The sequence below is a fragment of the Chiloscyllium plagiosum genome, unplaced genomic scaffold (assembly GCF_037043375.1).
Source record: "Chiloscyllium plagiosum isolate Xiang-an unplaced genomic scaffold, Cpla_swu_hap1 HiC_scaffold_22, whole genome shotgun sequence".
NCBI classification, from domain to species: Eukaryota; Metazoa; Chordata; class Chondrichthyes; order Orectolobiformes; family Hemiscylliidae; genus Chiloscyllium; species Chiloscyllium plagiosum.
In genome coordinates this window covers 12,094,991-12,167,079 of record NW_028270160.1, presented here as the reverse complement: position 1 = coordinate 12,167,079, position 72,089 = coordinate 12,094,991, and positions in this window count along the sequence as shown.

Here is a 72,089-nt window from a genome sequence, read left to right as displayed (position 1 = left end):
CTGTCACACCGGGATAGAACTGTCACACCGGGATAAAACTGTCACACTGGGAAAAAACTGTCACACCGGGATAAACCTGACACACCGGGATAAATCTGTCACACTGGGATAAAGCTGTCACACCGGGATAAAACTGACACACCGGGATAAAACTGTCACTCTGGGATAAAACTGTCACACTGAGATAAAACTGTCACACCGGGAGGAAACTGTCACACTGGGATAAAACGGACACCCTGGGATAAAACTGTCACACCGGGATAAAACTGTCACACGGGGATAAACCTGACACATCGGGATAAAACTGTCACTCGGATAAAACTGTCACACTGGAATAAAAGTGACATGCTGGGATAAAACTGTCACACCGGGATAAATCTGTCACACTGGGATAAAGTTGTCACACCGGGATAAAACTGTCACTCTGGGATAAATCTGTCACACTGGGATAAAACTGACACACCGGGATTAATCTGTCACACCGGGATAAATCTGACACACTGGTATAAAGCTGTCACACCGGGATAAAACTGATACACCGGAATAAAACCGTCATACTGGGATAAAACTGTCACACTGGGATAAAATTGTCACACTGGGATAAAACTGACACACTGGGAGAAAACTGTCACTCTGGGATAAAACTGTCACAACGGGATAAAACTGAAACACTGGGATAAAACTGTCACTCTGGGATAAAACTGTCACACTGGGATAAAACTGACACACCAGGATAGAACTGTCACTCTGGGATAAAATTGTCACACCGGGATATAACTGACACACCGGGATAAAGCTGACACACTGGGAGAAAACTGTCACTCTGGGATAGAACTGTCACACCGGGATAAAACTGTCACTCTGGGATAAAACTGTCACACTGGCATAAAACTGTCACTCTGGGATAAAACTGTCACACTGGCATAAAACTGACACACCGGGATAGAACTGTCACTCCAGGATAAAACTGTCACACCGGGATAAAACTGACACACCGGGATAAAACTGACACACTGGGAGAAAACTGTCACACTGGGATAGAACTGTCACATCGGGATAAAACTGTCACACCGGGATAAAACTGACACACCGGGATAAAACTGTCACTCTGGGATAAAACTGTCACACTGGGATAAAACTGTCAGACCGGGATGAAACTGACACACCGGGATAAAACTGTCACACTGGGATAAAACTGTCACACTGGGATAAAACTGTCTATCTGGGATAAAACTGTCACACTGAGATAAAACTGTCACACCGGGATAAAACTGACACACCGGGATAAAACTGTCACTCTGGGATAAAACTGTCACACTGAGATAAAACTGTCACACCGGGAGAAAACTGGCACACAGGGATAAAACTGTCACACTGGGATAAAACTGACACACCGGGATAAAACTGTCACTCTGGGATAAAACTGTCACACCAGGATAAAACTGTCACACTGGGATAAAACTGACACAACGACATAAAACTGTCACTCTGGGATAAGATTCAAACACTGGGATAAAACTGTCACACCGAGATAATACTGACACATTGTGATAAAACTGATACACCGGGATAAAACTGTCACTCTCGGATAAAACTGTCACACCGGGATAAAAACTGTCACACTGGGATAAAGCTGTGACACCGGGATAAAACTGACACACCGGGATAAAACTGATACACCGGCATAAAACTGTCACACAGGAATAAAACTGATACATCGGGATAAAACTGTCATACTGGGATAAAACTGTCACACTGGGATAAAACTGACACACCGGGATAAAACTGTCACACTGGGATAAAACTGTCACACGGGGATAAACCTGACACACTGGGATAAAATTGTCACACCGGGATAAAGCTAACAGACTGAGATAAAACTGTCACTCTGGGATAAACCTGTCACTCTGGCATAAAACTGTCACACTGAGGTAAAACTGTCACACCGGGATAAAACTGACACACTGGGATAAATCTGTCACACCGGGATAAAACTGTCACACCGGGATAAAACTGTCACTCTGGGATAAAATTCACACACAGGGATAAAACTGTCACACCGAGATAAAACTGACACATTGAGATAAAACTGATACACCGGGATAAAACTGTCACTCTGGGATAAAACTGTCACACCGGGATAAAAACTGTCACACTGGGATAAAGCTGTGACACCGGGATAAAACTGTCACACTGGGATAAAACTGATACACCGGGATAAAACTGTCATACTGGGATAAAACTGTCACACTGGGATAAAGCTGTGACACCGGGATAAAACTGTCACACCGGGATAAAAACTGTCACACTGGGATAAAGCTGTGACACCGGGATAAAACTGTCACACTGGGAGAAAAATGATACATCGGGATAAAACTGTCATACTGGGATAAAACTGTCACACTGGGATAAAACTGACACACTGGGAAAAAACTGTCACACCGGGATAAAACTGACACATCGGGATAAAACTGTCACACTGGGATAAAACTGTCACAAAGAGATAAAACTGTCACACGGGGATAATCCTGACACACTGGGATAAAACTGTCACTCTGGGATAAAACTGTCACACTGGGATAAAACTGACACACCAGGATAGAACTGTGACACCGGTATAAAACAGTCACACTGAAATAAAACTGACACACCGGGATAAAACTGACACACCGGGAAAAACCTATCACTCTGGGATAAAACAGTCACACTGGGATAGAACTGCCACACTGGGATAAAACTGACACACCGGGATAAAACTGTCACACTGAGTTAAAACTGTCACACCGGGATAAAACTGCCACACTGGGATAAAACTGACACACCGGGATAAAACTGTCACACTGGGATAAAACTGTCACACCGGGATAAAACTGTCACACTGGAATAAAAGTGACACGCTGGGACAAAACTGTCACACCGGGATAAATCTGTCACACTGGGATAAAGCTGTCACACCGGGATAAAACTGTCACACTGGGATAAATCTGTCACACTGGGATAAAACTGACACACTGGGATAAATCTGTCACACCAGGATAAATCTGTCACACTGGGATAAAGCTGTCACACCGGGATAAAACTGATACACCGGAATAAAACTGTCACACTGGGATAAAATTGTCACACTGGGATAAAACTGACACACTGGGAGAAAAGTGTCACTCTGGGATAAAACTGTCACACCGGGTTAAAACTGAAACACTGGGATAAAACTGACACACCGGGATAGAACTGTCACTCCGGGATAAAATTGTCACTCTGTGATAAAACTGTCACACTGGCATAAAATTGTCACACCGGGAAAAAACTGTCACACTGGGATAAAACTGACACACCGGGATAGAACTGTCAGTCCGGGATAAAACTGTCACACCGGGATAAAACTGACACACCGAGATAAAACTGACACACTGGGAGAAAACTGTCACTCTGGGATAGAACTGTCACTCTGGGATAAAACTGTCACACCGGGATAAAACTGACACACCGGGATAAAACTGTCACACCGGGATAGAACTGTCACACCGGGATGAAACTGACACACCGGGATAAAACTGTCACACTGGGATAAAACTGTCACACTGGGATAAAACTGTCTATCTGGGATAAAACTGTCACACTGAGATAAAACTGTCACAACGGGATAAAACTGACACACTGGGATAAAACTGTCACACCGGGATTAAACTGTCACACTGGGATAAAACTGACACACCGGGATAAATCTGTCACACTGGGATAAAACTGACACACTGGGATAAAACTGTCACACCGGGATTAAACTGTCACACTGGGATAAAACTGACACACTGGGATAAAACTGTCACACCGGGATAGAACTGTCACACCGGGATAAAACTGTCACACTGGGAAAAAACTGTCACACCGGGATAAACCTGACACACCGGGATAAATCTGTCACACTGGGATAAAGCTGTCACACCGGGATAAAACTGACACACCGGGATAAAACTGTCACTCTGGGATAAAACTGTCACACTGAGATAAAACTGTCACACCGGGAGGAAACTGTCACACTGGGATAAAACGGACACCCTGGGATAAAACTGTCACACCGGGATAAAACTGTCACACGGGGATAAACCTGACACATCGGGATAAAACTGTCACTCGGATAAAACTGTCACACTGGAATAAAAGTGACATGCTGGGATAAAACTGTCACACCGGGATAAATCTGTCACACTGGGATAAAGTTGTCACACCGGGATAAAACTGTCACTCTGGGATAAATCTGTCACACTGGGATAAAACTGACACACCGGGATTAATCTGTCACACCGGGATAAATCTGACACACTGGTATAAAGCTGTCACACCGGGATAAAACTGATACACCGGAATAAAACCGTCATACTGGGATAAAACTGTCACACTGGGATAAAATTGTCACACTGGGATAAAACTGACACACTGGGAGAAAACTGTCACTCTGGGATAAAACTGTCACAACGGGATAAAACTGAAACACTGGGATAAAACTGTCACTCTGGGATAAAACTGTCACACTGGGATAAAACTGACACACCAGGATAGAACTGTCACTCTGGGATAAAATTGTCACACCGGGATATAACTGACACACCGGGATAAAGCTGACACACTGGGAGAAAACTGTCACTCTGGGATAGAACTGTCACACCGGGATAAAACTGTCACTCTGGGATAAAACTGTCACACTGGCATAAAACTGTCACTCTGGGATAAAACTGTCACACTGGCATAAAACTGACACACCGGGATAGAACTGTCACTCCAGGATAAAACTGTCACACCGGGATAAAACTGACACACCGGGATAAAACTGACACACTGGGAGAAAACTGTCACACTGGGATAGAACTGTCACATCGGGATAAAACTGTCACACCGGGATAAAACTGACACACCGGGATAAAACTGTCACTCTGGGATAAAACTGTCACACTGGGATAAAACTGTCAGACCGGGATGAAACTGACACACCGGGATAAAACTGTCACACTGGGATAAAACTGTCACACTGGGATAAAACTGTCTATCTGGGATAAAACTGTCACACTGAGATAAAACTGTCACACCGGGATAAAACTGACACACCGGGATAAAACTGTCACTCTGGGATAAAACTGTCACACTGAGATAAAACTGTCACACCGGGAGAAAACTGGCACACAGGGATAAAACTGTCACACTGGGATAAAACTGACACACCGGGATAAAACTGTCACTCTGGGATAAAACTGTCACACCAGGATAAAACTGTCACACTGGGATAAAACTGACACAACGACATAAAACTGTCACTCTGGGATAAGATTCAAACACTGGGATAAAACTGTCACACCGAGATAATACTGACACATTGTGATAAAACTGATACACCGGGATAAAACTGTCACTCTCGGATAAAACTGTCACACCGGGATAAAAACTGTCACACTGGGATAAAGCTGTGACACCGGGATAAAACTGACACACCGGGATAAAACTGATACACCGGCATAAAACTGTCACACAGGAATAAAACTGATACATCGGGATAAAACTGTCATACTGGGATAAAACTGTCACACTGGGATAAAACTGACACACCGGGATAAAACTGTCACACTGGGATAAAACTGTCACACGGGGATAAACCTGACACACTGGGATAAAATTGTCACACCGGGATAAAGCTAACAGACTGAGATAAAACTGTCACTCTGGGATAAACCTGTCACTCTGGCATAAAACTGTCACACTGAGGTAAAACTGTCACACCGGGATAAAACTGACACACTGGGATAAATCTGTCACACCGGGATAAAACTGTCACACCGGGATAAAACTGTCACTCTGGGATAAAATTCACACACAGGGATAAAACTGTCACACCGGGATAAAACTGATACACCGGGATAAAACTGTCACTCTGGGATAAAACTGTCACACCGGGATAAAAACTGTCACACTGGGATAAAGCTGTGACACCGGGATAAAACTGTCACACTGGGATAAAACTGATACACCGGGATAAAACTGTCATACTGGGATAAAACTGTCACACTGGGATAAAGCTGTGACACCGGGATAAAACTGTCACACCGGGATAAAAACTGTCACACTGGGATAAAGCTGTGACACCGGGATAAAAATGTCACACTGGGATAAAACTGATACATCGGGATAAAACTGTCATACTGGGATAAAACTGTCACACTGGGATAAAACTGACACACTGGGAAAAAACTGTCACACCGGAATAAAACTGACACATCGGGATAAAACTGTCACACTGGGATAAAACTGTCACAAAGAGATAAAACTGTCACACGGGGATAATCCTGACACACTGGGATAAAACTGTCACTCTGGGATAAAACTGTCACACTGGGATAAAACTGACACACCAGGATAGAACTGTGACACCGGTATAAAACAGTCACACTGAAATAAAACTGACACACCGGGATAAAACTGACACACCGGGAAAAAACTATCACTCTGGGATAAAACAGTCACACTGGGATAGAACTGCCACACTGGGATAAAACTGACACACCGGGATAAAACTGTCACACTGAGTTAAAACTGTCACACCGGGATAAAACTGCCACACTGGGATAAAACTGACACACCGGGATAAAACTGTCACACTGGGATAAAACTGTCACACCGGGATAAAACTGTCACACTGGAATAAAAGTGACACGCTGGGACAAAACTGTCACACCGGGATAAATCTGTCACACTGGGATAAAGCTGTCACACCGGGATAAAACTGTCACACTGGGATAAATCTGTCACACTGGGATAAAACTGACACACTGGGATAAATCTGTCACACCAGGATAAATCTGTCACACTGGGATAAAGCTGTCACACCGGGATAAAACTGATACACCGGAATAAAACTGTCACACTGGGATAAAATTGTCACACTGGGATAAAACTGACACACTGGGAGAAAAGTGTCACTCTGGGATAAAACTGTCACACCGGGTTAAAACTGAAACACTGGGATAAAACTGACACACCGGGATAGAACTGTCACTCCGGGATAAAATTGTCACACTGTGATAAAACTGTCACACTGGCATAAAATTGTCACACCGGGAAAAAACTGTCACACTGGGATAAAACTGACACACCGGGATAGAACTGTCAGTCCGGGATAAAACTGTCACACCGGGATAAAACTGACACACCGAGATAAAACTGACACACTGGGAGAAAACTGTCACTCTGGGATAGAACTGTCACTCTGGGATAAAACTGTCACACCGGGATAAAACTGACACACCGGGATAAAACTGTCACACCGGGATAGAACTGTCACACCGGGATAAAACTGACACACCTGGGAAAAACTGTCACACTGGAATAAAACTGTCACACTGGGATAAAACTGTCTATCTTGGATAAAACTGTCACACTGAGATAAAACTGTCACACCGGGATAAAACTGACACACCGGGAAAAAATTGTCACTCTGGGATAAAACTGTCACACTGAGATAAAAGTGTCACACCGGGAGGAAACTGTCACACTGGGATAAAACGGACACCCTGGGATAAAACTGTCAAACCGGGATAAAACTGACACACTGGGATAAAACTGACACACCTGGGAAAAACTGTCACACTGTCATAAAACTGTCACACTGGGATAAAACTGTCTATCTGGGATAAAACTGTCACACTGAGATAAAACTGTCATACCGGGATAAAACTGACACACCGGGATAAAACTGACACACCTGGAAAAAACTGTCACACTGAAATAAAACTGTCTATCTGGGATAAAACTGTCACACTGAGATAAACTGTCACACCGAGATAAAACTGACACACCGGGAAAAAATTGTCACTCTGGGATAAAACTGTCTATCTGGGATAAAACTGTCACACTGAGATAAAACTGTCACACCGGGATAAAACTGACACACCTGGAAAAAACTGTCACACTGGCATAAAACTGTCACACTGGGATAAAACTGTCTATCTGGGATAAAACTGTCACACTGAGATAAAACTGTCACACTGAGATAAAACTGTCACACCGGGAGGAAACTGTCAGACTGGGATAAAACGGACACCCTGGGATAAAACTGTCACACCGGGATAAAACTGACACACTGGGAAAAAAGGGTCACACCGGGATAAAACTGTCACTCTGGGATAAAACTGACACTCCGCCATAAAACTGTCACACCCGGGATAAAGCTGTCACACTGGGATAAAACTGTCACACCGGGATAGAACTGTCACACCGGGATAAAACTGTCACACTGGGATAAAACTGACACACTGGGATAAAACTGTCACACCAGGATAGAACTGTCACACCGGGATAAAACTGTCACACTGGGATAAAACTGTCACACCGGGATAGAACTGACACACCGGGATAAATCTGTCACACTGGGATAAAACTGACACACTGGGATAAAACTGTCACACCGGGATTAAACTGTCACACTGGGATAAAACTGACACACTGGGATAAAACTGTCACACCGGGATAGAACTGTCACACCGGGATAAAACTGTCACACTGGGAAAAAACTGTCACACCGGGATAAACCTGACACACCGGGATAAATCAGTCACACTGGGATAAAGCTGTCACACCGGGATAAAACTGACACACCGGGATAAAACTGTCACTCTGGGATAAAACTGTCACACTGAGTTAAAACTGTCACACCGGGAGGAAACTGTCACACTGGGATAAAACGGACACCCTGGGATAAAACTGTCACACCGATAAAACTGTCACACGGGGATAAACCTGACACACCGGGATAAAACTGTCACACTCGGATAAAACTGTCACACTGGAATAAAAGTGACACGCTGGGATAAAACTGTCACACCGGGATAAATCTGTCACACTGGGATAAAGTTGTCACACCGGGATAAAACTGTCACTCTGGGATAAATCTGTCACACTGGGATAAAACTGACACACCGGGATAAATCTGTCACACCGGGATAAATCTGACACACTGGTATAAAGCTGTCACACCGGGATAAAACTGATACACCGGAATAAAACCGTCATACTGGGATAAAACTGTCACACTGGAATAAAATTGTCACACTGGGATAAAACTGACACACTGGGAGAAAACTGTCACTCTGGGATAAAACTGTCACAACGGGATAAAACTGAAACACTGGGATAAAACTGTCACTCTGGGATAAAACTGTCACACTGGGATAAAAATGACACACCAGGATAGAACTGTCACTCTGGGATAAAATTGTCACACCGGGATATAACTGACACACCGGGATAAAACTGACACACTGGGAGAAAACTGTCACTCTGGGATAGAACTGTCACACCGGGATAAAACTGTCACTCTGGGATAAAACTGTCACACTGGCATAAAACTGTCACACCGGGATAAAACTGTCACTCTGGGATAAAACTGACACACCGGGATAGAACTGTCACTCCGGGATAAAACTGTCACACCGGGATAAAACTGACACACCGGGATAAAACTGACACACTGGGAGAAAACTGTCACTCTGGGATAGAACTGTCACATCGGGATAAAACTGTCACACCGGGATAAAACTGACACACCGGGATAAAACTGTCACTCTGGGATAAAACTGTCACACTGGGATAAAACTGTCAGACCGGGATGAAACTGACACACCGGGATAAAACTGTCACACTGGGATAAAACTGTCACACTGAGATAAAACTGTCACACCGAGATAAAACTGACACACCGGGAAAAAATTGTCACTCTGGGATAAAACTGTCACACTGAGATAAAACTGTCACACCGGGAGGAAACTGTCAGATTGGGATAAAACGGACACCCTGGGATAAAACTGTCACACCGGGATAAAACTGACACACTGGGAAAAAACTGTCACATCGGGATAAAACTGTCACTCTGGGATAAAAGTGACACTCCGCCATAAAACTGTCACACCCGGGATAAAGCTGTCACACTGGGATAAAACTGTCACACCGGGATAGAACTGTCACACCGGGATAAAACTGTCACACTGGGATAAAACTGACACACTGGGATAAAACTGTCACACCGGGATAGAACTGTCACACCGGGATAAAACTGTCACACTGGGATAAAACTGTCACACCGGGATAGAACTGACACACCGGGATAAATCTGTCACACTGGGATAAAACTGACACACTGGGATAAAACTGTCATACCGGGATTAAACTGTCACACTGGGATAAAACTGACACACTGGGATAAAACTGTCACACCGGGATAGAACTGTCACACCGGGATAAAACTCTCACACTGGGAAAAAACTGTCACACCGGGATAAACCTGACACACCGGGATAAATCTGTCACACAGGGATAAAGCTGTCACACCGGGATAAAACTGACACACTGGGATAAAACTGTCACTCTGGGATAAAACTGTCACACTGAGATAAAACTGTCACACCGGGAGGAAACTGTCACACTGGGATAAAACGGACACCCTGGGATAAAACTGTCACACCGGGATAAAACTGTCACACGGGGATAAACCTGACACACCGGGATAAAACTGTCACACGGATAAAACTGTCACACTGGCATAAAACTGTCACACCGGGATAAAACTGTCACTCTGGGATAAAACTGACACACCGGGATAGAAGTGTCACTCCGGGATAAAACTGTCACACCGGGATAAAACTGACACACCGGGATAAAACTGACACACTGGGAGAAAACTGTCACTCTGGGATAAAACTGTCACACTGGCATAAAACTGTCACACCGGGATAAAACTGTCACTCTGGGATAAAACTGACACACCGGGAGGAAACTGTCACTCCAGGATAAAACTGTCACACCGGGATAAAACTGACACACCGGGATAAAACTGACACACTGGGAGAAAACTGTCACACTGGGATAGAACTGTCACATCGGGATAAAACTGTCACACCGGGATAAAACTGACACACCGGGATAAAACTGTCACTCTGGGATAAAACTGTCACACTGGGATAAAACTGTCACACTGGGATAAAACTGTCTATCTGGGATAAAACTGTCACACTGAGATAAAACTGTCACACCGGGATAAAACTGACACACTGGGATAAAACTGTCACACCGGGATTAAACTGTCACACTGGGATAAAACTGACACACTGGGATAAAACTGTCACACCGGGATAAAACTGACACACTGGGATAAAACTGTCACACCGGGATAAATCTGTCACACTGGGATAAAACTGACACACTGGGATAAAACTGTCACACCGGGATTAAACTGCCACACTGGGATAAAACTGACACACTGGGATAAAACTGTCACACCGGGATAGAACTGTCACACCGGGATAAAACTGTCACACTGGGAAAAAACTGTCACACCGGGATAAACCTGACACACCGGGATAAATCTGTCACACTGGGATAAAGCTGTCACACCGGGATAAAACTGACACACCGGGATAAAACTGTCACTCTGGGATAAAACTGTCACACCGAGATAAAACTGTCACACCGGGAGGAAACTGTCACACTGGGATAAAACGGACACCCTGGGATAAAACTGTCACACCGGGATAAAACTGTCACACGGGGATAAACCTGACACATCGGGATAAAACTGTCACTCGGATAAAACTGTCACACTGGAATAAAAGTGACATGCTGGGATAAAACTGTCACACCGGGATAAATCTGTCACACTGGGATAAAGTTGTCACACCGGGATAAAACTGTCACTCTGGGATAAATCTGTCACACTGGGATAAAACTGACACACCGGGATTAATCTGTCACACCGGGATAAATCTGACACACTGGTATAAAGCTGTCACACCGGGATAAAACTGATACACCGGAATAAAACCGTCATACTGGGATAAAACTGTCACACTGGGATAAAATTGTCACACTGGGATAAAACTGACACACTGGGAGAAAACTGTCACTCTGGGATAAAACTGTCACAACGGGATAAAACTGAAACACTGGGATAAAACTGTCACTCTGGGATAAAACTGTCACACTGGGATAAAACTGACACACCAGGATAGAACTGTCACTCTGGGATAAAATTGTCACACCGGGATATAACTGACACACCGGGATAAAGCTGACACACTGGGAGAAAACTGTCACTCTGGGATAGAACTGTCACACCGGGATAAAACTGTCACTCTGGGATAAAACTGTCACACTGGCATAAAACTGTCACTCTGGGATAAAACTGTCACACTGGCATAAAACTGACACACCGGGATAGAACTGTCACTCCAGGATAAAACTGTCACACCGGGATAAAACTGAAACACTGGGATAAAACTGTCACTCTGGGATAAAACTGTCACACTGGGATAAAACTGACACACCAGGATAGAACTGTCACTCTGGGATAAAATTGTCACACCGGGATATAACTGACACACCGGGATAAAGCTGACACACTGGGAGAAAACTGTCACTCTGGGATAGAACTGTCACACCGGGATAAAACTGTCACTCTGGGATGAAACTGTCACACTGGCATAAAACTGTCACTCTGGGATAAAACTGTCACTCTGGGATAGAACTGTCACACCGGGATAAAACTGTCACTCTGGGATAAAACTGTCACACTGGCATAAAACTGTCACACCGGGATAAAACTGTCACTCTGGGATAAAACTGACACACCGGGATAGAACTGTCACTCCGGGATAAAACTGTCACACCGGGATAAAACTGACACACCGGGATAAAACTGACACACTGGGAGAAAACTGTCACTCTGGGATAGAACTGTCACATCGGGATAAAACTGTCACACCGGGATAAAACTGACACACCGGGATAAAACTGTCACTCTGGGATAAAACTGTCACACTGGGATAAAACTGTCAGACCGGGATGAAACTGACACACCGGGATAAAACTGTCACACTGGGATAAAACTGTCACACTGAGATAAAACTGTCACACCGAGATAAAACTGACACACCGGGAAAAAATTGTCACTCTGGGATAAAACTGTCACACTGAGATAAAACTGTCACACCGGGAGGAAACTGTCAGATTGGGATAAAACGGACACCCTGGGATAAAACTGTCACACCGGGATAAAACTGACACACTGGGAAAAAACTGTCACATCGGGATAAAACTGTCACTCTGGGATAAAAGTGACACTCCGCCATAAAACTGTCACACCCGGGATAAAGCTGTCACACTGGGATAAAACTGTCACACCGGGATAGAACTGTCACACCGGGATAAAACTGTCACACTGGGATAAAACTGACACACTGGGATAAAACTGTCACACCGGGATAGAACTGTCACACCGGGATAAAACTGTCACACTGGGATAAAACTGTCACACCGGGATAGAACTGACACACCGGGATAAATCTGTCACACTGGGATAAAACTGACACACTGGGATAAAACTGTCATACCGGGATTAAACTGTCACACTGGGATAAAACTGACACACTGGGATAAAACTGTCACACCGGGATAGAACTGTCACACCGGGATAAAACTCTCACACTGGGAAAAAACTGTCACACCGGGATAAACCTGACACACCGGGATAAATCTGTCACACAGGGATAAAGCTGTCACACCGGGATAAAACTGACACACTGGGATAAAACTGTCACTCTGGGATAAAACTGTCACACTGAGATAAAACTGTCACACCGGGAGGAAACTGTCACACTGGGATAAAACGGACACCCTGGGATAAAACTGTCACACCGGGATAAAACTGTCACACGGGGATAAACCTGACACACCGGGATAAAACTGTCACACGGATAAAACTGTCACACTGGCATAAAACTGTCACACCGGGATAAAACTGTCACTCTGGGATAAAACTGACACACCGGGATAGAAGTGTCACTCCGGGATAAAACTGTCACACCGGGATAAAACTGACACACCGGGATAAAACTGACACACTGGGAGAAAACTGTCACTCTGGGATAAAACTGTCACACTGGCATAAAACTGTCACACCGGGATAAAACTGTCACTCTGGGATAAAACTGACACACCGGGAGGAAACTGTCACTCCAGGATAAAACTGTCACACCGGGATAAAACTGACACACCGGGATAAAACTGACACACTGGGAGAAAACTGTCACACTGGGATAGAACTGTCACATCGGGATAAAACTGTCACACCGGGATAAAACTGACACACCGGGATAAAACTGTCACTCTGGGATAAAACTGTCACACTGGGATAAAACTGTCACACTGGGATAAAACTGTCTATCTGGGATAAAACTGTCACACTGAGATAAAACTGTCACACCGGGATAAAACTGACACACTGGGATAAAACTGTCACACCGGGATTAAACTGTCACACTGGGATAAAACTGACACACTGGGATAAAACTGTCACACCGGGATAAAACTGACACACTGGGATAAAACTGTCACACCGGGATAAATCTGTCACACTGGGATAAAACTGACACACTGGGATAAAACTGTCACACCGGGATTAAACTGCCACACTGGGATAAAACTGACACACTGGGATAAAACTGTCACACCGGGATAGAACTGTCACACCGGGATAAAACTGTCACACTGGGAAAAAACTGTCACACCGGGATAAACCTGACACACCGGGATAAATCTGTCACACTGGGATAAAGCTGTCACACCGGGATAAAACTGACACACCGGGATAAAACTGTCACTCTGGGATAAAACTGTCACACCGAGATAAAACTGTCACACCGGGAGGAAACTGTCACACTGGGATAAAACGGACACCCTGGGATAAAACTGTCACACCGGGATAAAACTGTCACACGGGGATAAACCTGACACATCGGGATAAAACTGTCACTCGGATAAAACTGTCACACTGGAATAAAAGTGACATGCTGGGATAAAACTGTCACACCGGGATAAATCTGTCACACTGGGATAAAGTTGTCACACCGGGATAAAACTGTCACTCTGGGATAAATCTGTCACACTGGGATAAAACTGACACACCGGGATTAATCTGTCACACCGGGATAAATCTGACACACTGGTATAAAGCTGTCACACCGGGATAAAACTGATACACCGGAATAAAACCGTCATACTGGGATAAAACTGTCACACTGGGATAAAATTGTCACACTGGGATAAAACTGACACACTGGGAGAAAACTGTCACTCTGGGATAAAACTGTCACAACGGGATAAAACTGAAACACTGGGATAAAACTGTCACTCTGGGATAAAACTGTCACACTGGGATAAAACTGACACACCAGGATAGAACTGTCACTCTGGGATAAAATTGTCACACCGGGATATAACTGACACACCGGGATAAAGCTGACACACTGGGAGAAAACTGTCACTCTGGGATAGAACTGTCACACCGGGATAAAACTGTCACTCTGGGATAAAACTGTCACACTGGCATAAAACTGTCACTCTGGGATAAAACTGTCACACTGGCATAAAACTGACACACCGGGATAGAACTGTCACTCCAGGATAAAACTGTCACACCGGGATAAAACTGACACACCGGGATAAAACTGACACACTGGGAGAAAACTGTCACACTGGGATAGAACTGTCACATCGGGATAAAACTGTCACACCGGGATAAAACTGACACACCGGGATAAAACTGTCACTCTGGGATAAAACTGTCACACTGGGATAAAACTGTCAGACCGGGATGAAACTGACACACCGGGATAAAACTGTCACACTGGGATAAAACTGTCACACTGGGATAAAACTGTCTATCTGGGATAAAACTGTCACACTGAGATAAAACTGTCACACCGGGATAAAACTGACACACCGGGATAAAACTGTCACTCTGGGATAAAACTGTCACACTGAGATAAAACTGTCACACCGGGAGAAAACTGTCACACCGGGATACAACGGACACCCTGGGATAAAACTGTCACACCGGGATAAAACTGACACACTGGGAAAAAACTGTCACACCGGGATAAAACTGTCACTCTGGGATAAAACTGACACTCCGCCATAAAACTGTCACACCCGGGATAAAGCTGTCACACTGGGATAAAACTGACACACCGGGATAGAACTGTCACACCGGGCTAAAACTGTCACACTGGGATAGAACTGTCACACCGGGATAAAACTGTCACACTGGGATAAAACTGTCACACCGGGACAGAACTGACACACCGGGATAAATCTGTCACACTGGGATAAAACTGACACACTGGGATAAAGCTGTCACACCGGGATAAAACTGATACACCGGAATAAAACTGTCACACTGGGATAAAATTGTCACACTGGGATAAAACTGTCAGACCGGGATAAAACTGAAACACTGCGATAAAACTGACACACCGGGATAGAACTGTCACTCCGGGATAAAATTGTCACACCGGGATAAAACTGTCACTCTGGGATAAAACTGTCACACTGAGATAAAACTGTCACACCGGGAGAAAACTGTCACACAGGGATACAACGGACACCCTGGGATAAAACTGTCACTCTGGGATAAAACTGTCACTCTGAGATAAACTGTCACACCGGGATAAAACTGACACACTGGGAAAAAACTGTCATACCGGAATAAAACTGTCACTCTGGGATAAAACTGACACTCCGCCATAAAACTGTCACACCCGGGATAAAGCTGTAACACTGGGATAAAACTGACACACCGGGATAGAACTGTCACACCGGGATAAAACTGTCACTCTGGGATAAAACTGACACTCCACCATAAAACTGTCACACCCGGGATAAAGCTGTCACACTGGGATAAAACTGACACACCGGGATAGAACTGTCACACTGGGATAAAACTGTCACACTGGGATAGAACTGTCACACCGGGATAAAACTGTCACACTGGGATAAAACTGTCACACCGGGATAGAACTGACACACCGGGATAAATCTGTCACACTGGGATGAAACTGACACACTGGGATAAAACTGTCACACCGGGATAAAACTGTGACACCGGGATAAAACTGACACATTGGCATAAAACTGTCACACCGGGATAGAACTGTCACATCGGGATAAAACTGTCACACTGGGAAAAAACTGTCACACCGGGATAAACCTGACACACCTGGATAAATCTGTCACACTGGCATAAAGCTGTCACACCGGGATAATACTGACACACCGGGATAAAACTGTCACTCTGGGATAAAATTGTCACACCGGGATATAACTGACACACCGGGATAAAGCTGACACACTGGGAGAAAACTGTCACTCTGGGATAGAACTGTCACACCGGGATAAAACTGTCACTCTGGGATAAAACTGTCACACTGGCATAAAACTGTCACTCTGGGATAAAACTGTCACACTGGCATAAAACTGACACACCGGGATAGAACTGTCACTCCAGGATAAAACTGTCACACCGGGATAAAACTGACACACCGTGATAAAACTGACACACCGGGAGAAAACTGTCACACTGGGATAGAACTGTCACATCGGGATAAAACTGTCACACCGGGATAAAACTGACACACCGGGATAAAACTGTCACTCTGGGATAAAACTGTCACACTGGGATAAAACTGTCAGACCGGGATGAAACTGACACACCGGGATAAAACTGTCACACTGGGATAAAACTGTCACACTGGGATAAAACTGTCTATCTGGGATAAAACTGTCACACTGAGATAAAACTGTCACACCGGGATAAAACTGACACACCGGGATAAAACTGTCACTCTGGGATAAAACTGTCACACTGAGATAAAACTGTCACACCGGGAGAAAACTGTCACACCGGGATACAACGGACACCCTGGGATAAAACTGTCACACCGGGATAAAACTGACACACTGGGAAAAAACTGTCACACCGGGATAAAACTGTCACTCTGGGATAAAACTGACACTCCGCCATAGAACTGTCACACCCGGGATAAAGCTGTCACACTGGGATAAAACTGACACACCGGGATAGAACTGTCACACCGGGCTAAAACTGTCACACTGGGATAGAACTGTCACACCGGGATAAAACTGTCACACTGGGATAAAACTGTCACACCGGGACAGAACTGACACACCGGGATAAATCTGTCACACTGGGATAAAACTGACACACTGGGATAAAGCTGTCACACCGGGATAAAACTGATACACCGGAATAAAACTGTCACACTGGGATAAAATTGTCACACTGGGATAAAACTGTCAGACCGGGATAAAACTGAAACACTGCGATAAAACTGACACACCGGGATAGAACTGTCACTCCGGGATAAAATTGTCACACCGGGATAAAACTGTCACTCTGGGATAAAACTGTCACACTGGGATAAAACTGTCACACAGGGAGAAAACTGTCACACAGGGATACAACGGACACCCTGGGATAAAACTGTCACTCTGGGATAAAACTGTCACACTGAGATAAACTGTCACACCGGGATAAAACTGACACACTGGGAAAAAACTGTCATACCGGAATAAAACTGTCACTCTGGGATAAAACTGACACTCCGCCATAAAACTGTCACACCCGGGATAAAGCTGTAACACTGGGATAAAACTGACACACCGGGATAGAACTGTCACACCGGGATAAAACTGTCACTCTGGGATAAAACTGACACTCCACCATAAAACTGTCACACCCGGGATAAAGCTGTCACACTGGGATAAAACTGACACACCGGGATAGAACTGTCACACTGGGATAAAACTGTCACACTGGGATAGAACTGTCACACCGGGATAAAACTGTCACACTGGGATAAAACTGTCACACCGGGATAGAACTGACACACCGGGATAAATCTGTCACACTGGGATGAAACTGACACACTGGGATAAAACTGTCACACCGGGATAAAACTGTGACACCGGGATAAAACTGACACATTGGCATAAAACTGTCACACCGGGATAGAACTGTCACACCGGGATAAAACTGTCACACTGGGAAAAAACTGTCACACCGGGATAAACCTGACACACCTGGATAAATCTGTCACACTGGCATAAAGCTGTCACACTGGGATAAAACTGACACACCGGGATAAAACTGTCACTCTGGGATAAAACTGTCACACCCGGATAAAACTGCCACACTGGGATAAAACTGACACACCGGGATAAAACTGCCACTCTGGGATAAAAATGTCACACCGGGATAAAACTGTCACACTGGGATAAACCTGTCACACTGGTTAAAAGTGACACGCTGGGATAAATCTATCACACCGGGATAAATCTGTCACACTGGGATAAAGCTGTCACACCGGGATAAAAATGTCACTCTGGGATAAAACTGTCACACCGGGATAAAACTGACACACCGGAATAAAACTGCCACTCTGGGATAAAACTGTCACACCGGGATAAAACTGTCACACTGGGATAAACCTGTCACACTGGTTAAAAGTGACACGCTGGGATAAATCTATCACACCGGGATAAATCTGTCACACTGGGATAAAGCTGTCACACCGGGATAAAAATGTCACTCTGCGATAAAACTGTCACACCGGGATAAAACTGACACACAGGGATAAAACTGTCACACTGGGATAAAACTGACACACCGGGATAAAATTGTCACTCTGGGATTAAACTGTCACACCAGGATAAAACTGTCACACTGGGATAAAACTGACACACCGACATAAAACTGTCGCTCTGGGATCAGATTCAAACACTGGGATAAAACTGTCACACCGAGATAATACTGACACATTGTGATAAAACTGATACACCGGGATAAAACTGTCACTCTGGGATAAAACTGTCACACCGGGATAAAAACTGTCACACTGGGATAAAGCTGTGACACCGGGATAAAACTGACACACCGGGATAAAACTGATACACCGGCATAAAACTGTCACACTGGGATAAAACTGATACATCGGGATAAAACTGTCATACTGGGATAAAACTGTCACACTGGGATAAAACTGTCACACGGGGATAAACCTGACACACTGTGATAAAATTGTCACACCGGGATAAAACTGACACACTGGGATAAAACTGTCACACTGGGAAAAAACTGAGACACTGGGATTAAACTGACACACTGGGATAAAACTGTCACACTGGGAAAAAACTGAGACACTGGGTTAAAACTAACACACTGGGATAAAACTGTCACTCTGGGATAAACCTGTCACTCTGGCATAAAACTGTCACACCGGGATAAAACTGTCACACCTGAATAAATCTGACACACTGGGATAAAACTGTCACTCTGGGATAAAACTGACACACTGGGATAAAACTGACACACTGAGGTAAAACTGTCACACTGGGATAAATCTGTCACACCGGGATAAAACTGACACACTGGGATTAAACTGTCACACTGGGAAAAAACTGAGACACTGTGATAAAACTGTCACACTGGGATAAAAATGTCACACCGAGATAAAACTGACACATTGAGATAAAACTGACTCACCGGGATAAAACTGTCACACCGGGATAAAACTGACACACTGGGATAAAACTGTCACACCGGCATAAAACTGTCACTCTGGGATAAAATTCACACACAGGGATAAAACTGTCACACCGAGATAAAACTGACACATTGAGATAAAACTGATACAACGGGATAAAACTGATACACCGGGATAAAACTGTCACTCTGGGATAAAACTGTCACACCGGGATAAAAACTGTCACACTGGGATAAAGCTGTGACACCGGGATAAAACTGTCACACTGGGATAAAACTGATACACCGGCGTAAAACTGTCACACTGGGATAAAACTGATACATCGGGATAAAACTGTCATACTGGGATAAAACTGTCACACTGTGATAAAACTGACACACTGGGAAAAAACTGTCACACCGGGATAAAACTGACACATCGGGATAAAACTGTCACACTGGGATAAAACTGTCACAAAGAGATAAAACTGTCACACGGGGATAATCCTGACACACTGGGATAAAACTGTCACTCTGGGATAAAACTGTCACACTGGGATAAAACTGACACACCAGGATAGAACTGTGACACCGGTATAAAACAGTCACACTGAAATAAAACTGACACACCGGGATAAAACTGACACACCGGGAAAAAACTATCACTCTGGGATAAAACAGTCACACTGGGATAGAACTGCCACACTGGGATAAAACTGACACACCGGGATAAAACTGTCACACTGAGTTAAAACTGTCACACCGGGATAAAACTGCCACACTGGGATAAAACTGACACACCGGGATAAAAATGTCGCACTGGGATAAAACTGTCACACTGGGATAAAACTGTCACACTGGAATAAAAGTGACACGCTGGGATAAAACTGTCACACCGGGATAAAACTGACACACTGGGATAAATCTGTCACACCGGGATAAATCTGTCACACTGGGATAAAGCTGTCACACCGGGATAAAACTGATACACCGGAATAAAACTGTCACACTGGGATAAAATTGTCACACTGGGATAAAACTGACACACTGGGAGAAAAGTGTCACTCTGGGATAAAACTGTCACACCGGGATAAAACTGAAACACTGGGATAAAACTGACACACCGGGATAGAACTGTCAGTCCGGGATAAAACTGTCACACCGGGATAAAACTGACACACCGAGATAAAACTGACACACTGGGAGAAAACTGTCACTCTGGGATAGAACTGTCACTCTGGGATAAAACTGTCACACCGGGATAAAACTGACACACCGGGATAAAACTGTCACTCTGGCATAAAACTGTCCACCCGGGATGAAAAAGTCACACCGGGATAAAACTGTCACACCGGGATAAAATTGACACACCGGGATAAAACTGTCACACCGGGATAGAACTGTCACACCGGGATAAAACTGACACACCTGGGAAAAACTGTCACACTGGCATAAAACTGTCACACTGGGATAAAACTGTCTATCTGGGATAAAACTGTCACACTGAGATAAAACTGTCACACCGGGTTAAAACTGACACACCGAGAAAAAATTGTCACTCTGGGATAAAATTGTCACACTGAGATAAAACTGTCACACCGGGAGGAAACTGTCACACTGGGATAAAACGGACACCCTGGGATAAAACTGTCACACCGGGATAAAACTGACACACTGGGATAAAACTGACACACCTGGGAAAAACTGTCACACTGGCATAAAACTGTCACACTGGGATAAAACTGTCTATCTGGGATAAAACTGTCACACTGAGATAAAACTGTCACACCGGGATAAAACTGACACACCGGGATAAAACTGACACACCTGGGAAAAACTGTCACACTGGCATAAAACTGTCACACTGGGATAAAACTGTCACACCGGGATAAAACTGACACACCTGGAAAAAACTGTCACACTGGCATAAAACTGTCACACTGAAATAAATCTGTCTATCTGGGATAAAACTGTCACACTGAGATAAAACTGTCACACCGGGATAAAACTGACACACCGGGAAAAAATTGTCACTCTGGGATAAAACTGTCACACTGAGATAAAACTGTCACACCGGGAGGAAACTGTCAGACTGGGATAAAACGGACACCCTGGGATAAAACTGTCACACCGGGATAAAACTGACACACTGGGATAAAACTGACACTCCGCCATAAAACTGTCACACCCGGGATAAAGCTGTCACACTGGGATAAAACTGTCACACCGGGATAGAACTGTCACACCGGGATAAAACTGTCACACTGGGATAAAACTGACACACTGGGATAAAACTGTCACACCGGGATAGAACTGTCACACTGGGATAAAACTGTCACACTGGGATAAAACTGTCACACCGGGATAGAACTGACACACCGGGATAAATCTGTCACACTGGGATAAAACTGACACACTGGGATAAAACTGTCACACCGGGATTAAACTGTCACACTGGGATAAAACTGACACACTGGGATAAAACTGTCACACCAGGATAGAACTGTCACACCGGGATAAAACTGTCACACCGGGATAAAACTGTCACACTGGGATAAAACTGTCACACCGGGATAGAACTGTCACACCGGGATAAAACTGACACACTGGGATAAAACTGTCACACCGGGATAGAACTGTCACACCGGGATAAAACTGTTACACTGGGATAAAACTGTCACACCGGGATAGAACTGACACACTGGGATAAAACTGACACACCTGGGAAAAACTGTCACACTGGCATGAAACTGTCACACTGGGATAAAACTATCTATCTGGGATAAAACTGTCACACTGGGATAAAACTGTCACACCGGGATAGAACTGTCACACCGGGATAAAAATGTCACACTGGGAAAAAACTGTCACACCGGGATAAACCTGACACACCGGGATAAATCTGTCACACTGGGATAAAGCTGTCACACCGGGATAAAACTGACACACCGGGATAAAACTGTCACTCTGGGATAAAACTGTCACACTGAGATAAAACTGTCACACCGGGAGGAAATTGTCACACTGGGATAAAACGGACACCCTGGGATAAAACTGTCACACCGGGATAAAACTGTCACACTGGGATAAAACTGACACACCGGCATAAAACTGTCACACTGGGATAAGATTCAAACACTGGGATAAAACTGTCACACCGAGATAATACTGACACATTGTGATAAAACTGTCACTCTGGGATAAAACTGACACACCGGGATAAAACTGTCACTCTGGGATAAAACTGTCACACCAGGATAAAACTGTCACACTGGGATAAAACTGACACACCGGCATAAAACTGTCACACTGGGAGAAAACTGATACATCGGGATAAAACTGTCACACTGAGATAAAACTGTCACACCGGGATAAAACTGACACACCGGGATAAAACTGTCACACTGGGATAAAACTGTCACACGGGGATAAACCTGACACACTGGGATAAAATTGTCACACCGGGATAAAACTAACACACTGGGATAAAACTGTCACTCTGGGATAAACCTGTCACTCTGGCATAAACCTGTCACACTGGGATAAAACTGACACGCTGTGATAAAACTGTCACACTGGGATAAAACTGTCACACTGGGAAAAAACTGAGACACTGGGATAAAACTGTCACACTGGGATAAAAATGTCACACCGAGGTAAAACTGACACATTGAGATAAAACTGACTCACCGGGATAAAACTGTCACACCGGGATAAAACTGACACACTGGGATAAAACTGACACATTGTGATAAAACTGATACACCGGGATAAAACTGTCACTCTGGGATAAAACTGTCACACCGGAATAAAAACTGTCACACTGGGATAAAGCTGTGACACCGGGATAAAACTGTCACACCGGGATAAAACTGACACACTGGGAAAAAACTGTCATACCGGGATAAAACTGTCACTCTGGGATAAAACTGACACTCCGCCATAAAACTGTCACACCCGGGATCAAGCTGTAACACTGGGATAAAACTGACACACCGGGATAGAACTGTCACACCGGGATAAAACTGTCACTCTGGGATAAAACTGACACTGTGCCATAAAACTGTCACACCCGGGATAAAGCTGTCACACTGGGATAAAACTGACACACCGGGATAGAACTGTCACATCGAGATAAAACTGTCACACTGGGATAGAACTGTCACACTGGGATAAAGCTGTCACACCGGGATAAAACTGACACACCGGGATAAAACTGTCACTCTGGGATAAAACTGTCACACCGGGATAAAACTGCCACACTGGGATAAAACTGACACACCGGGATAAAACTGCCACTCAGGGATAAAACTGTCACACCGGGATAAAACTGTCACACTGGGATAAACCTGTCACACTGGTTAAAAGTGACACGCTGGGATAAATCTATCACACCGGGATAAATCTGTCACACTGGGATAAAGCTGTCACACCGGGATAAAAATGTCACTCTGGGATAAAACTGTCACACCGGGATAAAACTGACACACAGGGATATAACTGTCACACTGGGATAAAACTGACACACCGGGATAAAACTGTCACACTGGGATAAAACTGACACACCGGCATAAAACTGTCACTCTGGGATAAGATTCAAACACTGGGATAAAACTGTCACACCGAGATAATACTGACACATTGTGATAAAACTGTCACACTGGGATAAAATTGACACACCGGGATAAAACTGTCACTCTGGGATAAAACTGTCACACCAGGATAAAACTGTCAAACTGGGATAAAACTGACACACCGGCATAAAACTGTCACACTGGGATAAAACTGATACATCGGGTTAAACTGTCATACTGGGATAAAACTGTCACACTGGGATAAAACTGACACACCGGGATAAAACTGTCACACTGGGATAAAACTGTCACACGGGGATAAGCCTGACACACTGGGATAAAATTGTCACACCGGGATAAAACTAACACACTGGGATAAAACTGTCACTCTGGGATAAACCTGTCACTCTGGCATAAATCTGTCACACTGGGATAAAACTGACACACTGGGATAAAACTGTCACACTGGGATAAAACTGTCACACGGGGATAAGCCTGACACACTGGGATAAAATTGTCACACCGGGATAAAACTAACACACTGGGATAAAACTGTCACTCTGGGATAAACCTGTCACTCTGGCATAAATCTGTCACACTGGGATAAAACTGACACGCTGGGATAAAACTGTCACACTGGGATAAAACTGTCACACTGGGAAAAAACTGAGACACTGGGATAAAACTGTCACACTGGGATAAAAATGTCACACCGAGATAAAACTGACACATTGAGATAAAACTGACTCACCGGGATAAAACTGTCACACCGGGATAAAACTGACACACTGGGATAAAACTGACACATTGTGATAAAACTGTCACTCTGGGATAAAACTGTCACACCGGGATAAAAACTGTCACACTGGGAAAAAGCTGTGACACCGGGATAAAACTGTCACACCGGGATAAAACTGATACACCGGCATAAAACTGTCACACTGGGATAAAACTGATACATCGGGATAAAATTGTCATACTGGGATAAAACTGTCACACTGGGATAAAACTGACACACCGGGATAAAACTGTCACACTGGGATAAAACTGTCACGTGGGGATAAACCTGACACACTGGGATAAAATTGTCACACCGGGATAAAACTAACACACTGGGATAAAACTGTCACTCTGGGATAAACCTGTCACTCTGGCATAAAACTGTCACACTGAGGTAAAACTGTCACACTGGGATAAATCTGTCACACTGGGATAAAACTGACACACTGGGATAAAACTGTCACACCGGGATAAAACTGTCACACTGGGATAAATCTGTCACACCGGGATAAAACTGACACATTGAGATAAAACTGATTCACCGGGATAAAACTGTCACACCGGGATAAAACTGACACACTGGGATAAAACTGTCACACTGGGATAAAAATGTCACACCGAGATAAAACTGACACACCGGCATAAAACTGTCACTCTGGGATAAAATTCACACACAGGGATAAAACTGTCACACCGAGATAAAACTGACACATTGAGATAAAACTGATACAACGGGATAAAACTGTCACTCTGGGATAAAACTGTCACACCGGGATAAAAACTGTCACACTGGGATAAAGCTGTGACACCGGGATAAAACTGTCACACTGGGATAAAACTGATACACTGGGATAAAACTGTCACACTGGGATAAAACTGATACATTGGGATAAAACTGTCACACTGGGATAAAACTGATACATCGGGATAAAACTGTCATACTGGGATAAAACTGTCACACTGGGATAAAACTGACACACTGTGATAAAACTGTCACACCGGGATAAAACTGACACATCGGGATAAAACTGTCACACTGGGATAAAACTGTCACACCGAGATAAAACTGTCACACGGGGATAAACCTGCCACACTGGGATAAAACTGACACACCGGGATAAAACTGTCACACTGGGATAAAACTGTCACACCGGGATAAAACTGTCACACTGGAATAAAAGTGACACGCTGGGATAAAACTGTCACACCGGGATAAATCTGTCACACTGGGATAAAGCTGTCACACCGGGATAAAACTGTCACTCTGGGATAAATCTGTCACACCGGGATAAAACTGACACACTGGGATAAATCTGTCACACCGGGATAAATCTGTCACACTGGGATAAAGCTGTCACACCGGGATAAAACTGATACACCGGAATAAAACTGTCACTCTGGGATAAAACTGTCACACCGGGATAAAACTGAAACACTGGGATAAAACTGACACACCGGGATAGAACTGTCACTCCGGGATAAAATTGTCACACTGGGATAAAACTGTCACACTGGCATAAAACTGTCACACCGGGAAAAAACTGTCACTCTGGGATAAAACTGACACACCGGGATAGAACTGTCAGTCCGGGATAAAACTGTCACACCGGGATAAAACTGACACACCGAGATAAAACTGTCACTCTGGCATAAAACTGTCCATCCGGGATGAAAAAGTCACACCGGGATAAAACTGTCACACCGGGATAAAACTGACACACCGGGATGAAACTGTCACACCGTGATAGAACTGTCACACCGGGATAAAACTGACACACCTGGGAAAAACTGTCACGCTGGCATAAAACTGTCACACTGGGATAAAACTGTCTATCTGGGATAAAACTGTCACACTGAGATAAAACTGTCACACCGGGATAAAACTGACACACCGGGAAAAAATTGTCACTCTGGGATAAAACTGTCACACTGAGATAAAACTGTCACACCAGGAGGAAACTGTCACACTGGGATAAAACGGACACCCTGGGATAAAACTGTCACACCGGGATAAAACTGACACACTGGGATAAAACTGACACACCTGGGAAAAACTGTCACACTGGCATAAAACTGTCACACTGGGATAAAACTGTCTATCTGGGATAAATCTGTCACACTGAGATAAAACTGTCACACCGGGATAAAACTGACACACCGGGATAAAACTGACACACCTGGGATAAAATTGACACTCCGCCATAAAACTGTCACACCCGGGATAAAGCTGTCACACTGGGATAAAACTGTCACACCGGGATAGAACTGTCACACCGGGATAAAACTGTCACACTGGGATAAAACTGACACACTGGGATAAAACTGTCACACCGGGATAGAACTGTCACACTGGGATAAAACTGTCACACTGGGATAAAACTGTCACACCGGGATAGAACTGACACACCGGGATAAATCTGTCACACTGGGATAAAACTGACACACTGGGATAAAACTGTCACACCGGGATTAAACTGTCACACTGGGATAAAACTGACACACTGGGATAAAACTGTCACACCGGGATAGAACTGTCACACCGGGATAAAACTGTCACACTGGGAAAAAACTGTCACACCGGGATAAATCTGTCACACTGGGATAAAACTGTCTATCTGGGATAAAACTGTCACACTGAGATAAAACTGTCACACCGGGATAAAACTGACACACCGGGAAAAAGTTGTCACTCTGGGATAAAACTGTCACACTGAGATAAAACTGTCACACCAGGAGGAAACTGTCACACTGGGATAAAACGGACACCCTGGGATAAAACTGTCACACCGGGATAAAACTGACACCCTGGGATAAAACTGTCACACTGGCATAAAACTGTCACACTGGGATAAAACTGTCTATCTGGGATAAATCTGTCACACTGAGATAAAACTGTCACACCGGGATAAAACTGACACACTGGGATAAAACTGACACACCTGGGATAAAATTGACACTCCGCCATAAAACTGTCACACCCGGGATAAAGCTGTCACACTGGGATAAAACTGTCACACCGGGATAGAACTGTCACACCGGGATAAAACTGTCACACTGGGATAAAACTGACACACTGGGATAAAACTGTCACACCGGGATAGAACTGTCACACTGGGATAAAACTGTCACACTGGGATAAAACTGTCACACCGGGATAGAACTGACACACCGGGATAAATCTGTCACACTGGGATAAAACTGACACACTGGGATGAAACTGTCACACCGGGATTAAACTGTCACACTGGGATAAAACTGACACACTGGGATAAAACTGTCACACCGGGATAGAACTGTCACACCGGGATAAAACTGTCACACTGGGAAAAAACTGTCACACCGGGATAAATCTGTCACACTGGGATAAATCTGTCACACCGGGATAAAACTGTCACTCTGGGATAAATCTGTCACACCGGGATAAAACTGACACACTGGGATAAATCTGTCACACCGGGATAAATCTGTCACACTGGGATAAAGCTGTCACACCGGGATAAAACTGATACACCGGAATAAAACTGTCACACTGGGATAAAATTGTCACACCGGGATAAAACTGACACACTGGGAGAAAGGTGTCACTCTGGGATAAAACTGTCACACCGGGATAAAACTGAAACACTGGGATAAAACTGACACACCGGGATAGAACTGTCACTCCGGGATAAATTTGTCACACTGGGATAAAACTGTCACACTGGCATAAAACTGTCACACCGGGAAAAAACTGTCACTCTGGGATAAAACTGACACACCGGGATAGAACTGTCAGTCCGGGATAAAACTGTCACACCGGGATAAAACTGTCACACCGGGATAAAACTGTCACACCGAGATAAAACTGACACACTGGGAGAAAACTGTCACTCTGGGATAGAACTGTCACTCCGGGATAAAACTGTCACACCGGGATAAAACTGACACATCGAGATAAAACTGTCACTCTGGCATAAAACTGTCCCTCCGGGATGAAAAATTCACACCGGGATGAAACTGTCACAATGGGATAAAACTGATACATCGGGATAAAATTGTCATACTGGGATAAAACTGTCACACTGGGATAAAACTGACACACCGGGATAAAACTGTCACACTGGGATAAAACTGACACACCGGGATAGAACTGTCACTCCGGGATAAAACTGTCACACCGGGATAAAACTGACACACCGAGATAAAACTGACACACTGGGATAAAATTGTCACACCGGGATAAAACTAACACACTGGGATAAAACTGTCACTCTGGGATAAACCTGTCACTCTGGCATAAAACTGTCACACTGAGGTAAAACTGTCACACTGGGATAAATGTGTCACACTGGGATAAAACTGACACACTGGGATAAAACTGTCACACCGGGATAAAACTGTCACACTGGGATAAATCTGTCACACCGGGATAAAACTGACACATTGAGATAAAACTGTCACACTGGGATAAAAATGTCACACCGAGATAAAACTGACACATTGAGATAAAACTGACACACCGGCATAAAACTGTCACTCTGGGATAAAATTCACACACAGGGATAAAACTGTCACACCGGGATAAAACTGACACATTGAGATAAAACTGATACACCGGGATAAAACTGATACAACGGGATAAAACTGTCACTCTGGGATAAAACTGTCACACCGGGATAAAAACTGTCACACTGGGATAAAGCTGTGACACCGGGATAAAACTGTCACACTGGGATAAAACTGATACACCGGCATAAAATTATCACACTGGGATAAAACTGATACATCGGGATAAAACTGTCACACTGGGATAAAACTGATACATCGGGATACAACTGTCATACTGGGATAAAACTGTCATACTGGGATAAAACTGACACACTGGGATAAAACTGTCACACCGGGATAAAACTGACACATCGGGATAAAACTGTCACACTGGGATAAAACTGTCACACCGAGATAAAACTGTCACACGGGGATAAACCTGACACACTGGGATAAAACTGACACACCGGGATAAAACTGTCACACTGAGATAAAACTGTCACACCGGGATAAAACTGCCACACTGGGATAAAACTGACACACCGGGATAAAACTGTCACACTGGAATAAAAGTGACACGCTGGGATAAAACTGTCACACCGGGATAAATCTGTCACACTGGGATAAAGCTGTCACACCGGGATAAAACTGTCACTCTGGGATAAATCTGTCACACCGGGATAAAACTAACACACTGGGATAAATCTGTCACACCGGGATAAATCTGTCACACTGGGATAAAGCTGTCACACCGGGATAAAACTGATACATCGGAATAAAACTGTCACTCTGGGATAAAACTGTCACACCGGGATAAAACTGAAACACTGGGATAAAACTGACACACCGGGATAGAACTGTCACTCCGGGATAAAATTGTCACACTGGGATAAAACTGTCACACTGGCATAAAACTGTCACATCGGGAAAAAACTGTCACTCTGGGATAAAACTGACACACCGGGATAGAACTGTCACTCCGGGATAAAACTGTCACACCGGGATAAAACTGACACACCGAGATAAAACTGACACACTGGGAGAAAACTGTCACTCTGGGATAGAACTGTCACTCCGGGATAAAACTGTCACACCGGGATAAAACTGACACATCGAGATAAAACTGTCACTCTGGCATAAAACTGTCCATCCGGGATGAAAAAGTCACACCGGGATAAAACTGTCACACCGGGATAAAACTGACACACCGGGATGAAACTGTCACACCGGGATAGAACTGTCACACCGGGATAAAACTGACACACCTGGGAAAAACTGTCACGCTGGCATAAAACTGTCACACTGGGATAAAACTGTCTATCTGGGATAAAACTGTCACACTGAGATAAAACTGTCACACCGGGATAAAACTGACACACCGGGAAAAAATTGTCACTCTGGGATAAAACTGTCACACTGAGATAAAACTGTCACACCGGGAGGAAACTGTCACACTGGGATAAAACTGACACACGGGGATAAAACTGACACACCGGGATTAAACTGACACACCTGGAAAAAACTGTCACACCGGGATAAAACTGTCACACCGGGATAAAACTGTCACACCGAGATAAAACTGACACACTGGGAGAAAACTGTCACTCTGGGATAGAACTGTCACTCCGGGATAAAACTGTCACACCGGGATAAAACTGACACATCGAGATAAAACTGTCACTCTGGCATAAAACTGTCCCTCCGGGATGAAAAATTCACACCGGGATAAAACTGTCACACCGGGATAAAACTGACACACCGGGATGAAACTGTCACAATGGGATAAAACTGATACATCGGGATAAAATTGTCATACTGGGATAAAACTGTCACACTGGGATAAAACTGACACACCGGGATAAAACTGTCACACTGGGATAAAACTGACACACCGGGATAGAACTGTCACTCCGGGATAAAACTGTCACACCGGGATAAAACTGACACACCGAGATAAAACTGACACACTGGGATAAAATTGTCAGACCGGGATAAAACTAACACACTGGGATAAAACTGTCACTCTGGGATAAACCTGTCACTCTGGCATAAAACTGTCACACTGAGGTAAAACTGTCACACTGGGATAAATGTGTCACACTGGGATAAAACTGACACACTGGGATAAAACTGTCACACCGGGATAAAACTGTCACACTGGGATAAATCTGTCACACCGGGATAAAACTGACACATTGAGATAAAACTGTCACACTGGGATAAAAATGTCACACCGAGATAAAACTGACACATTGAGATAAAACTGACACACCGGCATAAAACTGTCACTCTGGGATAAAATTCACACACAGGGATAAAACTGTCACACCGAGATAAAACTGACACATTGAGATAAAACTGATACAACGGGATAAAACTGTCACTCTGGGATAAAACTGTCACACCGGGATAAAAACTGTCACACTGGGATAAAGCTGTGACACCGGGATAAAACTGTCACACTGGGATAAAACTGATACACCGGCATAAAATTATCACACTGGGATAAAACTGATACATCGGGATAAAACTGTCACACTGGGATAAAACTGATACATCGGGATACAACTGTCATACTGGGATAAAACTGTCATACTGGGATAAAACTGACACACTGGGATAAAACTGTCACACCGGGATAAAACTGACACATCGGGATAAAACTGTCACACTGGGATAAAACTGTCACACCGAGATAAAACTGTCACACGGGGATAAACCTGACACACTGGGATAAAACTGACACACCGGGATAAAACTGTCACACTGAGATAAAACTGTCACACCGGGATAAAACTGCCACACTGGGATAAAACTGACACACCGGGATAAAACTGTCACACTGGAATAAAAGTGACACGCTGGGATAAAACTGTCACACCGGGATAAATCTGTCACACTGGGATAAAGCTGTCACACCGGGATAAAACTGTCACTCTGGGATAAATCTGTCACACCGGGATAAAACTAACACACTGGGATAAATCTGTCACACCGGGATAAATCTGTCACACTGGGATAAAGCTGTCACACCGGGATAAAACTGATACATCGGAATAAAACTGTCACTCTGGGATAAAACTGTCACACCGGGATAAAACTGAAACACTGGGATAAAACTGACACACCGGGATAGAACTGTCACTCCGGGATAAAATTGTCACACTGGGATAAAACTGTCACACTGGCATAAAACTGTCACATCGGGAAAAAACTGTCACTCTGGGATAAAACTGACACACCGGGATAGAACTGTCACTCCGGGATAAAACTGTCACACCGGGATAAAACTGACACACCGAGATAAAACTGACACACTGGGAGAAAACTGTCACTCTGGGATAGAACTGTCACTCCGGGATAAAACTGTCACACCGGGATAAAACTGACACATCGAGATAAAACTGTCACTCTGGCATAAAACTGTCCATCCGGGATGAAAAAGTCACACCGGGATAAAACTGTCACACCGGGATAAAACTGACACACCGGGATGAAACTGTCACACCGGGATAGAACTGTCACACCGGGATAAAACTGACACACCTGGGAAAAACTGTCACGCTGGCATAAAACTGTCACACTGGGATAAAACTGTCTATCTGGGATAAAACTGTCACACTGAGATAAAACTGTCACACCGGGATAAAACTGACACACCGGGAAAAAATTGTCACTCTGGGATAAAACTGTCACACTGAGATAAAACTGTCACACCGGGAGGAAACTGTCACACTGGGATAAAACTGACACACGGGGATAAAACTGACACACCGGGATTAAACTGACACACCTGGAAAAAACTGTCACACTGGCATAAAACTGTCACTCTGGGATAAAACTGTCACACCGGGATTAAACTGACACACCTGGAAAAAACTGTCACACTGGCATAAAACTGTCACACTGGGATAGAACTGTCAATCTGGGATAAATCTGTCACACTGAGATAAAACTGTCACACCGGGATAAAACTGACACACCGGGATAAAACTGACACACCTGGAAAAAACTGTCACACTGGCATAAAACTGTCACTCTGGGATAAAACTGTCACACCGGGATTAAACTGACACACCTGGAAAAAACTGTCACACTGGCATAAAACTGTCACACTGGGATAAAACTGTCTATCTGGGATAAAACTGTCACACTGAGATAAAACTGTCACACCGGGATAAAACTGACACACCGGGAAAAAATTGTCACTCTGGGATAAAACTGTCACACTGAGATAAAACTGTCACACCGGGAGGAAACTGTCACACTGGGATAAAACGGACACCCTGGGCTAAAACTGTCACACCGGGATAAAACTGACACACTGGGAAAAAAGGGTCACACCGGGATAAAACTGTCACTCTGGGATAAAATTGACACTCCGCCATAAAACTGTCACACCCGGGATAAAGTTGTCACACTGGGATAAAACTGTCACACCGGGATAGAACTATCACACCGGGATAAAACTGTCACACTGGGATAAAACTGACAAACTGGGATAAAACTGTCACACCGGGATAGAACTGTCACACCGGGATAAAACTGTCACACTGGGAAAAAACTGTCACACCGGGATAAATCTGTCACACTGGGATAAAGCTGTCACACCGGGATAAAACTGTCACTCTGGGATAAATCTGTCACACCGGGATAAAACTGACACACTGGGATAAATCTGTCACACCGGGATCAATCTGTCACACTGGGATAAAGCTGTCACACCGGGATAAAACTGATACACCGGAATAAAACTGTCACACTGGGATAAAATTGTCACACTGGGATAAAACTGACACACTGGGAGAAAAGTGTCACTCTGGGATAAAACTGTCACACCGGGATAAAACTGAAACACTGGGATAAAACTGACACACCGGGATAGAACTGTCACTCCGGGATAAAATTGTCACACTGGGATAAAACTGTCACACTGGCATAAAACTGTCACACCGGGAAAAAACTGTCACTCTGGGATAAAACTGACACACCGGGATAGAACTGTCACTCCGGGATAAAACTGTCACACCGGGATAAAACTGACACACCGAGATAAAACTGACACACTGGGAGAAAACTGTCACTCTGGGATAGAACTGTCACTCCGGGATAAAACTGTCACACCGGGATAAAACTGACACATCGAGATAAAACTGTCACTCTGGCATAAAACTGTCCATCCGGGATGAAAAAGTCACACCGGGATAAAACTGTCACACCGGGATAAAACTGACACACCGGGATGAAACTGTCACACCGGGATAGAACTGTCACACCGGGATAAAACTGACACACCTGGGAAAAACTGTCACGCTGGCATAAAACTGTCACACTGGGATAAAACTGTCTATCTGGGATAAAACTGTCACACTGAGATAAAACTGTCACACCGGGATAAAACTGACACACCAGGAAAAAATTGTCACTCTGGGATAAAACTGTCACACTGAGATAAAACTGTCACACCGGGAGGAAACTGTCACACTGGGATAAAACGGACACCCTGGGATAAAACTGTCACACCGGGATAAAACTGACACACGGGGATAAAACTGACACACCTGGGAAAAACTGTCACACTGGCATAAAACTGTCACACTGGGATAAAACTGTCTATCTGGGATAAATCTGTCACACTGAGATAAAACTGTCACACCGGGATAAAACTGACACACCGGGATAAAACTGACACACCTGGGAAAAACTGTCACACTGGCATAAAACTGTCACTCTGGGATAAAACTGTCACACCGGGATAAAACTGACACACCTGGAAAAAACTGTCACACTGGCATAAAACTGTCACACTGGGATAAAACTGTCTATTTGGGATAAAACTGTCACACTGAGATAAAACTGTCACACCGGGATAAAACTGACACACCGGGAAAAAATTGTCACTCTGGGATAAAACTGTCACACTGAGATAAAACTGTCACACCAGGAGGAAACTGTCAGACTGGGATAAAACGGACACCCTGGGATAAAACTGTCACACCGGGATAAAACTGACACACTGGGAAAAAAGGGTCACACCGGGAAAAAACTGTCACTCTGGGATAAAATTGACACTCCGCCATAAAACTGTCACACCCGGGATAAAGCTGTCACACTGGGATAAAACTGTCACACCGGGATAGAACTGTCACACCGGGATAAAACTGTCACACTGGGATAAAACTGACACACTGGGATAAAACCGTCACACTGGGATAGAACTGTCTCACTGGGATAAAACTGTCACACTGGGATAAAACTGTCACACCGGGATAGAACTGACACACCGGGATAAATCTGTCACACTGGGATAAAACAGACACACTGGGATAAAACTGTCACACCGGGATTAAACTGTCACACTGGGATAAAACTGACACACTGGGATAAAACTGTCACACCGGGATAGAACTGTCACACCGGGATAAAATTGTCACATTGGGAAAAAACTGTCACACCGGGATAAACCTGACACACCGGGATAAATCTGTCACACTGGGATAAAGCTGTCACACCGGGATAAAACTGACACACCGGGATAAAACTGTCACTCTGGGATAAAACTGTCACACTGAGATAAAACTGTCACACCGGGAGGAAACTGTCACACTGGGATACAACGGACACCCTGGGATAAAACTGTCACACCGGGATAAAACTGACACATCGAGATAAAACTGTCACTCTGGCATAAAACTGTCCATCCGGGATGAAAAAGTCACACCGGGATAAAACTGTCACACCGGGATAAAACTGACACACCGGGATGAAACTGTCACACCGGGATAGAACTGTCACACCGGGATAAAACTGACACACCTGGGAAAAACTGTCACGCTGGCATAAAACTGTCACACTGGGATAAAACTGTCTATCTGGGATAAAACTGTCACACTGAGATAAAACTGTCACACCGGGATAAAACTGACACACCGGGAAAAAATTGTCACTCTGGGATAAAACTGTCACACTGAGATAAAACTGTCACACCGGGAGGAAACTGTCACACTGGGATAAAACTGACACACGGGGATAAAACTGACACACCTGGGAAAAACTGTCACACTGGCATAAAACTGTCACACTGGGATAAAACTGTCAATCTGGGATAAATCTGTCACACTGAGATAAAACTGTCACACCGGGATAAAACTGACACACCGGGATAAAACTGACACACCTGGAAAAAACTGTCACACTGGCATAAAACTGTCACTCTGGGATAAAACTGTCACACCGGGATTAAACTGACACACCTGGAAAAAACTGTCACACTGGCATAAAACTGTCACACTGGGATAAAACTGTCTATCTGGGATAAAACTGTCACACTGAGATAAAACTGTCACACCGGGATAAAACTGACACACCGGGAAAAAATTGTCACTCTGGGATAAAACTGTCACACTGAGATAAAACTGTCACACCGGGAGGAAACTGTCACACTGGGATAAAACGGACACCCTGGGCTAAAACTGTCACACCGGGATAAAACTGACACACTGGGAAAAAAGGGTCACACCGGGATAAAACTGTCACTCTGGGATAAAATTGACACTCCGCCATAAAACTGTCACACCCGGGATAAAGTTGTCACACTGGGATAAAACTGTCACACCGGGATAGAACTGTCACACCGGGATAAAACTGTCACACTGGGATAAAACTGATAAACTGGGATAAAACTGTCACACCGGGATAGAACTGTCACACCGGGATAAAACTGTCACACTGGGAAAAAACTGTCACACCGGGATAAATCTGTCACACTGGGATAAAGCTGTCACACCGGGATAAAACTGTCACTCTGGGATAAATCTGTCACACCGGGATAAAACTGACACACTGGGATAAATCTGTCACACCGGGATCAATCTGTTACACTGGGATAAAGCTGTCACACCGGGATAAAACTGATACACCGGAATAAAACTGTCACACTGGGATAAAATTGTCACACTGGGATAAATCTGACACACTGGGAGAAAAGTGTCACTCTGGGATAAAACTGTCACACCGGGATAAAACTGAAACACTGGGATAAAACTGACACACCGGGATAAAACTGTCACACTGGAATAAAAGTGACACGCTGGGATAAAACTGTCACACCGGGATAAATCTGTCACACTGGGATAAAGCTGTCACACCGGGATAAAACTGCCACACTGGGATAAAACTGACACACCGGGATAAAACTGTCACACTGGGATAAAACTGTCACACCGGGATAAAACTGTCACACTGGAATAAAAGTGACACGCTGGGATAAAACTGTCACACCGGGATAAATCTGTCACACTGGGATAAAGCTGTCACACCGGGATAGAACTGACACACCGGGATAAATCTGTCACACTGGGATAAAACTGACACACTGGGATAAAACTGTCACACCGGGATTAAACTGTCACACTGGGATAAAACTGACACACTGGGATAAAACTGTCACACCGGGATAGAACTGTCACACCGGGATAAAACTGTCATAATGGGAAAAAACTGTCACACCGGGATAAACCTGACACACCGGGATAAATCTGTCACACTGGGATAAAGCTGTCACACCGGGATAAAAGTGACACACCGGGATAAAACTGTCTATCGGGGATAAAACTGTCACACTGAGATAAAACTGTCACACCGGGATAAAACTGACACACCGGGAAAAAATTGTCACTCTGGGATAAAACTGTCACACTGAGATAAAACTGTCACACTGGGATAAAACTGTCACACCGGGATAGAACTGACACACCGGGATAAATCTGTCACACTGGGATAAAACTGACACACCGGCATAAAACTGTCACTCTGGGATAAAATTCACAACAGGGATAAAACTGTCACACCGAGATAAAACTGACACATTGAGATAAAACTGATACAATGGGATAAAACTGTCACTCTGGGATAAAACTGTCACACCGGGATAAAAACTGTCACACTGGGATAAAGCTGTGACACCGGGATAAAACTGTCACACTGGGATAAAACTGATACACCGGCATAAAACTATCACACTGGGATAAAACTGATACATCGGGATAAAACTGTCACACTGGGATAAAACTGATACATCGGGATAAAACTGTCATACTGGGATAAAACTGTCACACTGGGATAAAACTGACACACTGGGATAAAACTGTCACACCGGGATAAAACTGACACATCGGGATAAAACTGTCACACTGGGATAAAACTGTCACACCGAGATAAAACTGTCACACGGGGATAAACCTGACACACTGGGATAAAACTGACACACCGGGATAAAACTGTCACACTGAGATAAAACTGTCACACCGGGATAAAACTGCCACACTGGGATAAAACTGACACACCGGGATAAAACTGTCACACTGGGATAAAACTGTCACACCGGGATAAAACTGTCACACTGGAATAAAAGTGACACGCTGGGATAAAACTGTCACACCGGGATAAATCTGTCACACTGGGATAAAGCTGTCACACCGGGATAAAACTGCCACACTGGGATAAAACTGACACACCGGGATAAAACTGTCACACTGGGATAAAACTGTCACACCGGGATAAAACTGTCACACTGGAATAAAAGTGACACGCTGGGATAAAACTGTCACACCGGGATAAATCTGTCACACTGGGATAAAGCTGTCACACCGGGATAGAACTGACACACCGGGATAAATCTGTCACACTGGGATAAAACTGACACACTGGGATAAAACTGTCACACCGGGATTAAACTGTCACACTGGGATAAAACTGACACACTGGGATAAAACTGTCACACCGGGATAGAACTGTCACACCGGGATAAAACTGTCATAATGGGAAAAAACTGTCACACCGGGATAAACCTGACACACCGGGATAAATCTGTCACACTGGGATAAAGCTGTCACACCGGGATAAAACTGACACACCGGGATAAAACTGTCACACCGAGATAAAACTGACACATTGAGATAAAACTGATAAAACGGGATAAAACTGTCACTCTGGGATAAAACTGTCACACCGGGATAAAAACTGTCACACTGGGATAAAGCTGTGACACCGGGATAGAACTGTCACACCGGGATAAAATTGTCACATTGGGAAAAAACTGTCACACCGGGATAAAAGTGACACGCTGGGATAAAACTGTCACACCGGGATAAATCTGTCACACTGGGATAAAGCTGTCACACCGGGATAAAACTGTCACTCTGGGATAAAACTGTCACACCGGGATAAATCTGTCACACCGGGATAAATCTGTCACACTGGGATAAAGCTGTCACACCGGGATAAAACTGACACACTGGGATAAAACTGACACACCGGGATAAAACTGTCACACTGAGATAAAACTGTCACACCGGGATAAAACTGCCACACTGGGATAAAACTGACACACCGGGATAAATCTGTCACACTGGGATAAAACTGACACACCGAGATAAAACTGTCACACTGGAATAAAAGTGACACGCTGGGATAAAACTGTCACACCGGGATAAATCTGTCACACTGGGATAAAGCTGTCACACCGGGATAAAACTGTCACTCTGGGATAAAACTGTCACACCGGGATAAATCTGTCACACTGGGATAAAGCTGTCACACCGGGATAAAACTGATACACCGGAATAAAACTGTCACACTGGGATAAAATTGTCACACTGGGATAAAACTGTCACACTGGCATAAAACTGTCACACTGGGATAAAACTGTCTATCTGGGATAAATCTGTCACACTGAGATAAAACTGTCACACCGGGATAAAACTGACACACCGGGATAAAACTGACACACCTGGGAAAAAATGTCACACTGGCATAAAACTGTCACTCTGGGATAAAACTGTCTATCTGGGATAAATCTGTCACACTGAGATAAAACTGACACACCTGGGAAAAACTGTCACACTGGCATAAAACTGTCACACTGGGATAAAACTGTCTATCTGGGATAAATCTGTCACACTGAGATAAAACTGTCACACCGGGATAAAACTGACACACCGGGATAAAACTGACACACCTGGGAAAAAATGTCACACTGGCATAAAACTGTCACTCTGAGATAAAACTGTCACACCGGGATAAAACTGACACACCTGGAAAAAACTGTCACACTGGCATAAAACTGTCACACTGGGATAAAACTGTCTATCTGGGATAAAACTGTCACACTGAGATAAAACTGACACACCGGGATAAAACTGACACACCGGTAAAAATTGTCACTCTGGGATAAAACTGTCACACTGAGATAAAACTGTCACACCGGGAGGAAACTGTCACACTGGGATAAAACGGACACCCTGGGATAAAACTGTCACACCGGGATAAAACTGACACACTGGGAAAAAAGGGTCACACCGGGATAAAACTGTCACTCTGGGATAAAATTGACACTCCGCCATAAAACTGTCACACCCGGGATAAAGCTGTCACACTGGGATAAAACTGTCACACCGGGATAGAACTGTCACACCGGGATAAAACTGTCACACTGGGATAAAACTGTCACACCGGGATAGAACTGACACACCGGGATAAATCTGTCACACTGGGATAAAACTGACACACTGGGATAAAACTGTCACACCGGGATTAAACTGTCACACTGGGATAAAACTGACACACTGGGATAAAACTGTCACACCGGGATAGAACTGTCACACCGGGATAAAACTGTCACACTGGGAAAAAACTGTCACACCGGGATAAACCTGACACACCGGGATAAATCTGTCACACTGGGATAAAGCTGTCACACCGGGATAAAACTGACACACCGGGATAAAACTGTCACTCTGGGATAAAACTGTCACACTGAGATAAAACTGTCACACCGGGAGGAAACTGTCACACTGGGATAAAACGGACACCCTCGGTTAAAACTGTCACACCGGGATAAAACTGACACACTGGGATAAAACTGACACACCTGGGAAAAAGTGTCACACTGGCATAAAATTGTCACACTGGGATAAAACTGTCTATCTGGGATAAAACTGTCACACTGAGATAAAACTGTCACACCGGGATAAAACTGACACACCGGGATAAAACTGACACACCTGGGAAAAACTGTCACACTGGCATAAAACTGTCACTCTGGGATAAAACTGTCACACCGGGATAAAACTGTCACACCGGGATAAAACTGACACACCTGGGAAAAAATGTCACACTGGCATAAAACTGTCACACTGGGATAAAACTGTCTATCTGGGATAAAACTGTCACACTGAGATAAAACTGTCACACCGGGATAAAACTGACACACCGGGAAAAAATTGTCACTCTGGGATAAAACTGTCACACTGAGATAAAACTGTCACTCTGGGATAAAACTGTCACACCAGGATAGAACTGTCACACTGGGATAAAACTGTCACACTGGGATAAAACTGTCACACCGGGATAGAACTGACAAACCGGGATACATCTGTCACACTGGGATAAAACTGACACACTGGGATAAAACTGTCACACCGGGATTAAACTGTCACACTGGGATAAAACTGACACACTGGGATAAAACTGTCACACTGGGATAGAACTGTCACACCGGGATAAAACTGTCACACTGGGAAAAAACTGTCACACCGGGATAAACCTGACACACCGTGATAAATCAGTCACACTGGGATAAAGCTGTCACACCAGGATAAAACTGACACACCGGGATAAAACTGTCACTCTGGGATAAAACTGTCACACCGGGATAAAACTGCCACACTGGGATAAAACTGACACACCGGGATAAAACTGCCACTCTGGGATAAAACTGTCACGCCAGGATAAAACTGACACACTGGGATAAACCTGTCACACTGGTTAAAAGTGACACGCTGGGATAAAACTGTCACACGGGGATAAATCTAACACACTGGGATAAAGCTGTCACACCGGGATAAAAATGTCACTCTGGGATAAAACTGATACACTGGGATAAAACTGTCACAGTGGGATAAAGCTGTCACACCGGGATAAAACTGACACACCGGGATAAAACTGTCACACTGGGATAAAACTGTCACAGTGGGATAAAACTGACACACTGGGATAAAACTGTCACACCGGGATAAAACTGACACATCGGGATAAAACTGTCACACTGGGATAAAACTGTCACACCGGGATAAAACTGTCACACTGGGATAAAACTGTCACACCGAGATAAAACTGTCACACGGGGATAAACCTGACACACTGGGATAAAACTGACACACCGGGATAAAACTGTCACACTGAGATAAAACTGTCACACCGGAATAAAACTGCCACACTGGGATAAAACTGACACACCGGGATAAAACTGTCACACTGGGATAAAACTGTCACACCGGGATAAAACTGTCACACTGGAATAAAAGTGACACGCTGGGATAAAACTGTCACACCGGGATAAATCTGTCACACTGGGATAAAGCTGTCACACCGGGATAAAACTGTCACTCTGGGATAAATCTGTCACACCGGGATAAAACTGACACACTGGGATAAAACTGTCACACCGGGATAAATCTGTCACACTGGGAAAAAGCTGTCACACCGGGATAAAACTGATACACCGGAATAAAACTGTCACACTGGGATAAAATTGTCACACTGGGATAAAACTGACACACTGGGAGAAAAGTGTCACTCTGGGATAAAACTGACACACCGGGATAGAACTGTCACTCCGGGATAAAATTGTCACACTGGGATAAAACTGTCACACTGGCATAAAACTGACACACCGGGATAAAACTGCCACTCTGGGATAAAACTGTCACGCCAGGATAAAACTGACACACTGGGATAAACCTGTCACACTGGTTAAAAGTGACACGCTGGGATAAAACTGTCACACGGGGATAAATCTAACACACTGGGATAAAGCTGTCACACCGGGATAAAAATGTCACTCTGGGATAAAACTGATACACTGGGATAAAACTGTCACAGTGGGATAAAGCTGTCACACCGGGATAAAACTGACACACCGGGATAAAACTGTCACACTGGGATAAAACTGTCACAGTGGGATAAAACTGACACACTGGGATAAAACTGTCACACCGGGATAAAACTGACACATCGGGATAAAACTGTCACACTGGGATAAAACTGTCACACCGGGATAAAACTGTCACACTGGGATAAAACTGTCACACCGAGATAAAACTGTCACACGGGGATAAACCTGACACACTGGGATAAAACTGACACACCGGGATAAAACTGTCACACTGAGATAAAACTGTCACACCGGAATAAAACTGCCACACTGGGATAAAACTGACACACCGGGATAAAACTGTCACACTGGGATAAAACTGTCACACCGGGATAAAACTGTCACACTGGAATAAAAGTGACACGCTGGGATAAAACTGTCACACCGGGATAAATCTGTCACACTGGGATAAAGCTGTCACACCGGGATAAAACTGTCACTCTGGGATAAATCTGTCACACCGGGATAAAACTGACACACTGGGATAAAACTGTCACACCGGGATAAATCTGTCACACTGGGATAAAGCTGTCACACCGGGATAAAACTGATACACCGGAATAAAACTGTCACACTGGGATAAAATTGTCACACTGGGATAAAACTGACACACTGGGAGAAAAGTGTCACTCTGGGATAAAACTGTCACACCGGGATAAAACTGAAACACTGGGATAAAACTGACACACCGGGATAGAACTGTCACTCCGGGATAAAATTGTCACACTGGGATAAAACTGTCACACTGGCATAAAACTGTCACACCGGGAAAAAACTGTCACTCTGGGATAAAACTGACACACCGGGATAGAACTGTCACTCCGGGATAAAACTGTCACACCGGGATAAAACTGACACACCGAGATAAAACTGACACACTGGGAGAAAACTGTCACTCTGGGATAGAACTGTCACACTGAGATAAAACTGTCACACCGGGATAAAACTGACACATTGAGATAAAACTGATACAATGGGATAAAACTGTCACTCTGGGATAAAACTGTCACACCGGGATAAAAACTGTCACACTGGGATAAAGCTGTGACACCGGGATAAAACTGTCACACTGGGATAAAACTGATACACCGGCATAAAACTATCACACTGGGATAAAACTGATACATCGGGATAAAACTGTCACACTGGGATAAAACTGATACATCGGGATAAAACTGTCATACTGGGATAAAACTGTCACACTGGGATAAAACTGACACACTGGGATAAAACTGTCACACCGGGATAAAACTGACACATCGGGATAAAACTGTCACACTGGGATAAAACTGTCACACCGAGATAAAACTGTCACACGGGGATAAACCTGACACACTGGGATAAAACTGACACACCGGGATAAAACTGTCACACTGAGATAAAACTGTCACACCGGGATAAAACTGCCACACTGGGATAAAACTGACACACCGGGATAAAACTGTCACACTGGGATAAAACTGTCACACCGGGATAAAACTGTCACACTGGAATAAAAGTGACACGCTGGGATAAAACTGTCACACCGGGATAAATCTGTCACACTGGGATAAAGCTGTCACACCGGGATAAAACTGCCACACTGGGATAAAACTGACACACCGGGATAAAACTGTCACACTGGGATAAAACTGTCACACCGGGATAAAACTGTCACACTGGAATAAAAGTGACACGCTGGGATAAAACTGTCACACCGGGATAAATCTGTCACACTGGGATAAAGCTGTCACACCGGGATAGAACTGACACACCGGGATAAATCTGTCACACTGGGATAAAACTGACACACTGGGATAAAACTGTCACACCGGGATTAAACTGTCACACTGGGATAAAACTGACACACTGGGATAAAACTGTCACACCGGGATAGAACTGTCACACCGGGATAAAACTGTCATAATGGGAAAAAACTGTCACACCGGGATAAACCTGACACACCGGGATAAATCTGTCACACTGGGATAAAGCTGTCACACCGGGATAAAACTGACACACCGGGATAAAACTGTCACACCGAGATAAAACTGACACATTGAGATAAAACTGATAAAACGGGATAAAACTGTCACTCTGGGATAAAACTGTCACACCGGGATAAAAACTGTCACACTGGGATAAAGCTGTGACACCGGGATAGAACTGTCACACCGGGATAAAATTGTCACATTGGGAAAAAACTGTCACACCGGGATAAAAGTGACACGCTGGGATAAAACTGTCACACCGGGATAAATCTGTCACACTGGGATAAAGCTGTCACACCGGGATAAAACTGTCACTCTGGGATAAAACTGTCACACCGGGATAAATCTGTCACACCGGGATAAATCTGTCACACTGGGATAAAGCTGTCACACCGGGATAAAACTGACACACTGGGATAAAACTGACACACCGGGATAAAACTGTCACACTGAGATAAAACTGTCACACCGGGATAAAACTGCCACACTGGGATAAAACTGACACACCGGGATAAATCTGTCACACTGGGATAAAACTGACACACCGAGATAAAACTGTCACACTGGAATAAAAGTGACACGCTGGGATAAAACTGTCACACCGGGATAAATCTGTCACACTGGGATAAAGCTGTCACACCGGGATAAAACTGTCACTCTGGGATAAAACTGTCACACCGGGATAAATCTGTCACACTGGGATAAAGCTGTCACACCGGGATAAAACTGATACACCGGAATAAAACTGTCACACTGGGATAAAATTGTCACACTGGGATAAAACTGTCACACTGGCATAAAACTGTCACACTGGGATAAAACTGTCTATCTGGGATAAATCTGTCACACTGAGATAAAACTGTCACACCGGGATAAAACTGACACACCGGGATAAAACTGACACACCTGGGAAAAAATGTCACACTGGCATAAAACTGTCACTCTGGGATAAAACTGTCTATCTGGGATAAATCTGTCACACTGAGATAAAACTGACACACCTGGGAAAAACTGTCACACTGGCATAAAACTGTCACACTGGGATAAAACTGTCTATCTGGGATAAATCTGTCACACTGAGATAAAACTGTCACACCGGGATAAAACTGACACACCGGGATAAAACTGACACACCTGGGAAAAAATGTCACACTGGCATAAAACTGTCACTCTGAGATAAAACTGTCACACCGGGATAAAACTGACACACCTGGAAAAAACTGTCACACTGGCATAAAACTGTCACACTGGGATAAAACTGTCTATCTGGGATAAAACTGTCACACTGAGATAAAACTGACACACCGGGATAAAACTGACACACCGGTAAAAATTGTCACTCTGGGATAAAACTGTCACACTGAGATAAAACTGTCACACCGGGAGGAAACTGTCACACTGGGATAAAACGGACACCCTGGGATAAAACTGTCACACCGGGATAAAACTGACACACTGGGAAAAAAGGGTCACACCGGGATAAAACTGTCACTCTGGGATAAAATTGACACTCCGCCATAAAACTGTCACACCCGGGATAAAGCTGTCACACTGGGATAAAACTGTCACACCGGGATAGAACTGTCACACCGGGATAAAACTGTCACACTGGGATAAAACTGTCACACCGGGATAGAACTGACACACCGGGATAAATCTGTCACACTGGGATAAAACTGACACACTGGGATAAAACTGTCACACCGGGATTAAACTGTCACACTGGGATAAAACTGACACACTGGGATAAAACTGTCACACCGGGATAGAACTGTCACACCGGGATAAAACTGTCACACTGGGAAAAAACTGTCACACCGGGATAAACCTGACACACCGGGATAAATCTGTCACACTGGGATAAAGCTGTCACACCGGGATAAAACTGACACACCGGGATAAAACTGTCACTCTGGGATAAAACTGTCACACTGAGATAAAACTGTCACACCGGGAGGAAACTGTCACACTGGGATAAAACGGACACCCTCGGATAAAACTGTCACACCGGGATAAAACTGACACACTGGGATAAAACTGACACACCTGGGAAAAAGTGTCACACTGGCATAAAATTGTCACACTGGGATAAAACTGTCTATCTGGGATAAAACTGTCACACTGAGATAAAACTGTCACACCGGGATAAAACTGACACACCGGGATAAAACTGACACACCTGGGAAAAACTGTCACACTGGCATAAAACTGTCACTCTGGGATAAAACTGTCACACCGGGATAAAACTGTCACACCGGGATAAAACTGACACACCTGGGAAAAAATGTCACACTGGCATAAAACTGTCACACTGGGATAAAACTGTCTATCTGGGATAAAACTGTCACACTGAGATAAAACTGTCACACCGGGATAAAACTGACACACCGGGAAAAAATTGTCACTCTGGGATAAAACTGTCACACTGAGATAAAACTGTCACTCTGGGATAAAACTGTCACACCAGGATAGAACTGTCACACTGGGATAAAACTGTCACACTGGGATAAAACTGTCACACCGGGATAGAACTGACAAACCGGGATACATCTGTCACACTGGGATAAAACTGACACACTGGGATAAAACTGTCACACCGGGATTAAACTGTCACACTGGGATAAAACTGACACACTGGGATAAAACTGTCACACTGGGATAGAACTGTCACACCGGGATAAAACTGTCACACTGGGAAAAAACTGTCACACCGGGATAAACCTGACACACCGTGATAAATCAGTCACACTGGGATAAAGCTGTCACACCAGGATAAAACTGACACACCGGGATAAAACTGTCACTCTGGGATAAAACTGTCACACCGGGATAAAACTGCCACACTGGGATAAAACTGACACACCGGGATAAAACTGCCACTCTGGGATAAAACTGTCACGCCAGGATAAAACTGACACACTGGGATAAACCTGTCACACTGGTTAAAAGTGACACGCTGGGATAAAACTGTCACACGGGGATAAATCTAACACACTGGGATAAAGCTGTCACACCGGGATAAAAATGTCACTCTGGGATAAAACTGATACACTGGGATAAAACTGTCACAGTGGGATAAAGCTGTCACACCGGGATAAAACTGACACACCGGGATAAAACTGTCACACTGGGATAAAACTGTCACAGTGGGATAAAACTGACACACTGGGATAAAACTGTCACACCGGGATAAAACTGACACATCGGGATAAAACTGTCACACTGGGATAAAACTGTCACACCGGGATAAAACTGTCACACTGGGATAAAACTGTCACACCGAGATAAAACTGTCACACGGGGATAAACCTGACACACTGGGATAAAACTGACACACCGGGATAAAACTGTCACACTGAGATAAAACTGTCACACCGGAATAAAACTGCCACACTGGGATAAAACTGACACACCGGGATAAAACTGTCACACTGGGATAAAACTGTCACACCGGGATAAAACTGTCACACTGGAATAAAAGTGACACGCTGGGATAAAACTGTCACACCGGGATAAATCTGTCACACTGGGATAAAGCTGTCACACCGGGATAAAACTGTCACTCTGGGATAAATCTGTCACACCGGGATAAAACTGACACACTGGGATAAAACTGTCACACCGGGATAAATCTGTCACACTGGGAAAAAGCTGTCACACCGGGATAAAACTGATACACCGGAATAAAACTGTCACACTGGGATAAAATTGTCACACTGGGATAAAACTGACACACTGGGAGAAAAGTGTCACTCTGGGATAAAACTGACACACCGGGATAGAACTGTCACTCCGGGATAAAATTGTCACACTGGGATAAAACTGTCACACGGGCATAAAACTGACACACCGGGATAAAACTGCCACTCTGGGATAAAACTGTCACGCCAGGATAAAACTGACACACTGGGATAAACCTGTCACACTGGTTAAAAGTGACACGCTGGGATAAAACTGTCACACGGGGATAAATCTAACACACTGGGATAAAGCTGTCACACCGGGATAAAAATGTCACTCTGGGATAAAACTGATACACTGGGATAAAACTGTCACAGTGGGATAAAGCTGTCACACCGGGATAAAACTGACACACCGGGATAAAACTGTCACACTGGGATAAAACTGTCACAGTGGGATAAAACTGACACACTGGGATAAAACTGTCACACCGGGATAAAACTGACACATCGGGATAAAACTGTCACACTGGGATAAAACTGTCACACCGGGATAAAACTGTCACACTGGGATAAAACTGTCACACCGAGATAAAACTGTCACACGGGGATAAACCTGACACACTGGGATAAAACTGACACACCGGGATAAAACTGTCACACTGAGATAAAACTGTCACACCGGAATAAAACTGCCACACTGGGATAAAACTGACACACCGGGATAAAACTGTCACACTGGGATAAAACTGTCACACCGGGATAAAACTGTCACACTGGAATAAAAGTGACACGCTGGGATAAAACTGTCACACCGGGATAAATCTGTCACACTGGGATAAAGCTGTCACACCGGGATAAAACTGTCACTCTGGGATAAATCTGTCACACCGGGATAAAACTGACACACTGGGATAAAACTGTCACACCGGGATAAATCTGTCACACTGGGATAAAGCTGTCACACCGGGATAAAACTGATACACCGGAATAAAACTGTCACACTGGGATAAAATTGTCACACTGGGATAAAACTGACACACTGGGAGAAAAGTGTCACTCTGGGATAAAACTGTCACACCGGGATAAAACTGAAACACTGGGATAAAACTGACACACCGGGATAGAACTGTCACTCCGGGATAAAATTGTCACACTGGGATAAAACTGTCACACTGGCATAAAACTGTCACACCGGGAAAAAACTGTCACTCTGGGATAAAACTGACACACCGGGATAGAACTGTCACTCCGGGATAAAACTGTCACACCGGGATAAAACTGACACACCGAGATAAAACTGACACACTGGGAGAAAACTGTCACTCTGGGATAGAACTGTCACTCCGGGATAAAACTGTCACACCGGGATAAAACTGACACATCGAGATAAAACTGTCACTCTGGCATAAAACTGTCCATCCGGGATGAAAAAGTCACACCGGGATAAAACTGTCACACCGGGATAAAACTGACACACCGGGATGAAACTGTCACACCGGGATAGAACTGTCACACCGGGATAAAACTGACACACCTGGGAAAAACTGTCACGCTGGCATAAGACTGTCACACTGGGATAAAACTGTCTATCTGGGATAAAACTGTCACACTGAGATAAAACTGTCACACCGGGATAAAACTGACACACCTGGAAAAAACTGTCACACTGGCATAAAACTGTCACACTGGGATAAAACTGTCACACCGGGATAGAACTGACACACCGGGATAAATCTGTCACACTGGGATAAAACTGACACACTGGGATAAAACTGTCACACCGGGATTAAACTGTCACACTGGGATAAAACTGACACACTGGGATAAAACTGTCACACCGGGATAGAACTGTCACACCGGGATAAAACTGTCACACTGGGAAAAAACTGTCACACCGGGATAAACCTGACACACCGGGATAAATCTGTCACACTGGGATAAAGCTGTCACACCGGGATAAAACTGACACACCGGGATAAAACTGTCACTCTGGGATAAAACTGTCACACTGAGATAAAACTGTCACACCGGGAGGAAACTGTCACACTGGGATAAAACGGACACCCTGGGATAAAACTGTCACACCGGGATAAAACTGACACACTGGGATAAAACTGACACACCTGGGAAAAAGTGTCACACTGGCATAAAATTGTCACACTGGGATAAAACTGTCTATCTGGGATAAAACTGTCACACTGAGATAAAACTGTCACACCGGGTTAAAACTGACACACCGGGATAAAACTGACACACCTGGGAAAAACTGTCACACTGGCATAAAACTGTCACTCTGGGATAAAACTGTCACACCGGGATAAAACTGTCACACCGGGATAAAACTGACACACCTGGGAAAAAATGTCACACTGGCATAAAACTGTCACACTGGGATAAAACTGTCTATCGGGGATAAAACTGTCACACTGAGATAAAACTGTCACACCGGGATAAAACTGACACACCGGGAAAAAATTGTCACTCTGGGATAAAACTGTCACACTGAGATAAAACTGTCACTCTGGGATAAAACTGTCACACCAGGATAGAACTGTCACACTGGGATAAAACTGTCACACTGGGATAAAACTGTCACACCGGGATAGAACTGACAAACCGGGATACATCTGTCACACTGGGATAAAACTGACACACTGGGATAAAACTGTCACACCGGGATTAAACTGTCACACTGGGATAAAACTGACACACTGGGATAAAACTGTCACACTGGGATACAACTGTCACACCGGGATAAAACTGTCACACTGGGAAAAAACTGTCACACCGGGATAAACCTGACACACCGGGATAAATCAGTCACACTGGGTAAAGCTGTCACACTGGGATAAAACTGACACACCGGGATAAAACTGTCACTCTGGGATAAAACTGTCACACCGGGATAAAACTGCCACACTGGGATAAAACTGACACACCGGGATAAAACTGCCACTCTGGGATAAAACTGTCACGCCAGGATAAAACTGACACACTGGGATAAACCTGTCACACTGGTTAAAAGTGACACGCTGGGATAAAACTGTCACACGGGGATAAATCTGTCACACTGGGATAAAGCTGTCACACCGGGATAAAAATGTCACTCTGGGATAAAACTGATACACTGGGATAAAACTGTCACAGTGGGATAAAGCTGTCACACCGGGATAAAACTGACACACCGGGATAAAACTGTCACACTGGGATAAAACTGTCACAGTGGGATAAAACTGACACACTGGGATAAAACTGTCACACCGGGATAAAACTGACACATCGGGATAAAACTGTCACACTGGGATAAAACTGTCACACCGGGATAAAACTGTCACACTGGGATAAAACTGTCACACCGAGATAAAACTGTCACACGGGGATAAACCTGACACACTGGGATAAAACTGACACACCGGGATAAAACTGTCACACTGAGATAAAACTGTCACACCGGAATAAAACTGCCACACTGGGATAAAACTGACACACCGGGATAAAACTGTCACACTGGGATAAAACTGTCACACCGGGATAAAACTGTCACACTGGAATAAAAGTGACACGCTGGGATAAAACTGTCACACCGGGATAAATCTGTCACACTGGGATAAAGCTGTCACACCGGGATAAAACTGTCACTCTGGGATAAATCTGTCACACCGGGATAAAACTGACACACTGGGATAAAACTGTCACACCGGGATAAATCTGTCACACTGGGAAAAAGCTGTCACACCGGGATAAAACTGATACACCGGAATAAAACTGTCACACTGGGATAAAATTGTCACACTGGGATAAAACTGACACACTGGGAGAAAAGTGTCACTCTGGGATAAAACTGTCACACCGGGATAAAACTGAAACACTGGGTTAAAACTGACACACCGGGATAGAACTGTCACTCCGGGATAAAATTGTCACACTGGGATAAAACTGTCACACTGGCATAAAACTGTCACACCGGGAAAAAACTGTCACTCTGGGATAAAACTGACACACCGGGATAGAACTGTCACTCCGGGATAAAACTGTCACACCGGGATAAAACTGACACACCGAGATAAAACTGACACACTGGGAGAAAACTGTCACTCTGGGATAGAACTGTCACTCCGGGATAAAACTGTCACACCGGGATAAAACTGACACATCGAGATAAAACTGTCACTCTGGCATAAAACTGTCCATCCGGGATGAAAAAGTCACACCGGGATAAAACTGTCACACCGGGATAAAACTGACACACCGGGATGAAACTGTCACACCGGGATAGAACTGTCACACCGGGATAAAACTGACACACCTGGGAAAAACTGTCACGCTGGCATAAGACTGTCACACTGGGATAAAACTGTCTATCTGGGATAAAACTGTCACACTGAGATAAAACTGTCACACCGGGATAAAACTGACACACCGGGAAAAAATTGTCACTCTGGGATAAAACTGTCACACTGAGATAAAACTGTCACACCGGGAGGAAACTGTCACACTGGGATAAAACGGACACCCTGGGATAAAACTGTCACACCGGGATAAAACTGACACACTGGGATAAAACTGACACACCTGGGAAAAACTGTCACACTGGCATAAAACTGTCACACTGGGATAAAACTGTCTATCTGGGATAAATCTGTCACACTGAGATAAAACTGTCACACCGGGATAAAACTGACACACCGGGATAAAACTGACACACCTGGGAAAAACTGTCACACTGGCATAAAACTGTCACTCTGGGATAAAACTGTCACACCGGGATAAAACTGACACACCGGTAAAAATTGTCACTCTGGGATAAAACTGTCACACTGAGATAAAACTGTCACACCTGGAGGAAACTGTCAGACTGGGATAAAACGGACACCCTGGGATAAAACTGTCACACCGGGATAAAACTGACACACTGGGAAAAAAGGGTCACACCGGGATAAAACTGTCACTCTGGGATAAAATTGACACTCCGCCATAAAACTGTCACACCCGGGATAAAGCTGTCACACTGGGATAAAACTGTCACACCGGGATAGAACTGTCACACCGGGATAAAACTGTCACACTGGGATAAAACTGTCACACCGGGATAGAACTGACACACCGGGATAAATCTGTCACACTGGGATAAAACTGACACACTGGGATAAAACTGTCACACCGGGATTAAACTGTCACACTGGGATAAAACTGACACACTGGGATAAAACTGTCACACCGGGATAGAACTGTCACACCGGGATAAAACTGTCACACTGGGAAAAAACTGTCACACCGGGATAAACCTGACACACCGGGATAAATCTGTCACACTGGGATAAAGCTGTCACACCGGGATAAAACTGACACACCGGGATAAAACTGTCACTCTGGGATAAAACTGTCACACTGAGATAAAACTGTCACACCGGGAGGAAACTGTCACACCGGGATAAAACTGTCACACTGGGATAAAACGGACACCCTGGGATAAAACTGTCACACCGGGATAAAACTGACACACTGGGATAAAACTGACACACCTGGGAAAAACTGTCACACTGGCATAAAATTGTCACACTGGGATAAAACTGTCTATCTGGGATAAAACTGTCACTCTGAGATAAAACTGTCATACCGGGATAAAACTGTCACACCGGGATAAAACTGACACACCGGGATAAAACTGACACACCTGGGAAAAACTGTCACACTGGCATAAAACTGTCACTCTGGGATAAAACTGTCACACCGGGATAAAACTGTCACACCGGGATAAAACTGATACACCTGGGAAAAAATGTCACACTGGCATAAAACTGTCACACTGGGATAAAACTGTCTATCTGGGATAAAACTGTCACACTGAGATAAAACTGTCACACCGGGATAAAACTGACACACCGGGAAAAAATTGTCACTCTGGGATAAAACTGTCACACTGAGATAAAACTGTCACACCGGGAGGAAACTGTCACACTGGGATAAAACGGACACCCTGGGATAAAACTGTCACACCGGGATAAAACTGATACACCGGAATAAAACTGTCACACTGGGATAAAATTGTCACACTGGGATAAAACTGACACACTGGGAGAAAAGTGTCACTCTGGGATAAAACTGTCACACCGGGATAAAACTGAAACACTGGGATAAAACTGACACACCGGGATAGAACTGTCACTCCGGGATAAAATTGTCACACTGGGATAAAACTGTCACACTGGCATAAAACTGTCACACCGGGAAAAGACTGTCACTCTGGGATAAAACTGACACACCGGGATAGAACTGTCACTCCGGGATAAAACTGTCACACCGGGATAAAACTGACACACCGATATAAATCTGACACACTGGGAGAAAACTGTCACTCTGGGATAGAACTGTCACTCCGGGATAAAACTGTCACACCGGGATAAAACTGACACATCGAGATAAAACTGTCACTCTGGCATAAAACTGTCCATCCGGGATGAAAAAGTCACACCGGGATAAAACTGTCACACCGGGATAAAACTGACACACCGGGATGAAACTGTCACACCGGGATAGAACTGTCACACCGGGATAAAACTGACACACCTGGGAAAAACTGTCACACTGGCATAAAACTGTCACACTGGGATAAAACTGTCTATCTGGGATAAAACTGTCACACTGAGATAAAACTGTCACACCGGGATAAAACTGACACACCGGGAAAAAATTGTCACTCTGGGATAAAACTGTCACACTGAGATAAAACTGTCACACCGGGAGGAAACTGTCACACTGGGATAAAACGGACACCCTGGGATAAAACTGTCACACCGGGATAAAACTGACACACTGGGATAAAACTGACACACCTGGGAAAAACTGTCACACTGGCATAAAACTGTCACACTGGGATAAAACTGTCTATCTGGGATAAATCTGTCACACTGAGATAAAACTGTCACACCGGGATAAAACTGACACACCGGGATAAAACTGACACACCTGGGAAAAAATGTCACACTGGCATAAAACTGTCACTCTGGGATAAAACTGTCACACCGGGATAAAACTGACACACCTGGAAAAAACTGTCACACTGGCATAAAACTGTCACACTGGGATAAAACTGTCTATCTGGGATAAAACTGTCACACTGAGATAAAACTGTCACACCGGGATAAAACTGACACACCGGTAAAAATTGTCACTCTGGGATAAAACTGTCACACTGAGATAAAACTGTCACACCGGGAGGAAACTGTCAGACTGGGATAAAACGGACACCCTGGGATAAAACTGTCACACCGGGATAAAACTGACACACTGGGAAAAAAGGGTCACACCGGGATAAAACTGTCACTCTGGGATAAAATTGACACTCCGCCATAAAACTGTCACACCCGGGATAAAGCTGTCACACTGGGATAAAACTGTCACACCGGGATGGAACTGTCACACCGGGATAAAACTGTCACACTGGGATAAAACTGACACACTGGGATAAAACTGTCACACCGGGATAGAACTGTCACACTGGGATAAAACTGTCACACTGGGATAAAACTGTCACACCGGGATAGAACTGACACACCGGGATAAATCTGTCACACTGGGATAAAACTGACACACTGGGATAAAACTGTCACACCGGGATTAAACTGTCACACTGGGATAAAACTGACACACTGGGATAAAACTGTCACACCGGGATAGAACTGTCACACCGGGATAAAACTGTCACACTGGGAAAAAACTGTCACACCGGGATAAACCTGACACACCGGGATAAATCTGTCACACTGGGATAAAGCTGTCACACCGGGATAAAACTGACACACCGGGATAAAACTGTCACTCTGGGATAAAACTGTCACACTGAGATAAAACTGTCACACCGGGAGGAAACTGTCACACTGGGATAAAACGGACACCCTGGGATAAAACTGTCACACCGGGATAAAACTGACACACTGGGATAAAACTGACACACCTGGGAAAAACTGTCACACTGGCATAAAATTGTCACACTGGGATAAAACTGTCTATCTGGGATAAAACTGTCACACTGAGATAAAACTGTCACACCGGGATAAAACTGACACACCGGGATAAAACTGACACACCTGGGAAAAACTGTCACACTGGCATAAAACTGTCACTCTGGGATAAAACTGTCACACCGGGATAAAACTGTCACACCGGGATAAAACTGACACACCTGGGAAAAAATGTCACACTGGCATAAAACTGTCACACTGGGATAAAACTGTCTATCTGGGATAAAACTGTCACACTGAGATAAAACTGTCACACCGGGATAAAACTGACACACCGGGAAAAAATTGTCACTCTGGGATAAAACTGTCACACTGAGATAAAACTGTCACCCTGGGATAAAACTGTCACACCGGGATAAAACTGACACACTGGGAAAAAAGGGTCACACCGGGATAAAACTGTCACTCTGGGATAAAACTGACACTCCGCCATAAAACTGTCACACCCGGGATAAAGTTGTCACACTGGGATAAAACTGTCACACCGGGATAGAACTGTCACACCGGGATAAAACTGTCACTCTGGGATAAAACTGTCACACCGGGATAGAACTGTCACACTGGGATAAAACTGTCACACTGGGATAAAACTGTCACACCGGGATAGAACTGACAAACCGGGATACATCTGTCACACTGGGATAAAACTGACACACTGGGATAAAACTGTCACACCGGGATTAAACTGTCACACTGGGATAAAACTGACACACTGGGATAAAACTGTCACACTGGGATAGAACTGTCACACCGGGATAAAACTGTCACACTGGGAAAAAACTGTCACACCGGGATAAACCTGACACATCGGGATAAATCAGTCACACTGGGATAAAGCTGTCACACCAGGATAAAACTGACACACCGGGATAAAACTGTCACTCTGGGATAAAACTGTCACACCGGGATAAAACTGCCACACTGGGATTAAACTGACACACCGGGATAAAACTGCCACTCTGGGATAAAACTGTCACGCCAGGATAAAACTGACACACTGGGATAAACCTGTCACACTGGTTAAAAGTGACACGCTGGGATAAAACTGTCACACCGGGATAAATCTGTCACACTGGGATAAAGCTGTCACACCGGGATAAAAATGTCACTCTGGGATAAAACTGATACACTGGGATAAAACTGTCACAGTGGGATAAAGCTGTCACACCAGGATAAAACTGACACACCGGGATAAAACTGTCACACTGGGATAAAACTGTCACAGTGGGATAAAACTGTCTATCTGGGATAAAACTGTCACACTGAGATAAAACTGTCACACCGGGATAAAACTGACTCACCGGGATAAAACTGTCACTCTGGGATAAAACTGTCACACTGAGATAAAACTGTTACACCGGGATTAAACTGTCACACTGGGATAAAACTGACACACTGGGATAAAACTGTCACACCGGGATAGAACTGTCACACCGGGATAAAACTGTCACACTGGGATAAAACTGTCACACCGGGATAAAACTGAAACACTGGGATAAAACTGTCACTCTGGGATAAAACTGTCACACTGGGATAAAACTGACACACCAGGATAGAACTGTCACTCTGGGATAAAATTGTCACACCGGGATATAACTGACACACCGGGATAAAACTGACACACTGGGAGAAAACTGTCACTCTGGGATAGAACTGTCACACCGGGATAAAACTGTCACTCTGGGATAAAACTGTCACACTGGCATAAAACTGTCACACCGGGATAAAACTGTCACTCTGGGATAAAACTGACACACCGGGATAGAAGTGTCACTCCGGGATAAAACTGTCACACCGGGATAAAACTGACACACCGGGATAAAACTGACACACTGGGAGAAAACTGTCACACTGGGATAGAACTGTCACATCGGGATAAAACTGTCACACCAGGATAAAACTGACACACTGGGAGAAAACTGTCACTCTGGGATAAAACTGTCACACCGGGATAAAACCGTCACATCGGGATAAAACTGTCACACCGGGATAAAACTCACACACTGGGATAAAACTGTCACTCTGGGATAAAACTGTCAGACCGGGATGAAACTGACACACTGGGATAAAACTGACACACCTGGGAAAAAGTGTCACACTGGCATAAAATTGTCACACTGGGATAAAACTGTCTATCTGGGATAAAACTGTCACACTGAGATAAAACTGTCACACCGGGTTAAAACTGACACACCGGGATAAAACTGACACACCTGGGAAAAACTGTCACACTGGCATAAAACTGTCACTCTGGGATAAAACTGTCACACCGGGATAAAACTGTCACACCGGGATAAAACTGACACACCTGGGAAAAAATGTCACACTGGCATAAAACTGTCACACTGGGATAAAACTGTCTATCGGGGATAAAACTGTCACACTGAGATAAAACTGTCACACCGGGATAAAACTGACACACCGGGAAAAAATTGTCACTCTGGGATAAAACTGTCACACTGAGATAAAACTGTCACTCTGGGATAAAACTGTCACACCAGGATAGAACTGTCACACTGGGATAAAACTGTCACACTGGGATAAAACTGTCACACCGGGATAGAACTGACAAACCGGGATACATCTGTCACACTGGGATAAAACTGACACACTGGGATAAAACTGTCACACCGGGATTAAACTGTCACACTGGGATAAAACTGACACACTGGGATAAAACTGTCACACTGGGATACAACTGTCACACCGGGATAAAACTGTCACACTGGGAAAAAACTGTCACACCGGGATAAACCTGACACACCGGGATAAATCAGTCACACTGGGTAAAGCTGTCACACTGGGATAAAACTGACACACCGGGATAAAACTGTCACTCTGGGATAAAACTGTCACACCGGGATAAAACTGCCACACTGGGATAAAACTGACACACCGGGATAAAACTGCCACTCTGGGATAAAACTGTCACGCCAGGATAAAACTGACACACTGGGATAAACCTGTCACACTGGTTAAAAGTGACACGCTGGGATAAAACTGTCACACGGGGATAAATCTGTCACACTGGGATAAAGCTGTCACACCGGGATAAAAATGTCACTCTGGGATAAAACTGATACACTGGGATAAAACTGTCACAGTGGGATAAAGCTGTCACACCGGGATAAAACTGACACACCGGGATAAAACTGTCACACTGGGATAAAACTGTCACAGTGGGATAAAACTGACACACTGGGATAAAACTGTCACACCGGGATAAAACTGACACATCGGGATAAAACTGTCACACTGGGATAAAACTGTCACACCGGGATAAAACTGTCACACTGGGATAAAACTGTCACACCGAGATAAAACTGTCACACGGGGATAAACCTGACACACTGGGATAAAACTGACACACCGGGATAAAACTGTCACACTGGGATAAAACTGTCACACCGGGATAAAACTGTCACACTGGAATAAAAGTGACACGCTGGGATAAAACTGTCACACCGGGATAAATCTGTCACACTGGGATAAAGCTGTCACACCGGGATAAAACTGTCACTCTGGGATAAATCTGTCACACCGGGATAAAACTGACACACTGGGATAAAACTGTCACACCGGGATAAATCTGTCACACTGGGAAAAAGCTGTCACACCGGGATAAAACTGATACACCGGAATAAAACTGTCACACTGGGATAAAATTGTCACACTGGGATAAAACTGACACACTGGGAGAAAAGTGTCACTCTGGGATAAAACTGTCACACCGGGATAAAACTGAAACACTGGGTTAAAACTGACACACCGGGATAGAACTGTCACTCCGGGATAAAATTGTCACACTGGGATAAAACTGTCACACTGGCATAAAACTGTCACACCGGGAAAAAACTGTCACTCTGGGATAAAACTGACACACCGGGATAGAACTGTCACTCCGGGATAAAACTGTCACACCGGGATAAAACTGACACACCGAGATAAAACTGACACACTGGGAGAAAACTGTCACTCTGGGATAGAACTGTCACTCCGGGATAAAACTGTCACACCGGGATAAAACTGACACATCGAGATAAAACTGTCACTCTGGCATAAAACTGTCCATCCGGGATGAAAAAGTCACACCGGGATAAAACTGTCACACCGGGATAAAACTGACACACCGGGATGAAACTGTCACACCGGGATAGAACTGTCACACCGGGATAAAACTGACACACCTGGGAAAAACTGTCACGCTGGCATAAGACTGTCACACTGGGATAAAACTGTCTATCTGGGATAAAACTGTCACACTGAGATAAAACTGTCACACCGGGATAAAACTGACACACCGGGAAAAAATTGTCACTCTGGGATAAAACTGTCACACTGAGATAAAACTGTCACACCGGGAGGAAACTGTCACACTGGGATAAAACGGACACCCTGGGATAAAACTGTCACACCGGGATAAAACTGACACACTGGGATAAAACTGACACACCTGGGAAAAACTGTCACACTGGCATAAAACTGTCACACTGGGATAAAACTGTCTATCTGGGATAAATCTGTCACACTGAGATAAAACTGTCACACCGGGATAAAACTGACACACCGGGATAAAACTGACACACCTGGGAAAAACTGTCACACTGGCATAAAACTGTCACTCTGGGATAAAACTGTCACACCGGGATAAAACTGACACACCGGTAAAAATTGTCACTCTGGGATAAAACTGTCACACTGAGATAAAACTGTCACACCTGGAGGAAACTGTCAGACTGGGATAAAACGGACACCCTGGGATAAAACTGTCACACCGGGATAAAACTGACACACTGGGAAAAAAGGGTCACACCGGGATAAAACTGTCACTCTGGGATAAAATTGACACTCCGCCATAAAACTGTCACACCCGGGATAAAGCTGTCACACTGGGATAAAACTGTCACACCGGGATAGAACTGTCACACCGGGATAAAACTGTCACACTGGGATAAAACTGTCACACCGGGATAGAACTGACACACCGGGATAAATCTGTCACACTGGGATAAAACTGACACACTGGGATAAAACTGTCACACCGGGATTAAACTGTCACACTGGGATAAAACTGACACACTGGGATAAAACTGTCACACCGGGATAGAACTGTCACACCGGGATAAAACTGTCACACTGGGAAAAAACTGTCACACCGGGATAAACCTGACACACCGGGATAAATCTGTCACACTGGGATAAAGCTGTCACACCGGGATAAAACTGACACACCGGGATAAAACTGTCACTCTGGGATAAAACTGTCACACTGAGATAAAACTGTCACACCGGGAGGAAACTGTCACACCGGGATAAAACTGTCACACTGGGATAAAACGGACACCCTGGGATAAAACTGTCACACCGGGATAAAACTGACACACTGGGATAAAACTGACACACCTGGGAAAAACTGTCACACTGGCATAAAATTGTCACACTGGGATAAAACTGTCTATCTGGGATAAAACTGTCACTCTGAGATAAAACTGTCATACCGGGATAAAACTGTCACACCGGGATAAAACTGACACACCGGGATAAAACTGACACACCTGGGAAAAACTGTCACACTGGCATAAAACTGTCACTCTGGGATAAAACTGTCACACCGGGATAAAACTGTCACACCGGGATAAAACTGATACACCTGGGAAAAAATGTCACACTGGCATAAAACTGTCACACTGGGATAAAACTGTCTATCTGGGATAAAACTGTCACACTGAGATAAAACTGTCACACCGGGATAAAACTGACACACCGGGAAAAAATTGTCACTCTGGGATAAAACTGTCACACTGAGATAAAACTGTCACACCGGGAGGAAACTGTCACACTGGGATAAAACGGACACCCTGGGATAAAACTGTCACACCGGGATAAAACTGATACACCGGAATAAAACTGTCACACTGGGATAAAATTGTCACACTGGGATAAAACTGACACACTGGGAGAAAAGTGTCACTCTGGGATAAAACTGTCACACCGGGATAAAACTGAAACACTGGGATAAAACTGACACACCGGGATAGAACTGTCACTCCGGGATAAAATTGTCACACTGGGATAAAACTGTCACACTGGCATAAAACTGTCACACCGGGAAAAAACTGTCACTCTGGGATAAAACTGACACACCGGGATAGAACTGTCACTCCGGGATAAAACTGTCACACCGGGATAAAACTGACACACCGATATAAATCTGACACACTGGGAGAAAACTGTCACTCTGGGATAGAACTGTCACTCCGGGATAAAACTGTCACACCGGGATAAAACTGACACATCGAGATAAAACTGTCACTCTGGCATAAAACTGTCCATCCGGGATGAAAAAGTCACACCGGGATAAAACTGTCACACCGGGATAAAACTGACACACCGGGATGAAACTGTCACACCGGGATAGAACTGTCACACCGGGATAAAACTGACACACCTGGGAAAAACTGTCACACTGGCATAAAACTGTCACACTGGGATAAAACTGTCTATCTGGGATAAAACTGTCACACTGAGATAAAACTGTCACACCGGGATAAAACTGACACACCGGGAAAAAATTGTCACTCTGGGATAAAACTGTCACACTGAGATAAAACTGTCACACCGGGAGGAAACTGTCACACTGGGATAAAACGGACACCCTGGGATAAAACTGTCACACCGGGATAAAACTGACACACTGGGATAAAACTGACACACCTGGGAAAAACTGTCACACTGGCATAAAACTGTCACACTGGGATAAAACTGTCTATCTGGGATAAATCTGTCACACTGAGATAAAACTGTCACACCGGGATAAAACTGACACACCGGGATAAAACTGACACACCTGGGAAAAAATGTCACACTGGCATAAAACTGTCACTCTGGGATAAAACTGTCACACCGGGATAAAACTGACACACCTGGAAAAAACTGTCACACTGGCATAAAACTGTCACACTGGGATAAAACTGTCTATCTGGGATAAAACTGTCACACTGAGATAAAACTGTCACACCGGGATAAAACTGACACACCGGTAAAAATTGTCACTCTGGGATAAAACTGTCACACTGAGATAAAACTGTCACACCGGGAGGAAACTGTCAGACTGGGATAAAACGGACACCCTGGGATAAAACTGTCACACCGGGATAAAACTGACACACTGGGAAAAAAGGGTCACACCGGGATAAAACTGTCACTCTGGGATAAAATTGACACTCCGCCATAAAACTGTCACACCCGGGATAAAGCTGTCACACTGGGATAAAACTGTCACACCGGGATGGAACTGTCACACCGGGATAAAACTGTCACACTGGGATAAAACTGACACACTGGGATAAAACTGTCACACCGGGATAGAACTGTCACACTGGGATAAAACTGTCACACTGGGATAAAACTGTCACACCGGGATAGAACTGACACACCGGGATAAATCTGTCACACTGGGATAAAACTGACACACTGGGATAAAACTGTCACACCGGGATTAAACTGTCACACTGGGATAAAACTGACACACTGGGATAAAACTGTCACACCGGGATAGAACTGTCACACCGGGATAAAACTGTCACACTGGGAAAAAACTGTCACACCGGGATAAACCTGACACACCGGGATAAATCTGTCACACTGGGATAAAGCTGTCACACCGGGATAAAACTGACACACCGGGATAAAACTGTCACTCTGGGATAAAACTGTCACACTGAGATAAAACTGTCACACCGGGAGGAAACTGTCACACTGGGATAAAACGGACACCCTGGGATAAAACTGTCACACCGGGATAAAACTGACACACTGGGATAAAACTGACACACCTGGGAAAAACTGTCACACTGGCATAAAATTGTCACACTGGGATAAAACTGTCTATCTGGGATAAAACTGTCACACTGAGATAAAACTGTCACACCGGGATAAAACTGACACACCGGGATAAAACTGACACACCTGGGAAAAACTGTCACACTGGCATAAAACTGTCACTCTGGGATAAAACTGTCACACCGGGATAAAACTGTCACACCGGGATAAAACTGACACACCTGGGAAAAAATGTCACACTGGCATAAAACTGTCACACTGGGATAAAACTGTCTATCTGGGATAAAACTGTCACACTGAGATAAAACTGTCACACCGGGATAAAACTGACACACCGGGAAAAAATTGTCACTCTGGGATAAAACTGTCACACTGAGATAAAACTGTCACCCTGGGATAAAACTGTCACACCGGGATAAAACTGACACACTGGGAAAAAAGGGTCACACCGGGATAAAACTGTCACTCTGGGATAAAACTGACACTCCGCCATAAAACTGTCACACCCGGGATAAAGTTGTCACACTGGGATAAAACTGTCACACCGGGATAGAACTGTCACACCGGGATAAAACTGTCACTCTGGGATAAAACTGTCACACCGGGATAGAACTGTCACACTGGGATAAAACTGTCACACTGGGATAAAACTGTCACACCGGGATAGAACTGACAAACCGGGATACATCTGTCACACTGGGATAAAACTGACACACTGGGATAAAACTGTCACACCGGGATTAAACTGTCACACTGGGATAAAACTGACACACTGGGATAAAACTGTCACACTGGGATAGAACTGTCACACCGGGATAAAACTGTCACACTGGGAAAAAACTGTCACACCGGGATAAACCTGACACATCGGGATAAATCAGTCACACTGGGATAAAGCTGTCACACCAGGATAAAACTGACACACCGGGATAAAACTGTCACTCTGGGATAAAACTGTCACACCGGGATAAAACTGCCACACTGGGATTAAACTGACACACCGGGATAAAACTGCCACTCTGGGATAAAACTGTCACGCCAGGATAAAACTGACACACTGGGATAAACCTGTCACACTGGTTAAAAGTGACACGCTGGGATAAAACTGTCACACCGGGATAAATCTGTCACACTGGGATAAAGCTGTCACACCGGGATAAAAATGTCACTCTGGGATAAAACTGATACACTGGGATAAAACTGTCACAGTGGGATAAAGCTGTCACACCAGGATAAAACTGACACACCGGGATAAAACTGTCACACTGGGATAAAACTGTCACAGTGGGATAAAACTGTCTATCTGGGATAAAACTGTCACACTGAGATAAAACTGTCACACCGGGATAAAACTGACTCACCGGGATAAAACTGTCACTCTGGGATAAAACTGTCACACTGAGATAAAACTGTTACACCGGGATTAAACTGTCACACTGGGATAAAACTGACACACTGGGATAAAACTGTCACACCGGGATAGAACTGTCACACCGGGATAAAACTGTCACACTGGGATAAAACTGTCACACCGGGATAAAACTGAAACACTGGGATAAAACTGTCACTCTGGGATAAAACTGTCACACTGGGATAAAACTGACACACCAGGATAGAACTGTCACTCTGGGATAAAATTGTCACACCGGGATATAACTGACACACCGGGATAAAACTGACACACTGGGAGAAAACTGTCACTCTGGGATAGAACTGTCACACCGGGATAAAACTGTCACTCTGGGATAAAACTGTCACACTGGCATAAAACTGTCACACCGGGATAAAACTGTCACTCTGGGATAAAACTGACACACCGGGATAGAAGTGTCACTCCGGGATAAAACTGTCACACCGGGATAAAACTGACACACCGGGATAAAACTGACACACTGGGAGAAAACTGTCACACTGGGATAGAACTGTCACATCGGGATAAAACTGTCACACCAGGATAAAACTGACACACTGGGAGAAAACTGTCACTCTGGGATAAAACTGTCACACCGGGATAAAACCGTCACATCGGGATAAAACTGTCAGACCGGGATGAAACTGACACATCGGGATAAAACTGTCACACTGGGATAAAACTGTCACACTGGGTTAAAACTGTCTATCTGGGATAAAACTGTCACACTGAGATAAAACTGTCACACTGGGATAAAACTGTCACACTGGGATAAAACTGTCTATCTGGGATAAAACTGTCACACTGAGATAAAACTGTCACACCGGGATAAAACTGACACACCGGGATAAAACTGTCACTCTGGGATAAAACTGTCACACTGGGATAAAACTGTCACACTGGGATAAAACTGTCTATCTGGGATAAAACTGTCACACTGAGATAAAACTGTCACTCTGGGATAAAACTGTCACACTGAGATAAAACTGTTACACCGGGATTAAACTGTCACACTGGGATAAAACTGACACACTGGGATAAAACTGTCACACCGGGATAGAACTGTCACACCGGGATAAAACTGTCACACTGGGATAAAACTGTCACACCGGGTTAAAACTGAAACACTGGGATAAAACTGTCACTCTGGGATAAAACTGTCACACTGGGATAAAACTGACACACCAGGATAGAACTGTCACTCTGGGATAAAATTGTCACACCGGGATATAACTGACACACCGGGATAAAACTGACACACTGGGAGAAAACTGTCACTCTGGGATAGAACTGTCACACCGGGATAAAACTGTCACTCTGGGATAAAACTGTCACACTGGCATAAAACTGTCACACCGGGATAAAACTGTCACTCTGGGATAAAACTGACACACCGGGATAGAAGTGTCACTCCGGGATAAAACTGTCACACCGGGATAAAACTGACACACCGGGATAAAACTGACACACTGGGAGAAAACTGTCACTCTGGGATAGAACTGTCACATCGGGATAAAACTGTCACACCAGGATAAAACTGTCACACCGGGAGGAAACTGTCAGACTGGGATAAAACGGACATCCTGGGATAAAACTGTCACACAGGGATAAAACTGACACACTGGGAAAAAAGGGTCACACCGGGATAAAACTGTCACTCTGGGATAAAATTGACACTCCGCCATAAAACTGTCACACCCGGGATAAAGCTGTCACACTGGGATAAAACTGTCACACCGGGATAGAACTGTCACACCGGGATAAAACTCACACACTGGGATAAAACTGTCACTCTGGGATAAAACTGTCAGACCGGGATGAAACTGACACACCGGGATAAAACTGTCACACTGGGATAAAACTGTCACACTGGGATAAAACTGTCTATCTGGGATAAAACTGTCACACTGAGATAAAACTGTCACACCGGGATAAAACTGACACACCGGGATAAAACTGTCACTCTGGGATAAAACTGTCACACTGAGATAAAACTGTCACACCGAGAGAAAACTGTCACACAGGGATACAACGGACACCCTGGGATAAAACTGTCACACCGGGATAAAACTGACACACTGGGAAAAAACTGTCATACCGGGATAAAACTGTCACTCTGGGATAAAACTGACACTCCGCCATAAAACTGTCACACCCGGGATAAAGCTGTAACACTGGGATAAAACTGACACACCGGGATAGAACTGTCACACCGGGATAAAACTGTCACTCTGGGATAAAACTGACACTCTGGGATAAAACTGTCACACCGGGATAAAACTGTCACACCGGGATAAAACTGAAACACTGGGATAAAACTGTCACTCTGGGATAAAACTGTCACACTGGGATAAAACTGACACACCAGGATAGAACTGTCACTCTGGGATAAAATTGTCACACCGGGATATAACTGACACACCGGGATAAAACTGACACACTGGGAGAAAACTGTCACTCTGGGATAGAACTGTCACACCGGGATAAAACTGTCACTCTGGGATAAAACTGTCACACTGGCATAAAACTGTCACACCGGGATAAAACTGTCACTCTGGGATAAAACTGACACACCGGGATAGAAGTGTCACTCCGGGATAAAACTGTCACACCGGGATAAAACTGACACACCGGGATAAAACTGACACACTGGGAGAAAACTGTCACTCTGGGATAGAACTGTCACATCGGGATAAAACTGTCACACCAGGATAAAACTGTCACACCGGGAGGAAACTGTCAGACTGGGATAAAACGGACATCCTGGGATAAAACTGTCACACAGGGATAAAACTGACACACTGGGAAAAAAGGGTCACACCGGGATAAAACTGTCACTCTGGGATAAAATTGACACTCCGCCATAAAACTGTCACACCCGGGATAAAGCTGTCACACTGGGATAAAACTGTCACACCGGGATAGAACTGTCACACCGGGATAAAACTCACACACTGGGATAAAACTGTCACTCTGGGATAAAACTGTCAGACCGGGATGAAACTGACACACCGGGATAAAACTGTCACACTGGGATAAAACTGTCACACTGGGATAAAACTGTCTATCTGGGATAAAACTGTCACACTGAGATAAAACTGTCACACCGGGATAAAACTGACACACCGGGATAAAACTGTCACTCTGGGATAAAACTGTCACACTGAGATAAAACTGTCACACCGAGAGAAAACTGTCACACAGGGATACAACGGACACCCTGGGATAAAACTGTCACACCGGGATAAAACTGACACACTGGGAAAAAACTGTCATACCGGGATAAAACTGTCACTCTGGGATAAAACTGACACTCCGCCATAAAACTGTCACACCCGGGATAAAGCTGTAACACTGGGATAAAACTGACACACCGGGATAGAACTGTCACACCGGGATAAAACTGTCACTCTGGGATAAAACTGACACTCTGGGATAAAACTGTCACACCGGGATAAAACTGTCACACTGGGATAAAACTGTCACACCGGGATAAAACTGTCACACCGGGATAGAACTGACACACCGGGATAAATCTGTCACACTGGGATAAAACTGACACACTGGGATAAAACTGTCACACCGGGATTAAACTGTCACACTGGGATAAAACTGACACACTGGGATAAAACTGTCACACCGGGATAGAACTGTCACACCGGGATAAAACTGTCACACTGGGAAAAAACTGTCACACCGGGATAAACCTGACACACCGGGATAAATCTGTCACACTGGGATAAAGCTGTCACACCGGGATAAAACTGACACACCGGGATAAAACTGTCACTCTGGGATAAAACTGTCACACTGAGATAAAACTGTCACACCGGGAGGAAACTGTCACACTGGGATAAAACGGACACCCTGGGATAAAACTGTCACACCGGGATAAAACTGACACACCGGGATAAAACTGACACACCGGGATAAAACTGACACACCTGGGAAAAAGTGTCACACTGGCATAAAATTGTCACACTGGGATAAAACTGTCTATCTGGGATAAAACTGTCACACTTAGATAAAACTGTCACACCGGGATAAAACTGACACACCGGGATAAAACTGACACACCTGGGAAAAACTGTCACACTGGCATAAAACTGTCACTCTGGGATAAAACTGTCACTCTGGGATAAAACTGTCACACCGGGATAAAACTGTCACACCGGGATAAAACTGACACACCTGGGAAAAAATGTCACACTGGCATAAAACTGTCACTCTGGGATAAAACTGTCACACTGGCATAAAACTGTCACTCTGGGATAAAACTGTCACGCTGGCATAAAACTGTCACACTGGGATAAAACTGTCTATCTGGGATAAAACTGTCACACTGAGATAAAACTGTCACACTGAGATAAAACTGTCACACCGGGATAAAACTGACACACCGGGAAAAAATTGTCACTCTGGGATAAAACTGTCACACTGAGATAAAACTGTCACACTGGGATAAAACTGTCACACCGGGATAGAACTGACACACCGGGATAAATCTGTCACACTGGGATAAAACTGACACACCGGCATAAAACTGTCACTCTGGGATAAAATTCACACACAGGGATAAAACTGTCACACCGAGATAAAACTGTCACACCGAGATAAAACTGACACATTGAGATAAAACTGATACAACGGGATAAAACTGTCACACCGGGATAAAAACTGTCACACTGGGATAAAGCTGTGACACCGGGATAAAACTGTCACACTGGGATAAAACTGATACACCGGCATAAAACTATCACACTGGGATAAAACTGATACATCGGGATAAAACTATCACACTGAGATAAAACTGATACATCGGGATAAAACTGTCATACTGGGATAAAACTGACACACTGGGATAAAACTGACACACTG